This window comes from Theropithecus gelada, chromosome 16, assembly GCF_003255815.1.
Source record: "Theropithecus gelada isolate Dixy chromosome 16, Tgel_1.0, whole genome shotgun sequence".
NCBI lineage: Eukaryota > Metazoa > Chordata > Mammalia > Primates > Cercopithecidae > Theropithecus > Theropithecus gelada.
In genome coordinates, this window is record NC_037684.1 from 53,701,219 (window position 1) to 53,770,149 (window position 68,931).

The following is a 68,931-nucleotide window of genomic DNA, read 5'->3' on the forward strand; positions in this document are numbered from 1 at the left end:
ACAGCTCCGAAGCCTCCTGGCGCCACTCGCCTTGCTCCTCTGCGGCTCCCGAAGATGACAAACGTCTTCCTGCTTCCATGGCTTTGTGCTTTACTTGGGAGGCCCTTTTCAGTCCAAACTAAGCAAAAATGTACTGAGTGCCTCCTGTGTGCTAAGATTGGGATGTTCAGCAATCCCTACCGTAAGGGGACCCCTGGCCATTTTGTAGGCTAGCATTGGGAGTGGGGGCACAGTCTTAGGGTCCTGACTGCTCATGCTCACACCCAGCTCTGCCACTCCCCACTTTGCCCTCTAGGCCTCTGTCTCCTTTTTTCTGACTTAAGGATGATAGTGGTATTAATATCCAGCCCACAGAATTGTGATGAGCCGTACATGAAATGCATGGAAAGCAATTAACACAGCATTCCCTTCCCCTTCCAACTTTCCCTGGCTGTGAATTAATCACCCTTTTATCTGCATCCTGAGCCTCTTTTTAATGCCCATGCTGTCGTAGCACTTCTCACATTGTATTCAAGTTAGTCGTTTATGATTCCGTTTTTCCCAGTGACTGTAGGTTCTCAAGGATAGGGCTGTACCATACTTCTTTTATAACCCCAGCACCAAGCAAAGCACCTGCTACTTCGTCGGTATTCATTGTTCCGGCTATGAAAGCTTAGACTAGGAAGGGATCTTGGAACAGTCTGGTCCACTGGTTCCTGAATGCCCGACCGTGGACCCGCAGAAGCAGAATCACCCGGAAGTGTGTTGAGAAACAGATTCCACAGGCACATCCACAAAGACAGAAAGTGGATCCCTGGGCCTTGAACTTGGGGTAGGATAGATGGGAAGTGACTGCTGATGGGTGTGAGGTTTATTTAGGGGTTAAGGAAGATGTTCTAAAGTTTTGATTATAGTGATACTGCACAACTCTGTAAATACCAAAACCATTGCATTGTATGTTTTAAACAAGTGAACTTTACGGTATGTCAATTGTATCTCAGTAAAGCTGTTAGAGAAAAAAAAAAAACAGGCCGAGTGCGGTCACTCAGGCCTGTAATCCCAGCACTTTGGGAGACTGAGGCAGGCGGATCACAAGGTCAGGAGATCGAGACCATCCTGGTTAACATGGTGAAACCCCGTCTCTACTAAAAATACAAACAAATTAGCCAGGCGTGGTGGCGGGTACCTGTAGTCCCAACCACTCGGGAGGCTGAGGCAGGAGAATGGCGTGAACCCGGGAGGCGGAGCTTGCAGTGAGCCGAGATTGTGCCACTGCACTCCGGCCAGAGTGACAGAGGAAGACTCCGTAAAAAAAAAAAAAAAAAAAACCAGATTCCAGAGCCCTACCCCACTTACTGGGGGAAAAACTCTCCCAGAGTATGGCCTGGGAATCTGCTTTTTAAAATAAGCTTTCCTGTGATTCTCAAGCAGAGCTGGGTTGGAGAACCACTGGCCTGCTTTTCCCACCATGAAGAACACTGTCCTTAGCATCCCTGACAAACGATGGTGGAGCCTGTTCTGTGCCAGACTCTGAGCCATGACTGGTGTGTGCTGCTCCACAGGCCTCCCGGCGGAGCCTGTTCCATGCCAGACGCTGAGTGATAGCTAGTGTGTGCTGCTCCGCAGGCTCTGCAGGGAGCTGACCCCTGCTTCTCTGTGACTCCCGTCGATCAGTTCTGCCTTCAGGTAGCAAAACAGAATGGATCTTCCCTGCCTTCTGCTTGTCAGCCCTTCCGCTGCTGGAAACAGCTGCGTGCTCCTTGACCACATGGTCCCAAGAGGCTGTGATGACGTCCAGCTTCTTCACTGGCCAGTGGCCCTCTGGTCATGCCCTTCGTTCACAGGGTCCATCTTTCCGTCTGGCACTCAGAATCAAATGCAGGAACTCGGATGTGGTCTACCCAAGTCCCTAGACCTTCCACTCACCCACGCCATTTCCATTGGTGCAGCTGGAAACACTGGTAACTTTTGAGGGGCACCAGGTCACTGGCTTATGTTGAGATTGCTGGTCATCCAGACCTGCCCCCCACACTAATCATACAGTGATTTTTCTTTTCCCAGATTTTTAACTTGAAAATGTACATACATCCCCAAAAACTGAAAAAGGATGCATCGGACAGCTGTATTCCTTCTACTTACGTGCAGCTGTTGCTGCTCTGGAATATTCTGTCTCGCACGTGTGCATGCTGTGTGTGTGTGTACCATACATCCCCGCGATTGTGACAGCTCAGCTCAGAAGACATCAGCAGGCCTGTCCTGAGAATGACATTCTCCTCCACAGCCGCAGTGTCATTAGCGTACTGATTACAAATCATAGTCACCTCATAATGTCACCCGAATTATAGCATTATGAGAGAGATTGAGACATAAGCAGCCCCCGCCTGCTGTGGGAACTCAGGCCACACTTTAATTCCACGTGTCACTGTGCAAAGTGACTTTGCTCTGTGGGGATGTCAGTGATCCAGCCAGATTCTGTTAGCAGAATGGACCCTCCCCACTTTGGGTCATGGGCAGATTTGATCAGTTTCCCCACTGAGTCGTTGATAAAGATGTCGAGAGAACGAGCCCCAGCCCTCGGTGCTAATACAGAGCACTCCGTTTTCTTTGATGTGTTTAATTATTGATCCAGCCACAAGTGAGGAGTGGAAGTTGTGATTTGAAAGCTGTCACCAAGAGATTTAGGGGATTCAGGAACAAAATTGCAGGAAGGTGGACAGGTCTGGAGAATGTGATATAGTGGGAAACGCGTCCCCACATTAAGGCTAGTGTGACTAAGGAAAACACAAGGTTAGGAGACTCAGGCCTGCCATGTTGTGCTCTAAACTACAGCCTCTGCCTCCTGGGTTCCAGCAATTCTCCTGCCTCAGCCTCCCGAGTAGCTGGGATTACAGGCATGTGCCACCGCACCCGACTAATTCTGTATTTTTAGTAGACATGGGGTTTCTCCATGTTGGTCAGGCAGGTCTGGAACTCCCAACCTCAGATGATCCATCTGCCTCGGCCTCCCAAAGTGCGAGGATTACAGGTGTGAGCCACCACTCTTGGCCAACGCTGTGTCTTCTTTAAGCCTCCAACAACCCATGGAGGGGTGGGGCGGGGTGTCCGCTTCAATACACAAAGGAGGAGGCACCAGGAAAGCAAGGGGCAGGCAGAGGTGATGCAGCCAGCAACCATAGCCTTGCTTCTGATGGAGACTAGGTCCCGGGGGGCTCCTAAGGACCAGATCCCAGGGAATCCTCCTGCAGACCAGGTCCCAGAGGCTCCTTGTATGGGCCAGATCCCGGGGAATCCTCCTACAGACCAGGTCCAGGGGTGGAGAGGCTCCTCCTATGGACCAGGTCTCGGGAAGGGATTTCTCATATGGACCAGGTCCCAGGGGGCTCCTCCTATGGACCAGGTCCCAGGGGGCTGCTCATATGGACCAGGGAATCTTCCTACAGACCATGTCCCAGGGCTCCTACTGTAACACACCAGGTCTGGGAGTTGGGGCTCCTCATACGGACCAAGTCCTGGGGGTGGGAGGGGCTCCTCCAGTTGACCAGGTCCAGGATGGGGGGTTCTCATATGGACCAGGTCCCAGGAGGCTGCTGCTACGGACCAGGTCACAGGGGGTACTGCCCACCACCAATTTGCAGGGTACGTCGTCTAGTTCCTTATGCCAAACCCATTGTCTTGTAGGTGAGGCAGGGAAGGGGAGCCATGAGGGTGAGGTAAGGGAGAGGGAAGGATGAAGAGCAGGGTGGCGGGGGTGCAGCATGGAGGGAGTGGCGGTGGGGCAGGTGGCCAAGGGCTGTGCTGCCCACTGAGCTGCGTGCCTGGTGGCAGGTGGTGTACGAGGAGAGCCGCATGGTCAGCCTCACAGCCCCCTATGTGTCGGGCTTCCTGGCCTTCCGAGAGGTGCCCTTCTTGCTGGAGCTGGTGCAGCAGCTGCGGGAGAAGGAGCCGGGCCTCATGCCCCAGGCAGGTGTCTCATCCCTAGGACAAGAGAAAGATCCCTCCTTTCCCCGGGGGCAGGGAAGGCGGTTGCAGGTCGCCACCGCCGCAGTGGCCGGGAGAGACTCGTGAGCTTCCTGGAAGAGAGGAATGAGGGTTTCTAAAAAGCTGGACCCCAGAGACAGTGCCCCCTTCTTGCCTCGGGGATGGCCCTGTCCTGAGGGCCGAGGGCCAGCTCAGCTGACTGTGACTCTCCCCATGGCTCCATAGGTCCTTCTTGTGGATGGAAACGGGGTGCTCCACCACCGAGGTAATCCTGCTCTCGGAGGTCCTGGGAGGGCACTGTGGGGAAGAGATGGGGGAGAGGGCGCCTCTGTCACCCCCCACACAAAACGCCGGCCCCTCGGCCTCTGCGGCCAGCCCCTCCAGCTGCTCCCTTCTGGCCACAACAGGGACTCACAGTGTGCTCTGCCCCCCTCCTCCAACCCTGCCAGAAAAGGACTGTCTTTGCTTCACCCCTCACCTCTTTCCTGCCCGCCCCTGCCTTCCCTACAGTGCCCTGCGCTGGCTCATCTCCAGGTGCTACTATCCAGTTCTGACCTGATCACCAAAAGATGTCCCAGGGCCCGGGCTCAGAGTGGCCTTCCCTGCCAGCCACCCTCCCTGCCAGCCACCCACACTGCATGGCCCGTCAGACCCTTATCCACAACTAGACAGGTGCACCCAGGCCCCCACTGATGCCGGGAACCTTGGCCTAGGGAGCACGACTGACGGAGATGGGCCCTTTTTTTTCTTTTTGAGACAGAGTCTCACTCTGTCGCCCAGGCTGGAGCGTGGTGGCACTTGCAGTGATCTCGGCTCACTGCAAGCTCCGCCTCCCAGGTTCATGCCGTTCTCCTGCCTCAGCCTCCCAGTAACTGGGACTACAGGTGCCGCCACCATGCCCAGCTAATTTTTTGTGTGTTTTTAGGAGAGACGGGGTTTCACGTGTTAGCCAGGATGGTCTCGATCTCCTGACCTCGTGATCCGCCTGCCTCAGCCTCCCAAAGTGCTGGGACTACAGGTGTGAGTCACCGCGCCCAGCCAAGGGAGATGGGCTCTTTTACCCCCACATACAGAGCTGAAGGCGGCACAGCAGCACCCAGAGAGGGCCCAGGAGGAGTGACGTTGGACCTTCCTGGCCAGCAAGTGTAACTGGGCCCGGGCTGCTGCCCTCACACACGGGTGCAGAGCCAAAGGGTGGTCATGTGCCGACCCACATGCTAGTGCCAGTGCTGGCAGGCCACCGTCGAGGGAAGAGGAGGCTGGGAGGTTCAGGAAATGACCGGAGAGCTCGTGCCAGTGCTGGCAGGCCACCATCGAGGGAAGAGGAGGCTGGGAGGCACAGGAAATGACCGGAGAGCTCGTGCCAGCGCTGGCAGGCCACTGTGGAGGGAAGAGGAGGCCGGGAGGTTCAGGAAATGACTGGAGAGCTGGGCTGCAGTATCCCAGCATGCCAGTGAGGTGCTGGCACCGGCACTGACCGTGACAGAGGGAAGGAGGCTTCCTCCCTGGCCTCGCACCCAGGAAATCGGGCACAGGGGGCCTTGGCCCAGGTCAGCTTGGGACTTAGGTCTGGTTTCCCCAGCCCTCTGCCCGTCCACAGACCTCTGCTCACTTAGGGAAGCTTTTGGTGAGACTCTGGCTTGTCCTGAATCCCTGTGCCAGGCCCCAGCCCCACCTCCCCAACCCCACCCTCCTTTCTCCCTGGCAGGTTTTGGGGTGGCCTGCCACCTTGGCGTCCTCACAGACCTGCCTTGCGTTGGGGTGGCCAAGAAACTCCTGCAGGTGGATGGGCTGGAGAACAACGCCCTGCACAGGGAGAAGGTGAGGAGGAGCCTGCTGCAGGCCGTGCCGGGCAGCTCAGTGGCGGGGCTGCAGTGGCCCTGGGCACGAGGACGCTTCTGGACCAGCCCTTGCCTGCGGACGCTGCCCTCCTCGTCCCTGGCTTGTGGCCTGGAATAAGGAAGACCTGCTTTCCTCCGGGCGCTGCCGTGCCCGTCTCAGCCGAGGGCGCGCTCTGTCCTCCGGGCGCTGCCGTGCCCGTCTCAGCCGAGGGCGCACTCAGCTCCTCTTCTGCCTCTTGGGTGTGCCTGCCTCTCTGGTCCCCTCGCCTCTGAGCCACCGTGGCACACCAAGTAGGGCTGAGTCCCCCAGTTACTGGGGACAGGATGGGCTTCCAGGCTGTCCCGGGTGCACTTGGTGCCTTTCCCACCCCACCTCGCCCCAGACCCCGTCTCCTCCCCTGCGTGCTCAGGTACACCAGCCTCCAGGCCCCCCTCCCACCAAGGCCTGCCTGGAGCTGCCACCCACACTCTTCCTACCCCACCTTCCCCTGCACCGTCCTCCTCTGGGACCCCATGTTGGCACTGGGAGTGAGACACTCTCCTCTGGGACCCCATGTTGGCACGGGGAGTGAGACACTCGCAGTGGAGGTAGCTGGTGACACCCCCAGCTGTTTGACTGGATGGCAGATGCTGAACAGAGACTGCATCTCTCATTCCTCCCAGCTCTCAGGTGCCTGCATGGAGCAGTTGCTTAATAAAAATCTGTTGAGTTGATGGGGACCTTAGACCCACTCAGTGAGCCAGTCCACTGCCTCCGGAAATACCAGCCTGTTGAGCTGAGTCAGATGTGCCCAAAGCAGGAGACAAGCCACAGGAAGGAAGCGGGCTCAGCACCGGTCACTGGGCAGCGGTGGTACCTGTGTGGCTGCCAGCCTGGCACAGTGGCCCTGGGCAGATTGCTGCCCTTGTTCTAAGCCGCGTCATCAGGTTTGGACAGGGTCTTTTGGGCAGCACTCTCAGCTTGGGCGAGACCACGTCACCGCCTGCACGCTCAGTGGCATCTCAGGTGGTGCAGCTTTGCCTGGGCCGCAGCTCACCTCCAATATCAGTCCCCTTCCCTGTCCTGGCCCAGTGACTGGGTTTTTTAAATAAAGAGACTTGGGCCTGTCACGGTGGCTCACACCTGTAATCCCAGCACTTTGGGAGGCCGAGGTGGGTGGATCACGAGATCAGGAGATCGAGACCATCCTGTCTAACACGGTGGAACCCCGTCTCTACTAAAAATACAAAAAAATTAGCCGGGCGTGGTGATGGGCTCCTGTAGTCCCAGCTACTCGGGAGGCTGAGGCAGGAGAATTGCTTGAACCCGGGAGGCAGAGCTTGCAGTGAGCGAGGATCGCGCCACTGCACTCCAGCCTGGCAACAGTGCGAGACTTCGTCTCAAAAAATAAAATAAAGAGACTTGCCTTCAGCCCGTCATCAAGAAAAGAGGATTTTTTTCCCCATTTTTTTTTTCTCCCTTTTTCCAGATCCGACTCCTGCAGACTCGAGGAGACTCGTTCCCTCTGCTGGGAGACTCTGGGACTGTCCTGGGAATGGTGAGTGGCCAGGACCCTGAGCCCCTCCAAAGCCCCGGGGTAGGGGATCGTTTGCAGGCAGACACAGGTGCATGCAGACACGCGTGCCCTCACACTTACCCACATCAACCCCCCGCCTGCCCGTCCGTCCATCCTCCTGCCTCTGACTGAGCCCGGGGTGTGATATCTGTGTTTATTTCCTCCAGCTGTGCTGAGGGAGCCCACCCTGCCCCAGGGACAAGCAGTAGGAAGGTGCCCTGAGGATGGGCAGGCCCTGGCCCTGAGAGCACTGCCCCCTTCACCTTCCCTCCTGCCCCCAGGACATTTTGTCAGAGCTCCAACCGCTGAGGCTGTCCTGACCCTGGTCCCAGTGGCCCAGCCCACAGGACAGCCCTCACCTTCCTTGTCACAGGCCCTGAGGAGCCACGATCGCAGCACCAGGCCCCTCTACATCTCCGTGGGCCACAAGATGAGCCTGGAGGCAGCTGTGCGCCTGACTTGCTGCTGCTGCAGATTCCGGATCCCAGAGCCCGTGCGCCAGGTAGGTGGGCCGGGGATGCGGCGAGGCAGCACAGGCGCCTCTGCTTCCTACCACCTGCTGTTCAGGGCTCGCCAGCAGCTCAGCTGGGGTCAGAGTGCAGTGACGTGAGGACAGGGGTTCCTGGGCCAAGGACAGGTCACAGACACCTTGCTGGAGAGCTTGGTTGGCCTGCGCCGGGCCCTGCAGTCAGAACAGTAGACCGGAGGGTGCAGGGCTCCCAAGAGTTCATCCCCAGGCCCTGTGCCCCATGCGCTCAGCCTCCCAGCCTCTCTGAGCCTCCTGCACCCAGATACAGGCCAGCTTGGAGAATCAGTGATGTTAGCTCCGGTGGTGAGGTGTCCTGCCAATTCCCAGCCAGCCCCTCAGGTCCCAGAGGGAGCAGCTGAACTTGAGCCGGGAGGCTTCTGCAGGAAAGCTGTGCAGGCCCCAGAGATGCTGGTCTGGGGCCTCGGGTATGCCCGCACCAGAACCCAGCACCAGAACTGCTGTTCAGTCCCCCGGGAAGGGTGAGAACTCTGCTGAAACGGTCAGCTCAGCTGAGAAAGGACTCAGCCTGCGGGCCAGGGGAGAGACAGCTGGCACGAGATGCCCACAGCCAGCCTCGATAGGACCAGGGGACCACAAGACATGGGTGGATCCTGTCCCAGAGAAGCCCACAGAGTGAGGGTTCAAGAAAAGTCAGTCTTAGAAGAGACCTGCTAGGGGAAGGGCCGCCCTGGGCAGGAAGGAGTTTGATGTGCTCAAGAAACGGGGGGCCCGGAGGGTGGCTCATGCCTGTAACCCCAACACTTTGGGAGACAGAGGTGGGAGGCTCACTTGAGCCCAGGAGTTTGAGGGCACCCTAGGCCACATAGTGAGACCCCGTCTCTACAAAAAAAATGTAAAAACAAATTAACCAAGTGTGGTGGTACACGCCTGTGGTCTCTGCTACTCAGGAGGCTGAGGCGGGAGGGATCACCTGAGCCCAGGAGGTCGAGGCTGCAGTGTGCCCTGATTGGGCCACTGCACTCCAGCCTGGGTGACAGAGCAAGACCTTATCTCAAAAAAACTTTCCAAAAAAACACAAAGAAACAGCAGGAAGGTGTGGCTGGAGCCAGGGCAGTGAAGTACAGAGTGGGTGGGAGCCCGTGAGCATCTTGGGGTTCTCCAGGGTGTCAGACGTCACCCACAGGGACTTGGATGGCTGAGTTGGCAGCGGGATGCCCGCAGGTTGGCCTTTTTAGGTGGCCGCTGTGCCTGCTGTGGAGGCTGTGGGGTGGAGGTAGGGACGCAGGTCTGCACAAGCCGCGCCGCTTCCAGCAGCCCAGCTCTGGAGCCTCCTTGGTGTCTGCCGCTTCCCCATCTTACCCCACTGCTTGCCCCGCAGCCTGTGCTGGGGCAGCAGCAGCACCAGTGGAAAACCCCCAGGCCACCACCATGGGGCCGGTGCCTTCCGGCTGCTGGCGCGCAGTGTGGCCTCCAGGGGGCAGCAGCAGCCCGCATACCACAATGGCCGTCGCCCTGGGGAGCTGTGCCTAGTGGTGGCATCTGAGAGCGGGCTCCGCAGCCTTGCAGGGCTTTGCTCAGGGCACAGGTGTGTGGACTCTCAAGCCCGTGAGCTGTGTGTCCCCAGCGCCCAGGAAAGAGGCCTTTCTTCCTCCATTCCTGCTCAGCCGTGTGGTCTTCCGAGAGAGAACCCAAGAAACTGTCTCCCAGGCCTTCAGCCCCGGGAACTTTAGGTCGTGCTGCTGCAGACAACACAGTTCCTGGAGCTCCTAGACCTTTTTCCACCTCAGCATGCCCCAGAGTGGGACAGTGGCCCGTCCTTGCAAGGGAGGGGACACCTGGCCTGTGAGTACCTTGAGCATCTAGAAACAGAACAAGGATCTGTGCCTAGCACTGGCGAAGAGCCTGCCAAATCCTGGGCCCCCCCTCCAGAGGAAGGAAAGCTGCAGCCAGATGGGATATGCAGCTGTTCCGCACCAGGAGCCCGCAGCTTCTCACTGCTGGGCGTGAGCCGACGGTCGAGTCCTGCAGGGCTGGCTCTGTCTCTGGGTCCGTTTCCTTCCTGAGGTCACTCGCCTCTCAACAGGCTCCCCTCCTGACTCTGTTCCAGAAGGTTCTGGGAGAGCACAGACAGGGTTAGTGTTGGTCTGCTCTCTCCCTGGCTCCTCCCCGAGCCGTCTTGGTGGCCCCATGGTCACAGGCGCTGCTGTGCTCCTGGTTGCCAGGTCCAGGCTCTCCTGCCAGGCCAGGCTGGGCCGCTCCAGGGCAAGGTGAGAGGTGCTGGCCCCGCCTACCGCTGCCCCTCTTCCCTCATGAATAGAAGCAGGAGCAGGCTGGGGGATTAGCCCTTGCTGTCCATGAGTCGTGCAGCCCTGAAGCTAATCTAAGCCCATCTGAGCTGGGATCAGGGGGACTTCCCAGGGCCAGACCCCCCATGCCCTCAAGAGTTCCCACTCAGACCTGAGCCCTGTTCAGGTTGCTAGATCCTGCTAGCAACCTTGCTGTGAGACCCTGCTGGGGTCTGCCGTCATCCCAGCCTGTGGCCCACCGCCCTCTTTTGTCCTGGTGATTCTGGAGGTACAACAGGGGTTACTGCTGATCTCGTCAGGGAGGGGACAGACCAGCTGGGCTCGGAGTCCCCAGAGAAGCAAGTGTTAGCAGGGAAGCCTCGGCTTGCACACAACCTACAGGGAAGCACAGGCTGGAAACCAGTGAAGGCTGAGCAGCTCCAACTGCCACTGGTGGGGAGGAGACCCAGGACCCGCTTGCTCAGCCTGTCCACTCACCAGCTACTCAGGCCCGTCAGGGACTGCCCAGCTCGGTGTGAGAGCTGCCATTGCAGGGCTTTGACCCCAAAGTTCCAGGCAGTCACATGCCGGTCACACAGCTGAAAAGCTGGCTGTGACCTGTGTGTCCTGAATGGGCTTCTATGGGGGATGGAGGCATTGCCACCAGCAGCTCCTGGTGGGAAACTGGTCCACAGGCCAGCTCAGCACCTAGCAGCATGTCTGTCTCCTCCAGGCTGACATCTGCTCCCGAGAGCACATCCGCAAGTCGCTGGGACTCCCCAGGCCACCCACACCGAGGTGAGCACCAGAGGAGGCTGGGGCACTAAAGGGGCATTTCAGACACCTGCATAGGCTGTGTCTGGTGGCTCAGCCTCTGTCTGTTGCAATACTGTGGCTCAGAACAGACAGTGCGGGGCCAGGGCATGCAGGGGCCACAGGAGAGGTCTTCAAAGAGGGAGGAGAGTGGCGTAGGGTGGACTCCTATTCTCATGGGAACTCTCCAGAAACACCACTGCTTCCACCCAAAGTCCTGGGACTATCCTCAGCCTTCCTCAGTCTACTTAGCCTGTGAGGTACCAGGATATGGGTGCTGCAGAAAAGGTGTGGCCTCGGAGTCAGACATGACCCAGCCCTGCATAGCCAGCTGTGGTGTTTGCACTCCTCAAGCCTCAGCTTCCTCATTGTCGAGATATTCTTGTCCCGCTGGTTCTTGTTAGAGTGACAGTGTGCCTGGCACAGTCACAGCTAACAGTGCAAGGCTTTGTCTTAAAACTATTGCAGATGATTTGATCCTGCTAGCAACCTTGCTGTGAGACAGGTACTGTGACCCCACTTTACAGATGAGGAAGCTGGGACGCTGAGTGCTGATAAGGAGTAAAGCCGAATTCAGTCTGGCCACTTCTTCTCCTCTTGCAGTGGGCAGTTTGGATTCCAGGCCCTGCATCTGAGCCTCCAGGCTGAGAGGACACCCCCACTCCCTGGGCAAAGATCGCAGGAGGCCCCAGGCCTGGGATTCACCATGCCCTCACCCACGATTAGTTACTGAAGGGCTGCGGTTCCTCTGTGCTCATTTTCCCTCTAAGCCAGGGACTGTTCCCAGGCCTCCCTAGGCTGCTTTGAGAACTGAAGGAGCAGGTGGCAGGGACCCCCAAGCTCTCCCAGAGTTGGGGACCGGCCAGCTTGAATGCAAGCTCTGTCTGAGCAGCATGCCCTACCCGGCCCAATGCGCTGGGCTGTAGCAGGCCCTGAGTGTCCAGGCCAGCCACAGTTTCCAGACCCCATCTGCGGTGTGAGGGGGTGTCAGGTGGGCGCTAGCGTCTGATGCTGTCCCTTTCTCAATGTCATCACCAGGAGCCCGATGCAGAGGCCAGTGGCATGCCCCAGAGGAGACTCTGGAGAGTCCTCAGGGGAGGGCCGGCCCCCACAGAACCACAGCCCAGGCCCCAGGACAGCCCCAAGGCCAGGCTCCCAGGAGCAGGAGGGCAAGGACTGGCAGTAGGGTGGAACTGGGCGCCATGAAGACACGAAGGCCACTGGCCACCTCGTTCTGGCCTCAGGACACTGACCACCCCTGGGGGTGGTCTAGGGACTTAGGGGAACCTCACCTCAGCCTCAGGTAGAGTACCCAGTCCCCAGAGACAGGCTGACCGCACCGCCCCTGGGGGACGCCGCAGCACAGCCCAGTGCCAGGTGGGGTAGAGGTGACCACAGCCCCTCTTCGCCCCATCATCGGCTGCTCAGCTGTGGTCACGGTGCTCAGAGGACAGATCTCTACGGGGGCAAGTGCCAGACCCTGAGAGTGCACGAGACACTTTCCTGGAGCCCACAAAGGGGAGTCAGACTACAGCCTGCGGGAGCCCTGCAGCCTCTGCTTTGCCCGCCCCTTTCGATAGATAGGACTTGCTTGCTCTTTTTTTTCTTCTCAGGGTTCATTTTTTATTTTTACTTATTTGTTTGTTTGATTATTTATTTCTGTTGATCTCTTTACTGTAAGGTTTACTCGCAGAATCAGGGTTCATTTTTAAGGCAGGTCCCCAGCCCCAGCCATACTGAACCATCTCTGCCCTGGCATGGGAGGGGTCCTAGCTGGGGTAGCTGGGGCCCACTGCCTGCCATGACCCCTGACCCCAGTCCTGGCTATCCTCCAGCCTGCCCCGGGAAGAGGGAGCAGACAGCCTCGTCTCAGCCTAGAGGGGGCTGAGGGTAGGGGCAGCACACAGAGACAGTCTGGGCTGCGGGGTGGGAGGCCAGACAGGGCGTCACTGGTGCCTGAGGGGTTGGGTGCCAGGTTCTGCGCCCGGCGGGGCTAGGATCAGGGGGTGGCTCCTTCCCCCACAGGCTCTGAGAGTTTATCGCTGTCCTCTGTCCCTGTCTGCCTTGCCCCAGAGGCACAGCCTCAAAACTGTCTCCACTGTGGGAAAGCAGCCCTGGGCCCCTGTCTGGCCACTTCCTCTCCTCTTGGTGTGGGCTAGAGGTGCCAGCTGAGGAGTGGGGGCAAAGGGGACGGCCCACCTGCAGCCCGGCCCCAGCCCCTGGGCGCCTCCCAAGCACCCCCCAACCCTTGACATGCCGGCTGGCCTCCAGACCCCAGGCTCCCTGAGGACGCTGGAATCTGCCACAGAGCATGAAGAAGTTCCTGGAATCCTTTCCTGCCATTCACCTGAGCTCTACAAGAAGAGGCCGGTGATCATGATTTGACAGCTTGGGACAAGAATCCAGGGAGGGCGGGTCTCTGGCGCCCCGCCATGCCCCTCTGAGACGGTGCTGTCCTGGTGTTCCTGAGGAGCAGTGCGAGCCTGGGCCTGGGACAGGTGCACAGTTGAGGGGACAGGTGCACAGGCAGCAGCACTCAGGGCCTGGAAGTGCCAGCCCCACCCGCCTGCTCTCACTCAAAAGCTGCTTTGGAGGGCTGGGCTGCAGGGACGGAGGCTCCGGAAAAGAGGCCCAGGCTGTGGAGCTGCCCTTCCTTGATGGAGCAGACTCTATTCTAGAAATTTCTATAAGAAGTAGACCCACTCCAGAACAAGTGGGGCTGGGAGGTGCAGATACTGGGGGCTCTGCGGGCACCTGGGTGTTGTGCCTGAAGTCACAGGGGGCACAGGAGAGAGCGGGAACTAGGTGGCCTGTTCTGGCTGCTGTCCGTCAGCAATGCTGGCCAGACCAGATGAGCAGTGTGGGGCGAGAGGGAGCCCCAGCACAGCCCCTCAGGCCCTCCATGCCTCAGGGTGTCAGTGGACCCGGACTGGCCTCACCCAGCCCTGGGCACTTGGGCCTGTCGGGGATCTAGCTTTTGTTGAGGACCCCACCAGTGGACCGAGGCTCCTCTCACCGTGGCAGAGGGATCTCTGCCCTTCGCACCAAAAGGGGCAGCAGCTAGTGGATGGGACGGCTCACGGCCCTCCCTTTCCACCTGCCTTGGGAAGGGAGACAGACAGGAAGGGCCTTGGAACTTGGGCCAGTGTGGGGAGTGTCCCCAGAGAGTCCTTGAGGTGGGAGAGGTGTGGAGTTGACAGCGGGCGAGGCCGGCTTTGAGGTTGTGTGGACCCTGACTACCTCTAGCTTAAGTTGAGAGGTGTCAGCCGTGGAGCCATGTGGGCCCCAGGGACAGCCACGCGTGGGGTCCAGACCGGTCTAGATGTGTCTGTCTGGTGGGCACTGAAGGTCCACTTGGGAGAGTCCAGGGCAGCACCTGATGAGCTGAGAGCCGCAGCTGTGTCCACCTGGAACCTGTTTCCTCACCGGGAACATGAACACCTGCTTCAGAAGCGTTGGGGTTTAAAGGTGGGGATACGCGTGAGGTCTCTTGCCCAGCAGTGGACACTCAGTACACTCCTGATAAATGAGGCATGGGGTGGTGGAGTCCAGCACCAGGCTGGGCCCAGGAACGAGGCATCAGTGGTCAGAGGGGAGGGCGTCTGCCCACCTAGCATCTTTGGCAAGGATCTGCCTCCCAGCACCCCCGTGGAGTCCTGTCTGGATGGGAGGGAGAGCAGGGCCGTGGACAGCCTCCAGAGGTGTCCCCCTAAAATCTCTGAATGTCACCGGCACCAGCAGGCCGGGCAGGGTTCTCCCGGGGGTAACACCACCCGAGCACAGCCGTGGTCCTGGGGCACGCCGCCCAGGCTGGGGGACGGAATCCAAGGTCCTGCGTCGTTGCGCATGAGTCCAGGGCTTAGGCATCACTTTGGGGACCCTCATGCTGGCCCCCAGGCCCACTGAGGCATAGGTGAGACCACTGCATGGTCCTTGGAAAAATGGGGCTCCTCAGGCAAAGAGTGGACAGAGCCGATGCTGGCGATGGGGGCCTTCTCTCGGCCTAATGTTTTCAAGATGCGCCTGCGTCTTGTGCCAGGTGTCAGAACCTCGTTCTTCTTTATGGCTGAGTCATATTCCATCGTGTGGATCAGGATAAACATTTTGTTGAACTTGGTGGATATTTGGGTTTTTTCCATTCAGAGCTGTTGTGAATAATGCTTCAGGGAAGACTGATGTACGAGCTTTTGTGTAAACATGTATTCAGCTGCCTTGGGTATATACTTAGGAGTAGAATTTCTGGGTCATGTGGTAACCCTGTGTTTAACTTTCTGAGAAACTGCCAGACTTTTCCGTAGCAGCTCCATCAGTTCACATTCCCACCAGCAATGCCCAAGGGTTCCAGGTTCTCCACACCCTCGCCACCACTTGCTATTATCTGCCATTTAGATTCTAGCCATTCCATGGAGTAGAAGCTGGTATTTCGGCTGGGCACAGTGGTTCATGCCTGTAATCCCAGCACTTTGGAAGGCTGTGACAGGAGGATCACTTAAGCCTAGGAGTTTGAGGTTTGAGACCAGGCTGGGCAACATAGTGAGACCTCATCTCTACAGAAAACTAAAAAATTAACCAGGCATGGTGATGCACTTCTATAATCACAGCTACTCGGGAGGTTGAGGTGGGAGAATCACTGAAGCCCAGGAGGTCGAGGTTGCAGTGAACCGTGGTTGCGCCACTGCATTCCAGCCTGGGTGACAATGAGACCCTGTCTCCAAAAAAAAAAAAAAACTAAACTAAAATACAAATGTGGTATTTCATTGTGCTCTTGATTTGCATTTCCTAATAGCTCACGATGGTGAGCGCCTTCTCATGTCTTAGTCACCATTTGTATATCCTCGTGAGCAAAGCATCTATTCAGATCCTTTGCCCATTTTTAAAATTGGGTTGTCATCTTGAGTTGCAGAAGTTCTTTATATGTTCTGAATCCTAGATATTGATCACTTCTGTAGTTTACAAATACTTTCTCCTGTGGGTTGTCGTCATTTTCTTGATAGTGTCCTTTGATGCATGAAAGTTTTTAAATTTGATGAAGTCCATTAATCTCTTTTGTTGCTTATGCTTTTGATGTTATATTTAAGAAGCCATTGACTAATTCAAGGCCATGAAGATTTACACCTACATTTCCTTCTAAGACAGGTATAGTTTTAGTGCTTACCTTTACGTCTTTGATCCATTTTGACTTGAATTTGTGTATGGTGTGAGGGAGCAGGTCCCATGTCATACCTGTGAGTAGCCAGTTGTCCCAGACCATTTTGCTTTGTTGTTGTTGAGACAGGTTCTTGCTCTGTTGCCAAGGCTGGAGTGCAGGGGCGTGATTACAGCTCACTGCAGCCTCGACCTCGTGGGCTCAAGTAATCCTCCTGGCTCAGCCTCCAGAGTAGCTGGGACTACAAGCATGCACCACCATGCCTGGCTAATTATTTTTTTTGAGACGGAGTCTTACTCTGTCGCCCAGGCTGGAGTGCAGTGGCACGATCTCAGCTTACTGCAAGCTCCACCTCCCGGGTTCACACCATTCTCTTGCCTCAGCCTCCCGAGTAGCTGGAACTACAGACACCCACCACCACGCCTGGCTAATTTTTTGTTTTGTTTTGTTTTGTTTTTTCAGTAGAGACGGGGTTTCACTGTGTTAGCCAGGATGGTCTCAATCTCCTGACCTCATGATCCACCCGCCTCAGCCTCCCAAAGTGGTGAGATTACAGCCGTGAGTCCCCGCACCCAGCCTAATTTTTAAAGAGTTTTTTTGTGAAGACAGGGTCTCACTATGTTACCCAGGCTGGTCTCCAACTCCTGGGCTCAAGCTTTCTTCCTACCTCGGCCTCCAAAAGTGCTGAGATTACAGGCATGAGCCACCGTGCCTGGCCTATTTTTACTTCCTGCTTTCCAATCTGAATGCCTTTTCTTTCTTTTTCTTGCCTAATTGCTCTGGCTGGAATCTCTAGCACGTTGTTGAACACAGTGGTGAGAGCACATATCTTTGTCTTGTTCCTGATCTTAAGGAAAAGTTTTCAGTCTTTCACCACTATATATGATGTGAGCTGTTAGATTTTCAAGGATGCTCTTTATCCAGCTGAAGACATCCCCTTCTAGTTCTAATTCATGAAGTGTTTTTATCCTTAAAGGGTACTGGATTTTGTCAAATGCTTTTCTGGCCTCTGTTGAAAAGATCCTGTATTCTTCTGTTAGTGTGAGGTGTTACATTGATTGATTTTCATATGTTGAGCCAGTTTCCGTTTCTGGAATACATCCAACTCGGTCATGGTGTATAATCCATTGACTGCTGCTGAATGTGATTTACTTGTATTTTGGTGCGGATTTTTACATCTGTATTTATAAGGGATATTGGTTTGGCGTTTTCTTATGATGTCTTCCTCTGGTTTTGATATCAGGATAATATTAGCCTCATAGATTGGGTTAGGAAGTGTTCCCTCCTGTTTTTTTAGAAGAGAGAGATTGGTGTTAATTCTTGTTAGAACCTTTGGTAGAATTTGTCAGTGAGCCTATCTGGTCTCAGGTCTTTGGGAGAGTTTTGATTCTGAGTCAGTCTATGTATTTGTTATAGATTGTTCGGATTGTCTATCCTTGAGTCAGTTGCTAGCTTGTGTGTTTCTAGGAATTTTTCCATTTCGTCCATGTTATCTAATCTGTTGGCATACTGTTGTTCACAGGATTTTCTTGATGTGTGTGAGGTCTCTGAGAACGTCCCTGACTTCACTCCTGCTTTTAGTCACTGGCATCTTCTTTTAGCTTGGGCCGTCTGGCTGTGCATGGTTTTGGGGGAGTCCTCCTTGACCATGCAGATGCTGAGCAGTGACCTGGCTGGGAAAGGGGACCGGAAGTGCAGGGCACCTGCTGAGGACTCACCTAAGCCCAAGATTCAGAGAGTCAGGGCTCCAACCACATCCGCCTGCATGCCTTTCCCAGGCTCTCGCCACACAGACAGCCAGCACCCCCTCCCCAAAGACTGAGCAGTTCCTGACCAGCACCCCACCAAGTCCTCAGTAAGGCCTGTCTTTGGGGGAGCAGGGTCTCAGGAGGATGGCAGAGGTGGTGTGGAACTCACGGCTGGCAGTTCCCGGCCTCTCAGGAAGCTTTGCCACTGGCTTGGGGTTAAGTGGGTGTGGAGCTCTGAACCCTAAAGGGGTGACAGTTGAAATGGAAGTGGCATCTGTAGTCCATTTGGGGTGCAGGTGCGTGCCAGGGGTCCTCAGCCCCAGCTGATGGCCACGTGAACCGCGTGAGGAGAGGCAGGGCGTGTCAGCAGCAACCCTAAGTGTGTGCTCATTTCTGTGGGCCCTGACTCGGTGACACTGCGGCTCTCCAGAGGGACGCTTTGAAAACAAAACAGGAAAGAACACGTGGCCCCGCGTCTTTTGCCTGAGTCACTGTATTCCTTAAAAGATGAAGGGCCCTGGTCCTTGGCTCTTCCTGCACGTGAGAAAATGTTGGCCGAGGTTAGCGATTATGCTTCGTAATCTGTAACCAGAAGTGCTCTTACGCCCAAGCCTTGGTGTGATTCTGCTGTCATGTAACTTCAGAGCCAGCTGGATGGAATTGGCAGGTCGTGAGCCCCGGCCCCCGCATCCAAGCAGTGGGCCGAGACACTGAGCCGGGCAGTCAGACAGGACCTCTCTAAGGCTGCTCCTGGGCTGGGGCCTGGGTCTAGGATTCTCAGTAAGACCTCTGAATAAAACTAACTTGAATTCTTGAAAAGCTTGATTCTTTTTCCTTCAGTCAAAAGCAGCTTGCTGAGATGCCAGCCCACCTTGGGGATGTACAGTGGCAGCCCTGAGCTGGCCCAGCCCCTTTCCCCAGGGCTGCTCTGGGGGAGGGGGGCAGGTTTGGGGGAGTAGAGTACAGGGGATTGAAGCAGGGGAAACAGGGTGTGCGGGTCAAGGGGGGCTAGAATTGGGGGAGCAGGTTCACGGGCCAGGGGCTGGGCAGGGGTGGACCTGGACGTGGGGGAACCCCAACTTCCCGTCCCTGCGTCACACGCCCTTCCCCTGCAGGGTGGGGGTCTGCAGGGTTGGCATGTGCCCCCCTGCACGGTCCCCATCCTACTCCCTGGCAGCAGGCAGAGGGGCGTGCTGGGGGGCTCTAAGTTCAGTGGCGTCTCGACTCCTACCCACAGAACTTTAAAAATAGGGCCGTGGTAAAGTCCATCTCTACAGACCACAGCCTTCCCAGAGCTAAGAATATTCTTGAACCACTTAATAATTCAAGTCGATCCAAATAGATTTTCCTGTTCACTTGTGGGCCTCTGTGTCCCTTTCCCAGGCCCCCACCCTGCCTGGAGGCTGGGAGGGAGACACTCTAAGAATCGCATGGGCCTGGCCTTTGGAGCCTCTGAGACCCCAGCCGGTCCTGCGTCCCCTCTCCTATGGCACTCAGGATCAGAAGACACACCAGGACTGGAGTGGTCCTTGAGGATCTGGCCAAGGTCAGGCCCCAGGGAGGGGCCCCTCTGGTGGTCCTACCCTACCCCACCCCTACTCTGGCCACAGGCATTGGACTGTTTGAATCTGGATCTGAGCTGGGTCTTGGCCCCTTGCACAGCATCTGACCTGAGCCATGCACCTCTCATGGGGACCGTGTCCTCCAGGGCCAAGGGCAGCATGGGCTCCAGGAGAGCCAGCCTTGCCCCTCACACCCCGGTGGCTGGTACACGTCCACCCCAGGGCCTGTGCCTGCCTCCTCTGCGGAAGAGTCCCTGAAGGGCCTGGCCTGGGGCTCCTTGTCCTGGTGGAAGTGGCTGTGCACAGGCAACCAGGGCCCTGGGTTCCAGACCAAGGCCTCTGTACTTGTGTGCTGTGTGTGCTTGGGTAAGCCACTTCACCTCTCTGAGCCTCTTTCCTTATCAGTGGGATGGATTGCCAATGCTTTTAGAATAAGCCATGGTGTTTGGGGCAGGAAGGTGTATCCGACAGGTGCCCTGAGGCCTGAGTCACCCTCTCCAGGGACAGTGCCCAAGCTGCAGATACCCCTCACCCATCCCTGTCTCCCCCCAGGCTCTGGTCTTTCAAACAGGAACTCTGGGTGGAGGGGTGCTACCTGGGAATGCTTGGGGGAGCCCACATTTGCTAGTGGGGGAGGTGCTCACCAGCCCAGCCTTAACAGTCCCTGCTGAACTTCCCTGGCCAGGCCCCGAGTGGAGTTTTACCAAATTATTAATTAAGGGCAAAGCCATGCGGCAGCGCTGACATCCAAATGAATAGCACACGGTGTAATTAGGCGAGGTGTCATGGAGATGATGGAGCGCCGCCTGCTATCCCCGATTCACCTCCCCGGCAAGCAGGAGGTGTCCTACCACCATGGACGGCTGGTGTGGGGCCAGTTGCGGGTGCGGCTAAAGCAGCCAGCTGACAGCTATTGTGGGTGCCACAGGCCCTGTAGATAGGGCTGGGCTCCTCCCCCAGGGACAGGCACCCCTTCCCCTCCGATTGCCATGGGCAGAACCCAAAAGGGAGTAAAGTGCAGAAAGAGGCAGGCAAGGTGGGAGGGAGGCTAAGGCAGGAGGGAGGAGGACCAGGACAGATCCGCAGATAGACCCAGAGCAGCCCAGAGAGGAGTATGAAGGGAGCACAGGAGAGCTGAGAGGGCCAGGGGAGGAGGTACAGAATCCAGGAAGACAGGACAGGCCTCGGGGCCCTACCCTGGAGTTGTGTGGGCCTGACAGAGAGCTGGGAGCAGGGAGCAGCTTGAGAATTTTTGGTTTTGTTTTTTAGTTACTTGCATTCATGTATTTTTTGTTGTTTGAGATGGAGTCTTGCTCTGTCACTGAGGTTGGAGTGCAGTGGCGCAATCTTGGCTCACTGCAATGTCTACCTCCTGGGTTCGAGTGATTCTCCTCCCTCAACCTCCTGAATAGCTTGGATTACAGGCGCGCCACCACACCCAGCTAATTTTTGTATTTTTAGTAGAGACAGGGTTTCACCATGTTGGCCAGGCTGTTCTCCATCTCCTGACCTCAATGATCCACCTGCCTCAGCCTCCCAAAGTGCTGGGATTACAGACGTGAGCCACCGCTCCTGGCCTACATTTCATGTATGCTTTTAATCAACATCATAAATTGACAGTTTGAATAATCGAACAATACAAGGCTTCTGATGAAAAACCAGCACCTCTTTCCTGATTCCCCCTTCTCAGAGGCAAACTTTTATGTGATTGTAGCTGATTCTTTTTGGTATTTACTTCTGAATAGCCATGCTCATGTTCCTGCTGCTGCTGCTTTTTTTTTTTTTTCTCCTTTTCAGATTGAGAAATTTACCCATGTCCTTCCCACGATGGCGGCTGAAGGCTTGTTCTCTCACACATGCCCCCCCACACTCTCCCACCAGCTTCTCCTTTTGATTGAATCAGAATTCAATGTATGCACTATTACTTCTCAGCATACACTCTTCCCAGCTGAGTAATGTATTGTAATTACATTTCCTTTCTTGTACAACCTCTTATTTTTCCTGGACTTAATAACTGCCTCATTTAGGGGATTGGGTGGATATTCTGTGTACCCATTACTTATTTATCCCAAACCCTGCCATGGAAGTATAAACCTCCTTTTGGTTCATTAAAGACATCCAGCCCATCTGGGCACAGTGGCTCACGCCTGTAATCCCAACACTTTGGGAGGCTGAGGCGGGAGAATTGCTTGAGCCCAGTAGTTTGAGACCAACTTGACAACATAGTGAAACCCCATCTCCATCCCTATTTACTTTTAAATAAAAGATTTTTAAAATTAAAAACATCCAGGCCAGGCTGCGCCGGGCCCGCCTCACTGTAGGGGGCTGCGCCTGGCCTGCCTCACTGTAGGGGACTGCGCTGCTGCTGTCCTTGGTGCTGAAGTCAAGGCTGAGGCCGGAGCCTCTCCTCCAGCCTCACTCCTCTTCAGCTTCCACCAGGCTTCCCCTCCATTCCTGCCCAAGACCACCTGGGGAGCAGACCCCAGGCCCTCCTCAAGATTGCCGATCCCAGCCCTCGTCCCAGCCCAGGCCGTCTCTCCCAGGCCTTGCCTCTCTGTACCACGTGGTCTTCCTCCCCAGGGGGCTCCTCCATGTAGCCCCGGCAGACAGCTTGAATCCTGGAGTTGCAGCAGGTGGATGTCTGAGTGGCGATCTCTTGTGTATAATCAGAACTCTCCAGGTTACATGTGACAAAAACCAACTTAAGCAAAGCTAGGACCTCGTTAGTTCACTCCAGGAGGCAGCACTGCCCTGCACGGCCTGGCCCTGGCTCCCTTCCTCTCCGGGAGGCTGCTCCCTCATCAGCCCAACCTTGCTTCCTCACCCACATAACAATCCTCGGCAGAGTGAGCCCTGCTGTCCCAGCGGCCCCAGCGGCCCCAGCCAAGGCCCGAGACTGACACTTGTTGGCTGGCCAGGCTTGAGTCATGTCTTCCCCTGAACCCCTCAGTATGGCCTGGGGTCGGGGGGCCAAGTGCCCAGTGCAGAGCTAGAGCCTGAACCAGCCTCAGAGCACCTTGTAGAGGGGGACTTCTCAGCAGAATGGCATTGTTGCCAGGAGAAGGAACACCTGGTTGAGAACACCGAGGTCAGGGGACCCTCTCAAGAAGGGTCAGTGGCTTCAGGATCTCTCATGAAGCTTCATCTCCAAGGCCCAAGGAGAGCAACAGCGTCCCATCTTGTCTCCAGGTAATTCTATTCCAGTGCCAGCAGGGAACAGCGTGATTAAGGCTCCATTATTAACTTGCCAATCTTGTTTCTGGGGCACAGACGCTAACGGCTTAGGGGACCTAGTTGGCATATAACGAGGTCTCCATGACAAATTACTTGGTTATCAAGTAACTATCTGGGGAAATGTCAAGCAGGATCCATCATGCTGGCAGGAAGAGAGAGCCAATTAACCCAGAGCAGCTCGTCCGACCCACCGTCGCTGCGTCCAGCAGGGCCAGGAATGAGAGAAAGGACCTGTGGAGTCCGGAGCGGGGCGGCCCCTCCACCCCACAGGGACAGTGTGACGCTGGCTGCGGCTACACTGGCGGAGGCTTCTGCGGTCATGCCTCGCAGGCTCAGATCGCCACTCTTGCCTGTACCTGCCTGTGTCCATTCATTCATTCCACAGTCACCTGCATGTCAGACTTGGACCGGGCACGGGTGGGAGAGGTGACTGAGGGCTGGGGTTAGGGAGGGACACACGTGCAGACTGCAGACAGGTGACCCTGTCTCATGTGGTCTCTGCAGTGAGCAAGGTGGGTAACAGCATCTCAGGACAGGGAGGAGAGTTCATTCTAAAGGTGGGGGTGGGGTGCAGCGTCGCAGAGCTGGGAGGAGGAGAGAAGAGTTCATTCTAAAGGTGGTGGGGGGACAGAGAGAGCATCACAGCTGGGAGGAGAGAAGAGTTCATTGTAAGGGGGTAAGGGTGGGACAGCATCACGGAGCTAGAAGAAGAGTTCATTCTAAGAGGGGGACAGAGCATCACAGAGCTGGGAGAAGAGTTCATTTTAAGATGGGGGGACAGAGAGTGTCTCAGAGCCAGGAGGAGGAGAGAAGAGTTCATTCTAAGGTGGGGGACAGAACATCACAGAGCTGGGAGAAGAGTTCATTCTAAGGGAGGGGGACAGAGACACAGAGAGACTCTGACAGCATCACAGAGCGGGGAGGAGGAGAGAAGAGTTCATCTAAGGGGGAGTGAGGGGGTGGGGGCAGGACAGAGAGTGCATCACCGAGCTGGGAGGTGGAGGAGGAGGAACCAGGTCCCGTAGACGAGGGGCAGGGTGGGTGGCCACCAGGCAGAGGGTGCCCAGGCACAGCAGGGGACGGGGCTGCTCCAGGCTTGGGGCAAGGAACCATTGACTGTGCACCGTCGGGACCTGAGCAGAATCCGGCTCTGCCGTCGCTGCACTGGGAGATCTTGAAACAGTTTAGTAAAACCTTGCTGAACCTGTTTTCTTATCTATAAAATGGAGATAATAATCCCCAGTTCTCGGAGTGTTGTGGGAATTAAGTGTGGCCCCCATTTGGTGCTGGCTGAACCTGGTTCCTCCTCCTCCTCCCTACAAGGGAGGCCTTGGATCCACCTCACTGGTGAAGGCTCACAGGGGGCACATGCCAGCGCAGAGGCGCAGGGAGGAGGGAGGCATCCTGGAGGAGGTGGCTTGGGCTGACGGCTGGCACATGGACGGGCCAGAGGCCAAGGGGCAGGATTCGGGGACTTTGGTCACTTATCAAGGTCAAAGCCCAGGACTTTTTGCGTTTTGCTTTGTCTTCAGCAAAGGCCCTTGGGTCACCTGGGATGTGTCCCACCCTGGGGAGAACCAGTGACCAAGCCCTGGCCCCACCCTGTCCCCTGGCCTTTGCCTGTGCCCCCACCCTGCCCCTCTGGTAGCCCCCTCCCCTTGCCTACTTGGGGGTGATTGGCAGCTGCCTCTTCCCAGCCCCCCAGGCCATGGCACGGATCCTCAAGCCTATTCATGATGCAGACATATGGCACCTCCATGGGGGGCTTGGAGGAAACTGCCAATTGCGAGAGTGCAGCGTGTCCCCATTCCAGCCCTGCCTGAGCAAAACAAACGCGAGCCGCGAGGGGAGCAGAGGCGGCCCGGGGGCGTGCGCATGTGTGCGGGTGTGCCTGTGTGTCTGCAGCTCACACCGCGGGGGTGCCGGGAGGAGGGGAGGCTGCCCGCTCCTTGGGAGTCTGTGGCTTTCAGACGCTTCTGGGGGCTTGGCTACTGGGGTCCTAAGGAGACGAGCTGCCCCCCTCACTCCGCCCCGCAGGCTGTACCGCTCCCGTCTTGAGGCCTCTTTCACCTCCCCACACCTCTTACCCGGGGCTCCGGGCTGGAGGCTGTGAACAGCCCTGGGAGCAGATCCTGGCGATGCTCTCATTCTTTCTGGAATCAGGACATTCCGCCCAGTGTCAAGCCCAAGTCCCCAGGGCTCCAGGCTTAGCCAGAGTCTTCTGTTTTATTGGAGGTGGTGCCACCCCCATATCACTGGGGGCACTGCAGCCACCAGTGCATGGCCCCCTAGGCCCCTGCCCCATGCTGGGCTCACCCTCCTATGCCCAGCTGGGGACCCACGCATGAAAAGCCCTGCTGCTGCGGCAGGGGAGGGCGTGGGGAGAGCCCGGCCAAAGGTCAGGCTCTGGGGGCCTCAGCACCCTCCTCTTCCAACCCAGGGCTGGAGGCTGCTGCCATGGAAACCAGGCCTATCCACCCACTGACCATGTGCATCCAGGGGCCGTGGCCACCACCTCCTAGCACCCAGCTCTGCCCCCCACCCCCATTCGTGGGAGTGAGAAGTCAGGAGAGAGAGGAAGGGCGCTGAGCAGAACCTGGAGGGTGGGTCTGGGGTACCAGAGCCTGAGGTGCTCAGGCAGGCTAAGGGTAAGGGGCCTGCTCTCTGAGTCCCAGCTGAGGGTCTAACTCTCTGTGCTGCTGGGAAGCTCCAGACCCTCTGCCACCAACCTTGGCATGCACTTCGGGCAGTGGCAGCCCCTGTGGGGTGGTGCCCACCAGCCTTCTCCTTGTGGCTGGGGCCTGGGAGCAGAATCTGCACGCTTTGGGCCTTCCCCAGGGAGTCAGGGAGGTGAGGGTGCAGCTGGTGGGGAGGGGCTGCAAGGGCAACTCTGACTCCAGCTCTGCCGACATCCTGTCCCCAGCACTGGCAAGCACCTGGGTGTCCTAATCTTTCTATAGCCTGGCCTTGGATGAGGGGCCTCTGCCCCAGCTGGGTGGGCATTTCAGGGCCCAGGCCCCCACCTTGGCTGGCAGCGTGCACACCCGCCACAAGCGCTGGGCCGACCAAGTTGCAGGCACCGCTGTGCATCCAAGCATCTGCTGCTGCCGTCTCGGGGCAGATGGGCTGCCAGTGAGCTAAGTGTGTGCGGGGGAAGGGGTGCCATAGGAACCCCTCCCCGCCGGGAGCGCGGGGGCGGGACAGGCAGGCACCCGCCGCCGGTGGGGGAGCCGGGAGCCATCAGAGGGAGGGGGGCTGGGATCACATGGGCTCCAGGGTTGGGGAGAGGCCTGTGCAGCGGGTTCCTGGACCAGAGGTTCAGGGGACCTGGGCTCAGCCTTGGAGGATGCAGAGCCTTAGAGGTCCTGATCAGAGCTGGGAGACCTGTCACCCCTGGCCAGGTGGCCCTGGGCAAGTCCCTTCCTTCTCCAGGCCTCGAGCCCCAGGAGTGTGTGTGGATGGTCTGGAGGGTGCCTTCCCGCTCCGGAGCCCTGTGCCTTGGCAGGATGAAGGCGTCCTCCACGCACAGATGCCTGCCATCTGCAGGGGCCTCCTTTCAGGGGACGCCAGCACACCCTGCCAGACTGATCCGGGGCACGTGGGCTACACCTCCGCCCCTTGCTCCAAGACTGTGGCTCCCGGAAAGGCTGGGGCCATGCTGTGTGTTAAGTGAGGCCACTTCGGAGCCTGCCAGCTTTCCTCAGGCCCTGCCTGGCCACAGCAGGAGCCCCATGGTGAGGGGACCTGCCAGACTGGGCAGGATGCTGGTCGGGGTAGAAGATCCTGCCCTGCCCCTGCTGCCCCCAAAGCCCATCACACTATCCAAGACCCCTCAGGAGTACTGGGACCCGAGGAAGGAGGGAGTATGGAGAGTTGGCAAGGAAACAGCCCAAGGCCAGCAACAGCTTTGGAAGCTGATTTGTTGGGGTGTCAGGAGGGCCTGGAGCAGAGAGGAGGACCCCACGGACAAACCCTCCAGCATCTCTGCTCCGGGGGTGAGGGGCTTTTCTTTCCTGATGGCAGCAAACAGGGCACGGTTGTCTGTGCTCGGTCCCTGTCCTATGCCGGAGGGTGCTCTGAGCACTCAGCTCTTCTGTAATTGGCACAAGAATTCTGAGAGCCGCCCTTATGTCCACTAGACAGAAGAGGAGACTGAGGCTGAGCAAGCTGGGGTGGCTGGCCCCGGCCAGGGGCCGATGAATGGCTGAGCTGGAATTTGAGCCCAAGGTCTGCTCAACCCCTTGGACTCCCTGACCAGAGCACCCCACTGGAAGGGCACATGTCCTCCAGGAGAGGCTGCCTGGTGCCTCCAAAAGTGCAGGAAAGCGGGGCAGGTGGCCCCTCTGTACCCCTTCCCCCTCCAAGCCTAAGGGGGCCCCCATCCCCACCATGGCTCTCTTGGATTTGACAGATGCCTCCGCCTGGCTGTGACTCAGCCTCTCAGTTTGTTGGTGGTTGCCTTTTATTTTTTTTCCTTTTTCTTTTCCAAAGTATGACATCGCCCCTGAGTCTTGGCAGAGTGGCTCCCGGACACTGGCAGGTCCCTCTCAGGCCTTGCTCAGGAGTGCCCATGGGTAGCCCCAGCTTGCAGGGGCCAAGGTGGCTGATGACCAGATGCCACGACAGGCACCCCAAAAGGGCCTCACCCTTGGACTGTGGCCCTGGGCAGACAGATTCTGTCACCTTCAAAGTAGGCACAGCCCATCCCTTAGTTGCACCTGACTGGGGCACAGTGCCCGGGACACCTGTCCAAAGTCACCCTCCCCAGCTGCCTCACAACCCAAGGACACGGCGGGTACTTGACGTTGCAGATTGGGCCGGAAACCCTCCTGGGGGGAGAGAAACCCTCCTGGAGGGAGACACCCTCCTGGGGGAGAGAAACCCTCCTGGGGGGAGACACCCTCCTGGGGGGAGAGAAACCCTCCTGGGGGGAGGGGCCCAGAGCCCTACTTTTTAAGGGCGGGCTAAGAAAAGAGAATTTGTCTTGGAGAAGACTTGCATGCCAGGAGCGCTGCCCATCACCAAGGCCAGTGGGCTGAGTTCCATGGAGAGAGAAGGGCTTTCCCTCCATGAAGGAAGCTTTCTTGGCATTTGGGACTATTGGTAGAGCCCACAGTTTTTTTCGTTTGTTTGTTTTGTTTTATTTTGTTTTTTCTTGAGATGGGGTCTCACTCTGTCGCCCAGGCTGGAGTGCAGTGGTGCGATCTCGCCTCGTGGCAGCCTCAACCTCCTGGGCTCAAGCAACCCTCCTGCCTCAGCCTCCCAAGTATCTGGAACCATAGGCACATGCCACCACACCCAGCTAATTAAAAAAAAAAAAAAAAAAAAGTAGGGACGGGGTCTCACTATGTTGCCTAGGCTGGTCTTGACCTCCTAGGCTCAAGCAATCCTCCTGCCTCAGCCTCCCAAGTAGCTGTGACTACAGGTGTGTGCCACCACGCCCAGCTAGTGTGTGTGTGTGTACACGCACACACATATATAGTAGAGCGTCTTGAGATGTTGCTCAGGCTGGTCTCGAACTCCTGGCTTCAAACAGTCCTCCCACCTTGGCCTCCCAAAGTGTTGGGATTACAAGCATGAACCACCGCACCTGGCCTTAGCCCGTGTTTTGTGAGGTGGCGAGTTCCCTGTCCCCAGAAGGATTTCAGCAGGGACAGTATTCCTCATGGGGCTGAGCCCCTGTGGGGGAATCAGAGAAAACAGTCACAGCTGGAGTTAGTCATTTCAGGTTCACGTCCAGGTTTGTCTTTGTGAACTCTGGAGCAAGGTATTAAACCTCTCTCCTCATCCCCGAAATGGAATTTGGGTCTCCCTCAAAGGCGAGACTACAGGAACATCAGAGTGTGTGCAGACATTTTCATGCCCCAGTCTGACCCATGGCCCCGTGCACCTTGACAGGTCTCCGTCCCTGGGAGTCTCGTCAGAAGAAATGGCTTAAACACCACAGGAGGAGATTTGGGGAGGAGAAAAAAGAGTTTTGGGCTATGGGGAGTTGGGAGATGAGGGGATGGTGGGGCTTACTCTTTCAGTGACCCAAGAAAGAGGCTGGCTTGGGTGGGATAAATGGGGCAGCTTCTCTTGCCTCTGGGACTCAGGAGAACCCAGGACTCTGAGGCTCGGAGGGGGTCTGGAAGCTGTTGGAGGGTGGAGTGGGGCGCTCATGGCATCTAGAACTGGGACATGCCAGGCAACGGTGAGGAGGCCAGGGTGGTGGGAAACACCATCTGGCAGTGGCGAGCAGGCCCAGGCGTAAGAGGACAGACAACCCCACGTCCAGGACGACAGTCCCAAGGCAGTTGGCTCCTCCTGCCCCAGCAGTCCCAGCCAACACCCATGTCCTTCCCTCTTCTCCTCCTCCCTCCCCCTCTGCCTGTCCTGTGCCCATTTCTCATGCCCGTGGTAGGGCCCCGAATGGTGGTCCCAAAAAGAGGTGTCCACCCAGAACCTCAAAATGTGACCTTTTTTGGAATTAGTCTTTGCAGATGGAATAAAGTTAAAGATTTCAAGATAAAATAACCCTGCATGAAGGGTTGACCCCAAATCCAATGACAAGTGTCCTCAAAAGAGAAAGGCAGAGGGAGATTTGAGGCCCACAGGGGAAGGTAGAGGTGGGAGAGATGCATCCACAGGCCAAGGAGTGCCGAGGTCCCCAGCACCCATGGAAGCTGGGAAAGCAGCCTGGGACAGGGACCCCCCAGAGCCTCCAGAAGGGTTTTGGAAGTCTGGTCTCCAAACCTGTTAGAGAATAAATGTCGGTTGATTTCAAGGTGATGGTCATTTGTTATGGCAGCCCCAGGAGAGGGACACAGCCTCCCTCCCCGTCTCTCCAGCCCGGCAGACTGCTGGGCATTGGGGTTGGGAAAGTCTTTCGAGGGCTCAGGGAGTGCTGGGGTGGCCACCACCTTGTGAGCACCGTCCTGTGCTTGGGCCTGCCTCCCTTGCAGCCTGAGCCCAGGCACAGGAGCCAGCTCCACTCACCCCTGCCAGCCTTGGCCTCAGAGGTGCGCAATGCCAGGAAGCTGATGCCTCCAGAACCCCTTGACCAGTGGGGATGGCGGTGGGGCCCTGGCTTTCAGAATAGCAGGTGTGGGCTGCTGGGTCCATGCCCGGTGGGGGAGACTGCACGGTCGGGCCATTGTTCCTGGCTGTGTGGCTGCCGAGGCTCTCTGGAAGGTTCTATGAGCCTCCTAATATCCTGTACTGGGTTCCATTAAGCCGGCCAGAGTAGGTTCTGCCGGTTCCAAGTGGTGTATGGGATGGGGAACTGCTCTCAGCTCTGCCACTGGGACAGGTTGGGGGTGGGGGCATCACACGCCAGAAATCTGGGGTGAAGGCCTGAAAACCCTTCCCCTCCTGCTGGAGGAGAGCCGACCTCCCCACAGGGCCTCGTGGGAGCGCAGGTGGTCAGCAGGCCCGTGGAAGATCAGGAGGGAGATGGGCTCACAGCCAGCACTGGAGGCCCCTGGGCTTGGGACACACCAGTGCTTGGGTCACATCTGGGCTCCAAACATACCTAGGCTCAGGATATACCTGGGCTCTGGACACACCTGGGCTCGGGTCATACCTGGGCTCGGGACACACCTGGGATTGGGTCACACCTGGGCTCGGGACACACCTGGGTTTGGGACACACCTGGGCTTGGGTCACACCTGGGCTCAGGACACACCTGGGTTTGGGTCACACCTGGGCTCGGGACACACCTGGGTTCGGGACACACCTGGGCTTGAGTCACACCAGCCCCCCATTCCCCAGACTGAAGAGGCCTGGGCTTTCCCTGGGCCTGCCTCTCGCTCTCCTCCCCCCACGCTGCTCCGGTCCCCAGCGGCCTCCTCAGGGCCCAAGTCCTCCCTCCCCCTGTCCTCCTTCTCTCCACTACCCCCTTCTTAGAAATGAAGTCATCTAGAAAAATAATCAAAAAATAGAAAGGAAAAAAACACCTTAGAAAATGGGATTTTTTTTTCCCCTTCAAACATTTGGTGAGACACCTCCCACACGGATGAGTGGCCACGGGGCCTGTTTTGGTGTGAGAGAGACTTGGGCCTGCACCCCTGGAGTTGTGAGAGGCAGGGGGGCCTCCCAATCCCACAGTGGGGGTCTACACTAGGCCTCCCCTCTGCAGCCTGGCCAAAGTTGGCCCTAGAAGCCTGAGGTCCCCGCCAATGCCCCGAGCAGGGAGGCCGCTGAGTCCCCGAGGCCGGGGTGCAGGGCAGGGTGGGAAGGCTGGTGACGGCCAGGCGAGGGGCTGCCTTAGCACCTAAGTGAGGCCCTGCCTCCGGTCTCTCCCCTCTTCCCACCCGGCCCACGCCGCTGCAGGGTTCTGGTTTGTTTATTTATAATTCATCCTCTGCCTGCTTCCAAGAAGCCTCCCGGCACTTACTGGAAAGCTGCTTCCTGAAGCTCCGCTGTGCTCCTGGCAGGCTTGGGCTCAAAGCCCGTCAGCGCTTCCCCATCGCTCGCAAAGGCAGACGACTCAGCCTGGCTTCCAGGGCCCTTCAGATCTGGCCCCCAAATGCAGTCTTTCCACCACTGCCTGATGTATCTCCTGGCCCCAGAGGGACCCTCCCTTACAATGCAGATTGCTCAAGGGACCCTGGGACCCAGGATGCTTCCTCCTACCTTGGGATCAGACCCTTCCTCACCCCATGACGCCTTCTCTGGTCTCGACAGGGGGCACCGCTCTTCTGCCCATTGGCTGTCTGCTCTGTCACAGTTACCTGGTGCAGGCTGCTCCTTCCTGCCCCAGCCCGGCCTCCCTGGCCCTTGGAGGAGCTTAACCAAGTCAAACTATTGTTAAGGCTGACGGTGACAATGCCAGGGAAGGTGGAGGCTCCCCTCTGCATCCGGAGTGGCACTGAGGACAGAGATGCCTGCAGGTGGTCCCCACGCTTGATAGGCAGGAAGCTTTGGTCAGGAGTAGGGCTGAGAGGAGCCACCCTGGTGGCTTAGTCTGGACGCCTGGCTGGGGGTTCCACAAGTGTGTCCTTGGGGGCTGGGTGGCGATGTGTGACTCCATGGGCTGGAAGGGCGGGGACACAGTGTGGTGAGAACCAGCATGCAGGCTGCAGGTGGCAGCTCTGCAGTAAGGGCTCCAGGCTCAGGGAGCTGCCCCTTGAGCAGGGAAGCCCACACCAGAACTGGTCAGGCAACCCAGGGATCTGTGAGGCATAAGAGATGGTAGTTGTGTGAAGCCTCTAGGTTTCGGGGTGACGTATTACACAGTCAAAGCTAACTGATACAGCCAGGAACTGCCGACGGCACAGCCGGAAGTCCCACCCATCCCTGAGAGATCAGCCCCTGCCTTGGGCAGGAAGCCCAGGAGACTGTGGGAAGACCTCTGGCCTGCTGGAGGCCTTGGTTGCTGCTGCCAAGAGGAGGGGCAGGGAGGGAGCAGGGAAGGGGACACCCTGACCACTGGAGTGCTGAGGAGCGAGTTGGGGGGTGGCCAGATTAGGGGTTAGCAGCTCGAGGGGCACACCTGGGGGGCTGTTCCCAGGTGGATATTGGAGGCCAGCCAGCAGGCTCCCTTGAACCAAGCCCTCATGCCACCTTCCCAGCCCATCTGGGACCTCACCACGACTTGCTTCTGGGAGGAGCGTCACCCTCGATCCTGGGCCTGCTGCCTCAGGTCAACTCTTCCCTGCTGTGGCTGAGGGAGCAAACCCGGGATCTGGCCTGAGGGCTTGCTTAGTCCCCCTCTCAGATTTGCACCGGCCAGGACCAGATAACTGGCTTAGCCAGGGGACCCTGGAAACATCACTTCATTTCCTTCAAGCCCTAATTCCTCCACTGAAAAATAGGGCCCTGTGCCGACGAGTAAACACGAGAAGCCCACGGGGCATCCATGCATATCCACCCCCACTCAGGGTCTCAGCTTTCCCTTCTGTAAAATGACGCTGTCTCTTCTGCTTCTCCCTCTGCCAGTCTGTATCTCCAACTTCTACAGAGCAGGCTGGATGTCTCTGCCCACCGGCAGGGCACGTCACAGGCAAGGGGTGGGAGCTGTGCCCCATCCTCCACCATCTGTGGGCTCCAGATCCCACCAGCCTGGCACCATCAGTCATGGTCAACTCCCAGCTCCTCCCTCCCTCAGTCTAAGCAGCCACTGCCTGGCAGAAGGGGAGCCCTGGCATGGCAGGACCCTTGGGGGCTGCCCTCAGGAAGCCTCAGTGGCAAGGGCAGATGCCAGCTGGGCTGTGTCAGGGATCCTCTGCCACCTGGCAGGCACACTGCAGAGCATTGCCTTTCCCTGCTGCCGACTCTCCTTGCCACTGAGTTCTGTGGGGCCACAGATGTCCTGGCCATGGGGGTCAATGCAGACCAGATGTCCATCCCTGGCCACAATGCTCCATGACAGAAGGACAGTGGTCAGAATGGCCCCTTGCTGACACAGCCCTGGAACCCCTGACTTTGGAACTGGATGAGAGGGAAGAGAGGAGCCAGGTGACTCTGTCTCCTGAAGGAAGTGCCTTTGGGGGCCCAGGACTGGCCCAGGAGCATCTGGTTGCAGGGTGGCCTATGGCCTCCTCCCCACAAGGCTGGCTGGCAGATGGCTGCCCTGGCCTGCCCAAGCCACATGCCCGGCAAAGAGCTCCTCTGCCAGTGCCGGGGCCCACGAGGAAGCCGGCTGTCCGGACATTTGCATGCAATTCCAGGCAGCCCCGGATACTTGTCTGGCTTCCAGCCTGGAAAGTGGCATCGCGCCCTGGGAAAAGCACGGGCTTCCCGGCCACGAAGAGCTCAGCTGAAGACCTGAATCCTGAATTTACTAGTGGTGTAATCTGGGTCAGGGGCTTTCTGAGCCTGTTTTCTGCTCTGTAAAGGAAGGCTAATTGTGTAAATGTGAGCTTGACATCTAGAGCCACATCTAGCACAGTTGAAGCGATCAACAATGGCTGGCTCCTTCCCTTCCCATCCATGGCTCACACCTTACACCTGCTGCTGTAGGCAGAAATGCCCCCTGGGGACCCCTGAGAGGACTTCCAGAGACCCCACCCTGGAAATTGATCCCACTCTTCTCCTTCTCTGTGCCTTCCACACGGCCTCTTCCCCATCATTCCCTCCCACCAGACTAAGGGGCCTTGAGGGTAATAGCAGGTGTTCTTCAGCCAATTCAACACCTAGCACAGTGCTGCACAGGACTGCCAGCATAAATCAATGACACCTTTCAGCCCAGAGGGTTCTGAGAGTGACTGCATTTGACAGGACTTCCTGAGGCGCCCCTGGCCTCCTGAGGAATGAGCTGTTCGGGGCATCTGGCAAGCAGGCACCAGTCCATGCTGGCATCCTTCCTTCTGGAGAGTCACCTAAGGGAGCCACCGATCGCTGCTAGAACTGGAGCAGAGTCCTCAAACAACAGCCTGCACACAGACAAGACCAGGGACATTTCTTTGATCCAGCTCCTGCCTTACAGGACTTCATCTTCACCCATTCCTGAGGAGGAGGAAGAGGGAGAGGAAAAAAGACTCCTATACACCCCCTCAGTCTACAGTGTTTACCGAGCAGCCACTGGGATCTGAGTAAGAGAGAAACTGTGCCGTCTTGGTGCTTTCAGACAATACACATCAAATTACATTATCAACGATGTTGGATGGCGCTAAGAGCTGGGGAGGGAAAGCAAGGGAGTACAGGCCACAGGCCATCCTGGACTTCGAGTTTGATTTACATTTTGGCTTTGCCGTGGTGCAAACGCCATACACATTCAGTATACTCCGCTTACGGATGGGATTACATCCGGATAAACACACCGTAAATTGCCTTACAACGCTTTAACCTATGATGGGTTTATGGGGATGTAACCCCATATGACAGAGGCATCTGTGTAGGAAGGGGGCACGGTTTTTAATAGGTGGTCGCTTCACTAAGTGGGAGTCACAGGATTTCAGGGGAGGAGTGTTTCAGGCCGCGGGAACAGCAGGTGCAAAGGCCCTGAGGCAGGACGGAGCAGGGAGGACCGGAGTCCACGGCGCAGACACCAGGGAGGCCGGAAGGCACGGTGAGGACCTTGACTTAAACCCAGGGAAGTGGAACCACACTGGGGCATGACCTCCTGTACTTTCCGAGATCGCTCAGGCGCCTGTGTTGAGGAGACTCGGGAGGGGAAGGTGGCGGCGGGGAGACCCAGCTGAGAGGTTACTGCAGTCATCTCGGCGGGAAAAGACGGCTCAGAGCAGGGCGGTGGCAGAGGTGGGAGAAGAGAGGTCAGGTCTGGGGAAATTTCGAAGGCACAGCCAACAGGACATACTGCCGGGCTGGATGCGGGGTGTTAGGGGTCAGGGAGGCCGCAAAGGCTCTGCCTGAGAACTGGGGAGGGCCAGGGGCGCCATTTACGGAGCTGGGGAACAGCAGGAGCTCGTTTTGTTCGCAGGTGCGAGGCGCCGGGCATTTAAAGGCGGCCCGACGGGACCGGACGAGGCGGGAGAGGGGACAGGGCCCCGACGGGCCGCGCTCGGATTGGTCTCCTCCCTGACCTCGGCGTCCCCGGCTGCCACCTCCAGGGCTGCTTCGGGGCCGTCGCCGGGCACTCTCCCCGCCAGCGGCCTCGCGCCAGCCCGGCCGGCCCGCCTAGTGCCTGGCGCCCAGAAACGCGAGGAGATGCGAAAACCCACACGGCCCAGGCCGGAAGCCTAGACTCGTCCGTCCCCGCGGCCAGCACCGGCCGGAAGCCCGCGAAGCCTAACACTCGCGAGACGCCTCCCGAGTCCCGCCTCTCCGCGGCTCCGCCAATCGCCGCGCTCCTGCCTGCGTTGCCGTGGCAACCCCGCCCTGCGTCCGCGTTCCCGGAGCCCGCGCGGCGGCGCCTCTGCGCTCGGGCCTTGGCCCCAGCTTTTCCTCCGCTCCCGCGCGGCGCGCCGCTGTGTCGCGGGCGCTCTGCTGCTGTCCGCAGCTCTTGGGGAGTTTGGGGGCGGTGGAAGCAGGGCCGCAAAAGCCCAATCAGAGCCTTCTGACACCCGCCGCGGCCCGCCGCCCTGGAGGCGGAGAAGCCACGGCCGCCCTCCCGGAGCTTCTGTCCCCCGCCGCCCGGCTCCTTACCGAGATGCGCGCCGCCCCCGGCCGCCCATTTTCCCTGGTCTCCGGCCTCACCTCGCTTCCAGCCCTGGCCTGAGGTCCGGAGGGCTCCCTGGAGGAGGCGGCTTCCCAGCACCCAGCGTTTAACAGGCCCTTTCGGCCTCCCTGCCCCCCAAACTCAGAGCTGGGGTCTGCCGCAGGGGAAAGAAGGAGGGCGATTGGGCAGCCCAGGTTCCCTAGGCCACACCTATCAGGCAGGGGGCGGCCCGCTCCCGTCAGAGCCCGACCTCGGTGGACAGGGAAGGGGATGGGTTGAGAAGCGGGAGAAGGCCGCTAGCTGGAAACTCCCTAAGTACAGGGACACCATTCTCACCCCAGCCCCAGCGCTCGGCCTCCGCAGAGCCGGCCCAACGAAGGAAGAATGAAAATATGAACGTGACATGATGTGGGCTTGGGAGGCCGCCTTGTTCTTTGAATTCACCCAGAAACCTGACTGAAAGGAAAGTTACTGCAGCCGGAGAAAAGCACAGTTGGCTGGAGCATTTGGTTTAAAAATAAAAAAATAAGTTTTAAATTATATAACTAACACGTGCTTGGTGTAGAAAATTTGGAAAACATGAAAGTACTGTATAAAGATCCGATCCCACTGCCACATAGAACCACTATTAACATTTAAGAATAGTTTCTTCGAGTCTTTTTTTCTTAATGCATTTATATTGCATATACATTTTTTGTGTAACAATATATTGACGTGCCCCAGTCCCCCACAGACCCTAATGTATGAATGGGAATGGAGGCGTCTGAAATGTGACTCACAAAGAGTTGCCTTTCCTCCCTAACAGCACATCCCTGCCTCACCCCTTCAGCACATTCACAGCAACACGGGGACTCAGGACTCAGACAAATGTGCACTGAGCTGGCTGGTGCTGTTGTAGCCTCTAGCCCCAGAGCTCCACCTTCCCCTGCAGAGGGGGTCCCGGGAGTGTCCTCAAGTGCTCCATGCCCCATGTTCCTTTCCATGGTACCAAATTCTTCTGACCTTCTTCTAGGTCAGGAGTGAGGGGGTGAGGTGGGGGATTGGGGGAGAGTGTCCCCAGGAGGCCTGAGGGGCCTACTAGTGCAGGGGAGGAAGGGGAGTTCAAGCAAGCGGGCCCAGTGGAGGGCTCCACCCTCCAGGTGCGGCCAGGTCCTGGGAGAAGGAGGGGAAGCAGTCTGGTGGAGGAGAGAGGCAGCAAGGATGGATGCCAAGCCTTTCCCTCTGCACTTCCTGGGGACCTCTGGGGAGCCCCCCAGCACTAGTAATCAAAGGAGGAGAGGCGCCTACACACGTGTCCCACGTGTCTCACAGTAGCAGGCAGCACGAGGATGCCCACTGTCGCCCTGGCCCCCTGGAAGGCTAGCTTGTTCTCCTGGGCACAAGCCAGAAGCAGTGTGAACTGGGGTGGGTGGTTGGGGACACCCCTCCTGGTGAGCACCCCCTCTGACCCAGCTGTCAGCGATCCACAAGTCTGGCCCCTCAGCCCCCCCTCCTGAGCACACAGTCCCCTGACCCTTCTCCAGAATCGTGGGAATGACCTCACCGCCCCTCCAAGCAGCCTTTCATGCTGCCGCCCACATCAGACATCTGGGGAATGGATTGCACAGCCTTCACGTGTCCTGGCTCCTTGGTGCCTGCAGAGCCGGGTTGATTTTGCCTTTCCCTTCAACCCCTGTCTTAAAGGCTAGCTTGAGTGTGGCGGCTCCTCTGCCCAGAGGGAGTTAGGGTGGCAGTGGCAGTGGGTGCCTCTTCCCTTCTTGGTTGGCTGCTCAGCCTCGCCAGGCTGCCTGGAGCTGCTGGAGCAACAGCCCTGTCCAGCTCTCTGCAACTGCCCTCTCCTGTCAGAAGCTCCTGGAAAGCAGTTCTGGCACAGAGAGGCCATCTGCGTGTTCTCCTCCTGCCCGCCCCACCCCGAGAGCCACAGAGGATCTTCCGCAGCTGCCTTCACCTCCACCCCCAGACACAGCCTCCTGGCTACTCCCCAGAAAGTGTCTCCAAAATCACTTCCACTTCTCCTCTGCTCACAGCCACCCAGTGGCTTTCATTATCATTCAGAATAAAACCAAAGTGTCCATCACCATCCAACCAAAGACCCCAGGAATGCGCTGCAGTGAAATCAAGCCACGTTTGTTGACTGGTTGCTGTGAGAGGGTGTTAGGAAGGACCCACAAGGCTCCTCGTGTTGGGAGAACATGGAGGGAGGAGGAGGAGTTGGGAGAGGCTCAAGGCAGCAGGGCTGACTCCACAGCTGGGTGTCTTGATAACTTTTACCTAGAAGGCAGGAAGAACAAAGCGCAGCTGAAGCTGAAGTTGATCAAGCAACAGCGGTCACTCAAATTAGCCAGGACAGGGTGGTTTGGTGATCCTTGAGGTCCAGCTGATGCTTGTGTTCTGCCTATGCTCCGACATGATCCTGTGTATCTTGCTCCATCTCGGGCACACAGTGGTCTTGTCTGGTGTTAGTGTTCAATGACATAGCTTAGCCATGAAATTGCCTCCAGGCCAGTGACTAGTGATGCCAGGGCAGGTGGCTCTTCTCTTTTTCAAGACCTGGGTGTCACCTGACCTTCAGCTGCCTCTGACTCACCTGCCACTGCCCTTCTTGTCCACACTCTTCCTGACAAACTGGTTTCCTGTGTGGCTGAGCAGTTTCCTCCTTCGGACCCTTCATGGTCACCGGGTCCCTGCCTGGAGCCTCCGCCTCAGGGACCCATGTGGCTGAGTCTGGCCCTGCGGCCTTGCCACTGTCTCTCCATCCCCGCACTGTCCCCTTGGTGGCTCTTACTGCCCCTTTCCTTCCCACCTACTGGAACCCCAGGCTCTTCTGGTCCCTCTGCCCATCTACCACCGAATTCCCACAACGGGGAGAGTGGCTGACATGCTGGTGCATTTTTCCTGGGGTCGTGTGGTTCCCACAGGGCTCCTCAGATGTTCTTTGGTGTCAGTGACCCCACTGTGGGCCGTTGGTTCTGCTCCAAGACCAAAGCTGGCTGCTGGTGGGTGCAGAATGCACACGAGGCTTGGACCAGACAGCCCCTAGGCCTCCCCTTTCTACCTCCAGGTGCCGAGGGGCCAGCAGCCTGGACACCCCAGAGCCTTGGAGAGCTCCGACCCTGGCCTCTGCCCCACCCGAAGTGGGTCTGGCCCCTTCTTGAAACAAGATCAGCCCTCAACTGGAGACAGACCCCACGGCCAGCCCAGTCAGCCGCCTAGTACTCCCCATTCCCCCGGCCTGAGGACGCTCCACTGTCCTGGGCTGCCGAAACAAATATCACCAACTAGGTGCCTCGGAACTCATCCTCTGGCAGTTCTGGAAGGCAGAAGTCCACAGTCAAGCGGTCAGCGGGGCTGGTTCCCTCTGGAGGCTCGGAGGGAGAGTCTGTTTCACGCCTCCCATTTTGCTTCTGGTGGCTGCTGGCAATCCTTGGTGTCCCTTGGTTCAGAGACATCGCTGCAACTTCTGCCTCTGTCGTCCTGCGGTGTCCTTCCCAAGCGTGCGGCTGTGTCCTCTCCTCTTCTCATCAGGGCCCCAATCACTGGACTTAGGGCCCAACCCAATCCAGCCTGACCTCATCTTAACTTGATTACAGTTGCAAAGACCCTATTTCCAAAGAAAGCCCTAGTCACAGGTTCTGGGTGGGCATGGATTTGGGGTGACATATTCCACCCGTGTGGTGGAAGCCCAGGGTCAGGGAGGATCCCCGTTCCCCCTGCTGGCTCCCTGTGCACTTCCAACTTCCAAGGGGGACTCAGTGGGTGGGTCTAAGCTAGACACAACCTAGTTCCTTCATTCCTGTGAAGCATCGTTCTCACGGGCCGTCTGGGCAGCAGGCATTTGCTGTTGTTTGGAGTAATGGGGACTGCACTTTACCGGTGACAACCTGGGGCATCTCTTGGCAGCTGGGTGCCTCCCTGTGACCCCAGCTGTGACCTCAGCTGTCTCTCTCTGCCCTTCTTGACCCCATCACCTCTTTTCTTCCCCTAACTTCTGGTTCCATGGGCTCTCACCTCCTCTCTCCCAGGATGTCTGAGAAAACCACAGTGCCTTTCACGTTTTGTCCAAGCAGTTCAGCACTCTCTGCCCTTCACCTTCTCCTTCCAGCCTGGACCCCTGAAGGCAAGGGAGAGGGTAGAGATTGCCTCTCAGATCCAGAAGATCCAAAAACACCCCTGGGGTGTAAGAGTCCTGCTGATTCCCTTGGATGTGAAGCAGTCCGTTCTTATTGCAAAGAGCATTCCTGTTTTTTTCTTCTTTCTACATCTGCGCTAACATTCTGTGATTCTTAGAGAACGAAAATTCTGAAGAGCAAAACCCAGAGCCAAGAATGTTCAAGCCAGAAGGGATTTCTATGAGGAACAAAACAGACAAGGCCTCTGCCTGCGGGGTGCATATCCCGAGTGGAGAGACGGAGCTGTACAGACCCAGAGAGCGCGGCTCGCCCTGGACGGGAAGGTCAGGTGCCACAGGACAGAATGGCCAGGAGGACTATTTTATACTAGGGGGCGCGGGTCAGGGATGAGCAGGATTTAGTGAAGCAAATGATTTCCTGGATACAACATCAAAAGCACAGGAAATAAAAGGAATATAGATCAGACCTCATCCCAATGAAAGCCTTCTGTGCATCTAAGGACACTATCAATAAAGTGAAAAGACAACCCATAGGATGCGAGCAAATACTCACAAATTATCTACCAGATAAGGGATTAATATTCAGACTATATAAAAGGCTTCCACAAATTCATCAACCACAAACCTGATCCAAAAGGCCAAGGATGTGAACAGACATTTCTCACAAGGAGACACACGAATGGCCAACGAGCACACGAAAAATCCTCACCATCCCTCACCACCGGGGAAATGCACATCAAGACCACAGTGAGAGGCCGGGCGCGGCGGCTCACACCTGTAACCCCAGCACCCTGGGAGGCCGAGGTGGGTGGATCACGAGGTCAGGAGTTCGAGACAAGCCTGGCCAAGATGGTGAAACCCCGTCTCTACTAAAAATACAAAAAAATTAGCTGGGTGCGGTGGCTCACGCCTGTAATCCCAGCACCCTGGAAGGCCGAAGTGGGTGGATCACGAGGTCAGGAGTTTGAGACAAGCCTGGCCAACATGTCTCTACTCAAAATACAAAAATTAGCCAGGTATGGTGGCAGGCGCCTGTAATCGCAGCTACTCAGGAGGCTGACGCAGGAGAATCTGAACCCGGGAGGTGGAGGTTGCAGTGAGCTGGGATCACACCACTGTACTCCAGCCTGGGTGACAGAGTAAGATTCCATCCCAAAAACAAAGAAAACAACAACAACAAACATACCACAATGAAGAACCAGTTAACACCCATTAGGACGGCTACCGTCTAAAACCAGAGAATCACAAGTGTTGGCGACGATGCGGAGAAATCGGACTTCTGTACACTGCTGCCGGGAATGGAAAACAGTTTGGCAGCTCCTCAAAAAGCTAAACATAGAATTCTCATATGATCCAGCAATTCCACTTCTGAGTATATACTCAAAAGCAAGGACGCCAACAGACACTGGCACCCATGTTCTTAGCAGCATTATTCACAAAAGCAAAAGCTGGACATGACCCAGGTGTCCCTCAGCAGAGGAATGGATAAACAACACGTGGTTTGTCTACACAGAGGAATCTTATTCCGCTGTGGGAAGGAATGAAACACTGGCGCGGCTCACGCCTCTAATCCCAGCACTTTGGGAGGCTGAGGCGGGCGGATCACGAGGTCAGGAGATCGAGACCATCCTGGCTAACATAGTGAAACCCCGTCTCTACTAAAAATACAAAAAATTAGCTGGGTGTGGTGGCGGGCACATGTAGTCCCAGCTACTCGGAAGGCTGAGGCAGGAGAATGGCGTGAACCCAGGAGGCGGAGTTTACAGTGAGCCAAGATTGCGCCACTGCACTCCAGCCTGGGCGACAGAGCGAGACTCCGTCTCAAAAACAAAAAAAAAGAAGAAGAAACACCTAAGCTCATTGCAGCACGGATGGACCTTGGCAACACGATGCCAAGTGACAGAAGTCAGGCACCTGGGCGAACTGTAGGATTCCACTGCTGTGAGGCGCCCAGAGCAGGCAAACTCGTAAGGAGAGAAAGTAAAGTAGAGGTTCCCAGGGGCTGGGCTTTGGGCTGGAACGGGGACTTAGTTATTGCTTCATGGGGACAGAGTGTCTGCAGTAATGAAAAAGTTTTGGAAATAGACGGTGGTGATGGTTGCACAACATTGTGAATGTCCTGAATGCCACTCAATTGTACACTTAAAAACGGTTAACATGGTAAATTTGGTGTTATTCATATTTACCACAATTTTTAAAAATTAGTACTGTACTATACCAAAAGCTGTGGAATTACACACTTTCCATAGGTGAATTGCATTGTTTGTGAATTATGTCTCATTAGAAGAGGAGCGTTTGAAAGAAAGAGGGAGGCCAGGCACAGTGGCCCACACCTATAATCCCAGCACTTTGGAAGGCTGAGGTGGGTGGATCACCTGAGGTCAAGAGTTTGAGACCAGCCTGACCAACATGGCGAAACCCCATCTCTAATCCCAGCTACTCAGGAGGCTGAGGCAAGAGAATCGCTTGAACCTGGGAGGTGGAGGTTGCAGTGAACCGAGATCACGCCACTGCACTCCAGCCTGGGCAACAGAGTAAGATTCCATCTCAATAAACAAATACATAAATAAATGAAAGAGGGGCAGCAGCCCCCACATGCAGCCCCCATGCACGGGCCCCCAAGAAGGGGCTTGATGCATCGGAGGTGCTGGGTGGTCCAGCAGGCTGGAGCCTAGCCACTGGGGAGCTGGGAGCAAAGGGAAGTGTGTGGAGGGGCAGCCCTGCCCCGGGTTCTGCAGCAGCCCCCGCTTTGTCTGCCTGCACTGCTCCCGGCTGGTTCTGTGCTGAGCACAGCCTCTCCTTGGAAGCCAATTTTCTGCACAGTGAAAATGTGTTTTCTGTGCCCACTTTAGCAGATGGCCCCCACCTTGGCCTGAATTGGGAAGCACAGAAATCAAGCAGGGGACAGACGGCTTCTTTGGCAATGTCTTACAGGCACACGAGCACGCAGACTCATACCCGCCCCCCGCAACTTGCCTTCATGGACTCTGGGCTGCAGCCGGCCTCCGGAGGCCCCTCCTCTTCGGCTGCTGGCCAGCTGCTGGACGCCTGGCCCAGGCAGTTGCTTGGGATGGGCGCAAATGACTGCATGTCTCCAAGGCTGGGACCGGGGCACTTCGTCTCCTGCACCTGCCCTCTCGGCCAGTCCCTCCACTGTCCCTAGTGGGAGAATGCTGAGGGGATCCTGGCAGGGGCTACTGACCTCCAGTGTGGAGACCCCGCCACAAGCACCTGCCTCAACCCCATTTACATGGTAGCTGAGAAACTTCTGGGAGACAGCCTGACCTTGGCCCACCACTGGAGTCCAGACCTTAAACACACTGTGGTCAGTGGGCAGGAGTCTGGCCTGAGGTTTGAGGAAGGGCAACAGAGTCTCCAGTGGGGAAGTCACCATTGAGGAAAAGTCTGGCGAAGGCACATCCTAGGCCCACCAGACCAATGGTGTGTCAGGGCCGAGTTCCAGGGCCAGCAGGGAGGAGGGGGCTGGTGCAGGGAGGGTTGGTGGCCTCCACAGAGGGATGCCACGGGTCCTCATGAGTTGGAGGCCAGCCCTTGGGCACCAGAGAGAGCCTGAAGGGACCCCATAGGCCATCTGATCCTACCCTGTTGTTCTAATTTTTTTTTGTTTTTTTTTTAAGACGGAGTCTAGCTCTGTTGCCCAGACTGGAGTGCAATGGCACAATCTCAGCTCATTGCAACCTCTGCCTCTCAGGTTCAAGTGATTCTCCTGCCTCAGCCTCTGGAGTAGCTGGGATTACAGGCACCCACCACCACAACTGGCTAATTTTTGTATTTTTAGTAGAGATGAGATTTCACCATGTTGGCCAGACTGGTCTCGAACTGCTGACCACAAGTGATCCGCCTGCCTCAGCTTCCCAAAGTGCTGGGATTACAGACGTGAGCCACTGCACCTGGCCCTAACCTATTGTTCTGTGCTGGGGTGGGGTGGGGAAGATGGACGCTTGGGAGGCCACTGCCCACTCCGCATGTGACCAGGTCAGTCTCAGGAATGTAAGTGTCCTTCTTAGAGGAGATGTGAGACAAAAGGACTTTCAGGTTTGTTTTCGTTTTTGAGACAGGGTCTCACTCTGTCACTCCAACACTCCTCAGCTTGCGGCTGCATCCCTCCAGCCTCTGACTGCATCATCACAGGCTGTCTCTCTTCCTCTGTGTCTCTTCTTCTTCTTCTTCTTTTCATTTTTTAAAAAAATTTTTTAGATGGAGTTTCGCTCTTGTTACCCAAGATGGAGTGCAATGGTGCGATCTTGACTCACTGCAACCTCTGCCTCCTGGATTCAAGCAATTCTCCTGCCTCAGCCTCCCAAGTAGCTGGGATTACAGGTATGTGCCACCATACCCAGTTAATTTTTATAGTTTTAGTAGAGATGGGGTTTCACCATGTTGGCCAGGCTGGTCTCGAACTCCTGATCTCAGGTGATCTAACTGCCTTGGCCTCCCAAACTGCTGGGATTACAGGTGTGAGCCACCACACCCGGCCTCTCCTTTTCTTATAAAGACAACACATCTGCAAAGACCCTGTTTCCAAATACAGTAAAATTCACAGGCACCATGGTTAGGACTTGGAGCTGTATTTCCGGGGGACACAGTTCAAACCATAACAAACCAATGTGGGGGCATTTTTTTTTTTTTTTTTTTGACACAGGGACTTGCTATGTCACCTAGGTTGGAGTACAGTGGTGGGATCATGGCTCACTGTAGCCTCCACCTCCCAGGCTCAAGGGATCCTCCCACCTCTCCCCAGTAGGTAGGACTTCAGGCACAGGTCACCACTCCCAGCTTTGTTTTTTTTTTTTTTTTTTTTTTTTTTTTTTTTTTTTTTTTTGAGGCGGAGTCTTGCTCTGTCGCCCAGGCTGGAGTGCGGTGGCGCGATCTCGGCTCACTGCAAGCTCCGCCTCCCGGGTTCCCGCCATTCTCCTGCCTCAGCCTCCCGAGCAGCTGGGACTACAGGCGCCGCCACCTCGCCCGGCTAGTTTTTTGTGTTTTTTTAGTAGAGACGGGGTTTCACCGGGTTAGCCAGGATGGTCTCGATCTCCTGACCTCGTGATCCGCCCGTCTCGGCCTCCCAAAGTGCTGGGATTACAGGCTTGAGCCACCGCGCCCGGCCCACTCCCAGCTTTTTAAAACTTTTTGTAGAGATGGGGGTCTCACTATGTTGCCCAGGTTGGTCTTGGACTCCTGGATTCAAGTGATCCTCCAACCTCGGCCTCCCAAAGTGCTGGGATTATAGGCATGTGCTTCCATGCCCAGCCAATTTCCAGGTTTTAAGAGTTAAACTGTTAGAGACATTTATTTAAAAATCCAATATGACAGTAATGTGTGACCAGTGAGTGCAGAGGGAGAGTCTGTGGCATTTCCAGGGAGCACCCCAGGCCAGGCGTTGAGCATCTGGGAGAGGAAGGACATTCAGGCCGTGGGGCAGACGTCTCAGCAAGTCGAGGCCACAGGGACTTAGCTGTGCGTGAGTGTGGGTGTGTGAGCAGCCACCTCCTCGAGCCGAAGGAGCTTGTGTGCCAGGGAAAGGGTGCTGCTGGGGATAAGCCCACCCCCGGCTACCTCGCAGGGAATGGGCACAGGGAGAAAGCAGGCCAGGACTCCCTCAACTGGGATGCCTCTGCTCCAGGAGCCCACAGCTGGGCTCAAGGCCGTACACATGTCCGGCTTCCTGGAGCACCAAAAACAGGAAGAGGGCAGCTGGGGGACCTGGAGCCAGAGGCCCTTTCCCAGGATAAATGCAGGGGCTTCCAGAGGCCTTGCATTTGCAGGGGGCCACTTCAAGCCACATCCCCAGACCTTCCAGGGCTTGGTCCAGCTTCCCCTGCTGCTGCTTAGGGGGCTTGGGTGGGGGATTTGACAAGTCCTGGAGCAGCTCAGTGGGTGGGGAGGGAGAGATCCGAGGACAGGTGCCCTGCAGTCCCACATGGGGGTGGGGGATGCAGCCTTCAGGAGCTGAGAAGGGGACCCCCAGACATCCTGAGCTTCCTGGTGTGGATGACATGGGGGGCACTGGGGTCCAGGGGCTGCAGCTGGGGTGCCCCATGGTCCAACCTGAAGGCAACATTTCCCAGCTCCCCTTGGGTCTTTGGCGTCCCAGGAGGGACTGATGCATGGGGAAGGGCCGTGGGCAGTGAGGGGAGGTGTCCGACCTTCAGGAGACAAAGCTGGAGGAGGGTATCCTGGTATGGCACAAAGTAGGGGGTCTGCCCCCAATTGTACCTGCTCATACCAGGCTTTGTGCATACAGCTCCTCATCCCATCTTCACAGCCCTGAGAGAGAGTACTACCAGCCCCACAGCACAGCTCAGGACCCTGCTGTTTAGCCAGGCAGGTGAGAGCACTGAGCTGGGCGTCAGGAATCCCGGGTTCTGATTCCTGGATGTTAAGCTGCGCAACTCTGAACGAGCCACACAGCCCCTCTGGGCCTCAGTCCCCTCATCTGAACAGTGGGGGAGCTGGACTAGACGACCCTCAAGGTTCTTCAAAGCCCAGACCCTCAAGGCCCTGACATCTTACAGGTCTTGGATGTACCATCTCCCTCTCCACAGGGGCAGGGACAGAAGTACCTGCCATGCAGGTACCGCCCCTGGCCCAGTGCACTTTGAGGAGGCTGCTGTGTGGGGCAGAACTGGTGAAGACTCAGGGATCCCTGTCTTCCCGTGTCAGGACAGATGGGCAGGAGCTGTAGCTCAATGCAAGGAACCAAGCACGAAATGTCAGAAAAAGAAGAGACAGGAGTGCAAAAGAAAACTTGTCAATAGTCAGAGCCGTCTGAAAATAGGACAGAATGCCTCTCTGGGGTAATGAGCTCCACATCACCAGAAGTGTGTAAGCCGAGAACAGTTTCAGGCACCCGAGAGGCTGCTGAAGTTAATGACTTCCAAGACACCCTCTGGCTTTGATCTCTTGCACCCATGTCCCACTGCCCAGACTCCCACCTCTCTCCACCGAGCTGCAAGGCCCGTGGCTTCCTTCCAAGCAGCTGTTCTTAGCTCCACGGCCCCCTGAAGGCATTCATGGATGAGCCAAAATCAGGTGTGAGAAGTGCAGAAAGTACTTCGCATCTAATGATAGTTAAAGAACCTAAGTGTTTGAATGCACTCTCACATAGAAGTTAGAAATGTATGCGTGACGTTATCACAGACATAACTCTGCACTTTCTTGAGTGGGAGGTATGAGGTGGTGTGTCCATTGGAGCCGCTGGAATCGGCATAATCCTGGGCCCAACCATGAGCGTGCACCCTGGGGTGAACACCACCCAGCGAGAATGGCTCTGGGAACACAGGCCAGGGGCCTCCCGCCTGGCAGGGCCTCTCTCTCCTGACCAAGGCTCTTCCTGCAGGGATACAGGGGCTTCCCTGCCTGCTTTGCTGAGGCCAAACCTTCTCCCTCCACAGGTGACAGGTGGCTTGCTCACACCCACCAAACCCCCACTCCTGACTCCTGGCCAGGGAACACCAGAGCACTGGGCGGGGAATCCCCAGGCGATGCCAATAGGAAGCCAGAGTGACCAGTCCCTTCTGCCAACCCAGTGTGTGTGTGTGTGTGTGTGCACACGCATGTGTGTGTGTGTGTGAGGTGGGGGGCACCAACCAAACCACTGGGCAGGTGATTTTGGCTCCATGTCCCCTGACTTCAGGCTGTGTGTTAGAATCACTCACCCCAGGGCACTTGGGTCCTGGTCACTCTGTCCCTTGGAGGCAACAGCTCGCAAGCTCTAAACACATCCAGAGTCAAGCCAGGTCCACAAGGGGGACAGGGAGGTAAGTTCAGCCCGAGGCCCAGCGTTCCCAAGGCCATCTATCCCTTTGTAGGGACACTCTCAGACACTCTCACACAAGTGCAGGGAAGGTTCCTGGGACTCTCAAAGCGGGAAGGCAACCAGATGTGGCTAAGTACCTGCTAGCAGGCTGGGGCAGAGGACTGCCAGAGTTGCCTCGGCACAAGCCTGGGCCACCTCAAACCCGGACCCTGCTATGGACCGCGAGTCCACCCAGGAGAGGACAGGGAATGGGGAATGACCCTATATCCCAGGCCGAGCAGCCTCACTGAGTTGGGGAATCACTGAGCCACTCTCTGCCTCTGTCAGCTGCCCCTGTGAAATGGAGACCCCTCCATGCAACATCCAGCGTCACCAGATGGTGTGGGGTTGTTTAAGGGCACAGGGCAATGCACAAGCGAGGCACATACCCCCTGCGGGTGAGGGTCACCTGCACCTGGCTGGGGAAGAGGGGTGGCTGCAGGGGGAGGTGGCATTGGCAAGCCTCGGAAAAGAAGAGACGTTCTAAGGAGACCACAGTCTTTCTCCACTCTTTACTGTGTAAAAATAAACTCAACAATTCATGTCATTTCAGCAAGAAAAATGAAAAAAAAAAAAAAAAAAAGCAAGAATACCAGTAGAAATAGTGCATTTCCAGAATTGCTGATGGGAGGTGGCAGGTCCCATGGTTTTGACCCATTTGATACCCAAAAGGCTGCAGATCATATGAAAAATGTACAGCTTTGGTTAGCAAATAATGAAAAAGTAAGATACATCGATTCTCTTTCATATTATACAGTATATACATTATAACAATATCAACTCTAGGGGGGTTGCTTTTTTTTTTCTTTTTTTGGCAAATAAGACAAAATTGGGACTCTAAGTATTGGGCTTTTTTTTTTTTTTCTCTTCAATGACTTGTTCCCTTTCAACAAATTGCGCTTAAGTCCACTGTGTATAGAAGTAATACATTTCCCATCGTTAGTTGAACACATTTACACACTGTGTTTAAGAGATGAAACCATGACTTCGTCAAGCCACATTTGGTTGCCATAAGATTCCAAAGGATTCTATCCTCTTAATGTGAACCACATGTAACCCAAGCTTCTTCTATCAAGGTTGGAACTGATATTCAAATCCTCGGCTCATTCTACTTAGTAAGTCAGCTCCAAGACACAGGTTCACCGTAAATGGCCAGTTTTACCTCCTGGTCCTCAACATGCTTTTGAGAACAGGTGGCCCCTCTTTGGAGCTCACTGGAATGACTGAACCTCATGCCAGCCTCTCCTCACCCCCTCACTGCCCACAAGACACCCCCTTGGTCTCAGGTCCCAGGGCTGGTGACAAAGTGATCTTTGCAGTCTTAGAAAATAAACTGGGAATCTACAAAAGGAAAAGAAAGCATACAAAATGTATCTCTTTCTTCCAAAATACATGCTTTCAGTTCTACATTTTGGTGGAGCCTGAAAGTATTTTCAAGGGAGAAATAGGTTGAGTTAATTTATAGGTTTGTCCTTTTCTTTCATAAAAATACTCTTGTTTGGTAATAAACTTTTTCTTCTACAGTAAGAGAAATAATACTGTGTTATCAAAAGCAAGAAGGCTTACGACTCAAGTGGGATCTAAGCCCCTGAGGGCCCGGAGAGCTTCTGTCAACAGCTCTCCCACCCCAGACACCCAGGGAGCTGTCGGACACCAGCTCGGCAAAAGCAAACACTGCCTCAACAGTGCTTTTTATCTTCTTGTTTTATAAAATGGCTTACCTGAGAGAGGCATGTATTATTCAGTGCAAGAGGGAACATCAATCAGATTAAGGAGTAGATGGGAACTACGTGGATTAGATTTGCGGCTGTGTCATCGACCTTTCTCGGGGCCAGCAAAGTGCCAAGTGTCAACACAGTGAGGGAGTCGAGGGGCTTGGCTCAGACCCTAGCAAGGGGCGGGAGGGAGCTAAAGGTCAGCTTCGGCCCTGGCACCATGGGTGGGTCAGAGGAGGGGCGAGGAAGGTGAGCAGGCCAGGAGGCTGCAGGGGTGGAGGCGTAAGCACTGGGGTGTGCTCTGCCCCTCGCTAGTCAGGGCAGAGGATGGCTCGTGGTCCTGAACGGACAGCTCCCACCTGGCCCACGGGGGCAGAAGGTGGTTTGCGGTCCAGTAGATCGGCAGGGGTGGGGCTGGTGGGAGGTGCTGGCAGGGGAGCACCCCACATAGCCCGCACTGGGTGTTGCCTGCACAAGGGCTCCGAGATGGCTGGAGTGAGGGTGGGGCTAGATCTGGTCTAGAGAGGCGACTCCAAGCTCTCTCGCTGCCTCCCAGCTACGGGAATCCTTTAGGCTTGTTCTCAACCTACACGTTAAAAATGCTTCTTGGTGTGTTTGGGGAGGGGGAGAGGGAAACTGAGCTCTCTCTTGACCTCCTCCAACACCCTTGGCTTGCTTACCCAGCCATTTTCAGTAGATACACGGGTGGTCACAGAACACTGGGCGGCACTCGGCACACAACACAGAACCAGGGCAGTCCATGCAGGTGCGGGAACACACGTCGGACCCAGGGAGCAAGGAACACGCCACCCCGAGGAACATGCAAACAGAGAAGATCCCTGCAGATCCAAGGATGCCACAACCCGACAGGCGCTGATGAAGCACGATTATCTAAGAAAAAGCTACTGTTGAACAACAACGCGCAGCGCGGCGCCTGATCTGCACCCCCTCCGCGGGAGTGATGCATTGCAGAACGGCGGCCGGGTACCGTGCAGACACCCACGAGAACACTGACACAGAGACACTGACAGACACACACAGATGCACTAGGTTCTTGACACAACGTGGACCTGTGTTTAAGGGGACAGGTGGCCCTAGAAGGAACAGAAGACAGAAACACCTGCTCCTCCTGCAGAAATGTCTGCAGCTGCAGCTGAGCCAGGCAGTGCAGTAGAATTTCTAGAAAGACTTGTCAGCCGCTTGCTGATGAGACTCCTGGAGACAGAGTCGGGGTGCCCTCGGGGCGTGCGACCACCAAATGATGCAAAGCAGGAAGCTCCCCTACCCTGGGCAGGGTCTCCCGAGCCTGCTCTCTTTCTCACTCAGTGCACACACACACAAACACACACACACACATACACACACACGCACACATACTTCTCTCCCCTCCTTGGAAGGACTAGAAGGAAATGTCCATGTTGCTTTTCACGGGGAACAAAAAAAGGCAAAGGTTCTGGACACTGGTCAGGTGTCAGTGTCACCGGCCAGTGGCAGCTTGCAGGCTGCTGTAGGCCGTGAGCCCCGTGAGATGGAGGAGTGGGTTTCAGGCCCCCACCCTGGCCAGGCCTGGCTCCACGTGTGAGGTCTCCGGAGTACCCTTGGAGGGGTCTGAACCAGCTCACCTGGCACCTGGCGTGCTGGGAGGGATACGGCTATCAAAGGTCCCCGAAGAGGACCTTCCCACCAACGGGCTGGGTTGAAGTCCCAGTGGTCCCACGTGGCCAGGTCTTCAGCGAAACACAGCTTCTTTCCTTAAAAGGTCTCCTTTGGTCTGCACTGCCGGAGGCCAAAGGAGAGGGGCCCTGGGGCCTGGCTTCCTGGGCTGTGGGTGGGACGCTCCTCTCTCAGGGCTGTCCGGGCTGAAGTAGCACAGCTCCAGAGGCGAGAAAGAAGGGGCAGACCCCAGCCTTGCAGGATCTGAGCAGGTGGGAAGGCCGAGGGCAAGGCCTTCCTGGGGCAGAGCAGACTGAGCTGGGCACTCAGGCCGGCCTCCCAGGCCCTGTGCTGCTCTCAGATGCAAACAGCAGGGATGGATGCTGCCTGGCTCTGGGGTAAGGGCCAGTGTCCTCAGCCATCCCCTCTCCTCCACGGGAGAGCACAGGGTACATCCCAGCACAGCCCGCCTTCACCCTTCAGAGACAGTTCACTTCCATTACAAAGTAAAAGTTCTCTGTAGAGAGACCCCGCCCCTGGCCTTTGACAACCCACTAAAAGGCATTTATTACATCAATATAAAGATACGTCGCTCTGAAAAAGGTTTGCAAACAAAGACAAATGCGTGTACTGAGGTTGCAGCAACCCCAAGGCACGCACGCAGCTAACAAAGTTGGCAAATACGAGTTTTCATCATGAGATTTTTCCAAAGACAAAAGAAAGAAGGAAATGAAGTACGTCCTCTAAGAAAAGGCCTCCCCCAGCCACGCACACGCACACATGTAGACACACACATGTAGACACGCACACACAGATGCTCTCACCTACTTCTGCCTCGTTCAAAACGTCGCAGCGCCCACTTTAGCTGTGAACGGGGCCCGCCTGAGAGAGTCCAGGCTCCTACAGAGAAGTGGGGCTTCCTCAGGGACAGATGGGAGCAGGGGCTGCTTCGTGTGCATGAGGACAAAACCAGGCTGTGTGCGTGTGCATGTGCAGGGGCGACGGCCTCGGTTCATTCCTAGGGAAAAGGGAGAGAAGAGACGCACGAAACAGATCATCGCCGCACAAGCAGGGGGTGAGGGCGGGCGGGCTCAGCCTGGCCTGCCGCACTCAGTTGATCTGGCGACAGGCCTCGAAGGTCCACTTGGTGGCTCCACCGTAGATCTCAATGTGGGACTCGGCCCAGGCGATGACATTGCCGGACAGTGCCTTGGTGCTGCAGGTGGCCAGGTTGTAGACCTCCCCGGGGGTCAGCTTGCGGTCCCAGATGTTGAAGTGGGCCAGCTCACCCACAAATGCCTGGGTGGCATCAAACCCACCACCCAGAGTGTCCTTTGGAGAAAAACAGAGGATGAGGGTAGAGAGGTCGCCAGGTGATCTGAGGGCCCATCCCGAGGCCAGGGGTCTGAGCGCCTCTGTGCCTGCCCCATCACGGACTCTCACGGCCACTCCTGAGTGCCGTTTCGTCTCCCTGTCCCCGACTCTCCAGCCCTACATCCGTCCCTCCCCTGAGAGGACCCAAGAAAAGGGATGGCACCGACCACCTCTGCCCTCTGCCCCTCCTGCAGCTGGTCCCTCAGCCACGGACCACTATAGCAGCAGGGCCTGGGGGCCCCTGCCCAGACATCACTTCATGCCATTTAAAGCTGCCCAACAGGGATAGACATCCCAGATTCTCCATCCCTTCGTCTCCCTCCTAGATGCCCAACGGGAGACAAACCACTTCACGGGAACTAAATTATTCATCACTAAAAGCAGAATTGGCCTTCCCATGCCAAAGAAAATGTTGCTGCAGCTATGAGGGCGTTGAAACCAAAGCTCACTCCCGCAGGAAGTTCAAGCGCGAGTCCACCCAGGGCACAGGCCTTGCCCGGCCTGCTCCCCAGGCTGCTTCTCAGGGGAACCACTTCTCCAGCCACCTCCCTCCCTCCTTGCTCCTCTTCCCCTTCCCAGCCTCTGGTTCTGGAGCTCTCTCCCCTTCCCCACCACATCCAGCACAGTACCTGCTCCTGGCCCAGCACCAGCACGCCCTGGGGCTTGATGGGGTGATAGGGTGCCAAGTTCTCGCCACTGCCACCCTGCGTGCCGTCCTGGTAGGCCTCCCAGACCCCGTCCCGGGTGGTCCAGGTGACGCAGATGTGGTGCCACTTGCCATCGTTGATGACAAAAGGCAGCTTGGCCACCTGGGAAGGAGAATGACAGATGCCGGCTGGTGGGTACAGCCCAGAATCCGTAATCTTACTGCCTCAGCTGTTCCTATCTCTACTTGCAAAGTAAATATCAAGAACTATTACTGAATTCTCACAGCACCTACTGCCCCGGACTTCAGCATCCATCAGCCCCGCCTGGGAGTGGGGTACAGAATCACACAGGAAATGTAATGCTCTACCAAGGGAACCCCCAAGGGCCATGTGGGTGCACAGTCTTCACTCCTACTCACCCTCCTCCCTCTTTGCTAGTCTACACAACAAGCCCTTGGAGGGAGAGCCGTCCCTGGTGTCTGAGTTCACTGCTGCCTCTCAGGCCTCCATGAGACACCTGTGCAGCCTGCCTGCTGGCCTCTCCTCTCTCTTCCAACATCCCATCTCTAGCTGTTACACCCTCTCGCTCTACAACATGGCAAGCCTTTGCCGAGGATCTGAGAGATGTCATGGAGTACAACGCCTTTTAAAGCTGAGACCAGCCTCCGACCTGGAATTTCACTCTCCTGCTGCCATTCCAGGGGGGAAGGATGACAGTCCAGCAGCGAGGAAAGAAACTTCACACCCTTTTTGCTTGGGGAAAGGCGGCCCAGAACGGCACAGCCCTTTGTGGGGAAGAGCAACAGGAACAAGGACGTGGAATCCACTTACAGCCCTGGTTTTAGCCACTGACTACCACTGTTGGCCTGCAGTCAAGGCAGTTTGAAAGCTGGCAGCTAGTTTCATAGCTAACAGGGGAGGATGGAGAAGGTTCACTAGAGGGAAAGGCCGCCCGTGCTGTCCTCTTCCAAGGGGTCACACAGACCTGTCCTCCTCCCAAGAGTTAGGGGGCTGAGTGGGATAGACTTGGACTCAGGCAAAATCTCTAAGGCCCCCTCATCAGCCTAGAGCATCCCTGGGCCCCTGCTATGAAGGAGCAAAGCCAGTTCCAAGACCAGCTGCTGGAGGAGTCCAGACCATATCATCAGGCAGGGCCAGGCCCCATGGATCATTCTCTGCCTTCTCCCATACCCACCCCAGGTGGCAACTGGGAAGGTCCAGCTCTCCCTGCTCTCCCAGTACAGGTGAGGGTGCTCCTTCCACTTCTCTTGGTCTTCACCCTCCCCTTCCCTCAGTCCCAGCTGGCAAACACTTTTCTTGGGGTCCCATCAACATCTGAGTCCACCATAGCCCCGTCCTAGCATGCGACATCAGCTGGGGCCCTGGGGCCTCGCGCTGCCGTCCTGTGAGCCGGGGGGTGCTTTACCTTGTCATTGATGAGGATCTCCATGGGGTTGTTGCCCCACTCAATGAGGACCAGCTCGTTGGCCTGGCCGGGCACAGCATAGGAGAAGGGAGTGCCCACCCCTGGCGCGGCGCTGGACTTGAGCCACATGCAGACAGTGAAGGCGTACATCTCTGGCAGGCTCTTCTTCACCTTGGCATACATATAGTTGGTCCGCAGCGGGAACGTGAGCTGGAACTTGTCTCCAGGGCGGTTGTCTTTCTGACCTGCGGAGGACACAGTCCTGACATGTGCACCTGTGTGAAGTGCTTATCGGTGTCTGAGTTGAGTTCGGTCCCCACCAAGCTCTGTGATGTGGCCATGGCAGGCTCCGGTCTCCATTCTGGAGACGCAGAGCGGGTGGCTTCCCAGGTCAAGTACTTTGCCCCAAGGCACAGGGCCATCCGTAAAGAGCTGACCGAAGCTCTCCGCACTCTGGGTCTGGCCGGCTGTCATTCCCACATGCTGGCATCCCTGCGGAGGTGGGGGTGGGGTGCAGCGCCTGGTGGGCTGCCGCATCTACACTGGGCTGCGTGGTGGGCGTGAGAAGGGAATGGGGACAGCCGCCAAGCGAGGGCATACCCAGTCAACCCAAGGAGCAGGGGTGGCTGCAGAGGAGGAACGAGGCTAGCTACCCTGAGGGTAACCGACCTGATTCCAGGACGGGGTGGGGCGCAGAGCCCCTCCTCGCTCGATCCGGGCCCTGCTCCTGCCTCCCCACCCAGCAGCCAGGCCCTGATGCCCACACGCTTCCCTCCAGGCCAGACGTGCGTCTGACCCACCAATGCCTCTAGGGTGTGAGGCTGGGCAGCTCCCAACCTCCAAGGCCCTTCCAGGGACTCTGCCTGGAACCCTGCCGAGAGGGCAGGGCAGCAAGGAGCTGGGAGCACTCCGGGAGCCAGGGCTCCCCAAGGTGACTGCTCTAGGATGCCGCCACACGCTCAGGTGAGCGAGCATCCTCATAGCTCAGGTTCCAGGCCTGGTGGCCTCCCCTTCCACAAGGCCCACCTTCCCCCTTCCCTGCCGGCCACTTCTCCAGTGAGCGCCAGCCCCCACAGCCCATCCATATACTGTGGCACCCTGGGTATGGTGTGACTGACTCCAGGCAAAACATTCTTAGCCAGCAATGGGCACCAGTACCAGGCCCAGAGCCCAGGAACACACACCCCCCGGCCAACCCCTGGGTGAGCGGCTGTGGTCCTCCCAGGAAGCCCAGAAAGAAACCAGTTCCCCAGGCCAAAAATTATTTCTAGAAGGCATCCTGCCCGGCCAGCAGCCACCCCTCCTCTAAACCAACTGGCAGGGAGCAGAGCAGGGCAAGCCCCCTCAGTGCAGCACCCCCACGGCTCCCCCCACCCATTGAGGCCCGCAATGGGGGATGGGGAGGGACCCAGCCCCTGGCCTTTCTCTGGTGTGTTTTTCATTCCCCAATCTCCCCTCCTTCCCTCTCCCTCCCTCCTGAGGTCCTTCCTTCTTCTGATCTGTTTTTCAGTTACATAACAAGCCTTAAGATGGCACTGTTTAAATCTGTCCGGCACATTTTGCGGTCTGAGCAGGGTCACATGGCCCTGCTCCGCACCGGGCACCCCCCCTCTTTTACAACCTTGTTTGAGGAGCCCCGGGTGACAGGCCGACTGGCCTGAGTTGGTGACTGAGAAACCTCAGGGGTTTGAAAGATGCCAGGGCTTGGGTCACTCAGAAGAGAAAACCTCAGGGTAAGGGTTCAGGGCAGAAGTGGGGAGGAGCGGGAGACCCTGAGAGGACACCAGGGGCATGGTAGCCGGGAAGAAACCTGCTTAGCCTCAGCGGCCGGGGGACCCAGAGCACCCAGCCCCAGCCTGCACCCTGCTGTCCGCTGAGGCTGGGGACCAGTGACAGAGAGCCTTTCTTAAGCAGGGAGGGTTTGGGCCAGCAACAGCCACTGTGCAAAGTTACTGAGGATTAAACAAATCAGACTTGAAAAATCCAGCGAGTGTGTGAGTGTGTCTGGATGGGGGAGGGGGCACTATGCAATCCCTTCCTCTGCTCCCTTTTCCTAGAGACAGCCCCAGCCCAGGGTACCCAGCCCTGCTAGAAACACCGACGAGAAGCCCAGAACCTGGGAAGGGGTGCGGTGGATGAGAAAGGGCTGCAGGGGTCGGAGTTAGGGGGGCGGCTCGGGGCTTGCACAGTGCAGAGCTGGGCTGTTAGGGATCAGGACAGAGGCAGGGTCGGGCAAGCAGGCGGGGGCAGGCAGCACGGCTCCCCCTGGCCCCAGTACCTTTTTCGAGCTCGCTGATCCTCTGGTGCAGGGAGGTCAGGGCGGTCTCGATCTTGACCCTCTCCTCGGTGTCGTTCCTGGGGCCCCCCTTGCCCTCCTCCAGGGTGTTCACCCGGGACAGCACCTGCCTCTCCAGCTCATCGATCTTGCTCTGCAGCAGATCCTTGAGGCTGTTGGTCTGGCTGGAGGAATTGAGGCGGCTGTACTGCTGCGGGGTGCAAGGGCGGGGGAAACCACACCATTAGGCGAGGCGCGGGGACCGTGCTGGAAGGCCCGCGGCGCGGTCCCCTCAGGGCGACTGCGGGGGCGGCCTGGCAGGGAGCTGGGGCGAGTGGCCGCCGCGGGGCCTCGCAGGTGCGGGGAGGCACCGGCCGGGCACCCGCGCGCTACTGAGGCGGGGGTGGGGGATGCTTGGCCGGGTAGGGAACGAGGTAGGGGAGGGCAGAGGGGAGAGCGAGCCGGAGGGGGAACCGGAGCCGGAGGGCGCGCGCGGACCTCGAGGTTCTCCAGGCGGGTTTTGAGCGATTGCAAAGTTTGCCCGAGTTGGCTGAGCGTCTCGGCGGCCGGTGTCCGGGACAGGTCGCCCATGGTGTTCTTGCCCGAGCCGGGCTGCTTGCGGCCGCCGCCCGCCCGGGCCTCGCCGGCTCCGGGGTCCAGCGTGCTCTGGCTCTCGCAGCGGCCCAGCTTGGCGGTCAGCTCGCGGATGGTCTCCTTCTGGCTCAGGATGGTCTCCTTCTGCTGCAGCACGGTCTCGCGGAGCTGCAGCACGCTGCTCCGGAGCTCCTCGGCGCCGCCGGCGGCCACGGACGCGGCGCACATGTCGGCGTCCACAGGCACCGAGGTGCAGATGAAGCGCGTCGGCCCGAAATCCTGGGCCCCGGCGCCCAGGAGGCAGAGGGCGAGCAGCGCACAGGTGCGCGCGGCGCGGCCGGCCAGCATGGCTGCGGGCACCTGGCGCTCCGGGCCCGGCTCGGCTCGGCTGGGGCTCGGCTCCGGCTGGCACCCGGCTCGGGCTGTGGCTCCGCGAGCGGACCGCGCTCTGGGCGCCGCGCTCTTCGGCCGCGCGGTCCACACCGCCGCGCTGTCAGGCCCCCACTGCCGCCTGCGCTGCGGAGCCCGCGCCTTTTATGCCGCCGCGGGAGGGGCCTCGCGCCGCCGACGTCAGCGGGGGAGGAATCCCGCTTTAATTGTCTGCGGCCCGGGCCCGCGGCGCGGCGGGGGTCTCACGAGCGCGCCACCGGGGCTGCCTCCGCTCGCGTCCCCTCGCCCTTCTGGGCGCTGCCGCAGCCCCCTCCTCCCCCGCCCCCGTCTGGGCCGGCGCCGCTGCCCCGAAGGCTCCGAGAGCTCACGGGGAAGGAGGTCGGGCTCCGGCCCGGACTCGAGGATGGACCACCTGCGTGGTGTCCCCGAACCTCCGACGGGGCTCCAGGCGGGCGGGAAACCACCGCGGGTCCGGGAGACAGAATTCGGTTCGTCCCTCCTGGCTGCCCTGAACACCCTCGGGCCGGGGGCGTTTGGAGCCGGGCTGGGTCCGCAAGGACCCAGATGAACACCCGAGTGCCCGGTGGTCAGAGGCCCGGAGTGGGGCCTCGCGGCGCCACTAAGTCCAGAGCGGGGGTCACCGGGCCGCTCCGCGTTTCTTAGGTGTCCGTGTGCTGTTGAGAAGCCGCCCGGCAGCCTGGGTCCAGGGACTTCCCACAGCTCGGGGCCCCCGGCGCCTCCCCTCCCCCAGCTCCTGGGCTCTGTGGACCCGGCCCCGTCCCCAGGGTCTCTCAGCCCCCACTCCGTGCGGGAGGGGCGCTGGGGACTTCTCGGAGGCCGCCCTAGCGGATCGAGCCTTTCCTGTCCGCGGAGCCGGCCGATCGCGGGCAGGCGGCGTCGCCGGGGCTGGACGTTCGTAGCGGCCTCGGGAAGGCGCGGAGCCAGCGGCGCTTCGGAAGGCGGCCCCGCGGGAGCAGCCGCCCGCGTCCCCAGCAGATTCCCCTTGCCAGGCGCCGCGCGCGCCCGGTATCCCCGGGTGTCCACCTGTGCGTGGGGGGCTGTTTCCCTTCCGTCCAGCCGCGCCCACTTCTCAGGCTCGAAGGCCAGCAGGAAGGGTCCCAGAGGTGGCTGGGGGCGTCCACCTGAGAAGCTCCGCGCTCGCTCAGACACCCCACCCGGCACCCGCGCGCTCGCGCCTTCTGGACCGCGGGACTCTGCTCCCGACATCCCCGTCCGGGTTCCCGCGCCAGGCTGGGGGCTCAGGACCAGGGCTGGCGCCGCCGCCCCGCCCCGCGGCGATTAGTGCGGTCAAAGCCTCGGAAATCCCTCCGTCCATGTTCCCGTGGTACAGAGAAGGAAACTGAGGCTCCGAGACTGCCGGGCCGGGCTAGAGCCGGGGGCCACCTGACCGACCCCTCCCCGCCGCCCCCGGCTTCCGTGGTCCCTGCGTTCTGCAGCCTTTCCCTGCGCGCAGCCGGGGGCTGGGTGTCGGGAGGGGGTCCCCAGCCCGCACAGACCCACGGGCAGCCCTGGGTGCAGGGATCGGGGGTCCGCCCGGCGGGCAGGGGCAGAGGCCGGCTCGATGGAGACTTTTTTGAGAAACAGCGGCCTCTTCCCACCCCCCAGCCCCCGAGCTCCCGCCGTCTGCATTCAGCGTCTCGGCCTTTACGCCTCCCTGAGCCTGGGCTGCGAGCTCTTGTGTCCTTCGGCCGCCGCTTCCTGGCGCCAGAGGGACCCCGCGGCCCGCACGCGCCTGTCCCCGGCTCCGCGCGGAGCGTGTGCGGGTTCCCGCTCTGCCGGCCCCGCTCGCCTGCCACGGCGCCCCCAAACCCACGCGGCTCGCTGCCCCTCGCGTGCTCTGCCGACCACAGGGTGCGGGAGGGGTTAGCCTTGCTGGTCCCCACACGAGGTCTGCGCCAGCAGCTCCACGGGCTGGAACGCGCCTCGGGAGAAATTACCCGCGCGCGGGCGCGGCGGCTTCTGCCCCAACTCCCGTAGGCAGCAGCCCGGCGGGTGCCCTCCTGGCCCCAGCGCTTTAGCCTGGCCGCCCTCCCGTACGCGTCCGGTAGGGAGGCCGCGCCCGCCAGGCCTGGAGCCGGACCCTGCCGAGAGCGCGTGGGCGCGGGAGAGGAGCCTGGCCCTCCCCAGGGCAGGCTGTTCAGACGGGGCGAGAGCCCTTAGCCTGGCCCGGCGTCTCTATCCCCAGCAGCTGCGGAGCCTTTCCGGCCACCCAAGGCCAGGGACCCTGGCTTTTCCGCCAGGGTTCCAGACCTCAGCGGCCTGGCATCTTGGCACAACGGCGTCAGAAAGGGAGGGGAGCCTGGGGCAATGTCTGGGGCAAGCGGGACCTCTGGGCACTGAGGGGCACCGGGGAGGAGACCACGGTGGATGGGCCGGGACCCTCGGGTCCAGCCTGCAACTATCGTGCAGGAGGCGCTGGGCGGGACACCTGCAGGCGCTGCACACACACGCGAGGGCCACCATGCCACATTTCTCCATCACAAGACCCTGGACAAGCTGAGGGTCGTATTTAGGGTTCCCTCGGCCTCCCTAGTGTTCTGCAAGTATCTGAGAGGGAGGGAGCAAGAAAACTAAGGGCCGCCCTGCCCGAACTCATCGGGGTGTCTGGCTGCCAGGTCGGAAGAGGGGGGATGGTGTTGTGAACAGCCAGTGATTCCGGCCCTGCCTGAGTCCCACACCCCAGATGCAGCTGGGGTGAGGGAGGCGATCCCGTAATACTCCCAGCTGGGTACATTTGAGGCTGCCTGTGACACGACCTCACTCATTGGGAGACCATGAACACTAGCACACCGTTGTTTTGTTTTTGAGACAGGGTCTTGCTCTGTTGCCCAGGCTGGAGTGCAGTGGCACGATCACAGGTAACTGCAGCCTCGACCTCTTGGGCTCAAGCGATACTTCCTGCACCACCACACTTCAGTTAATTTTTTTTTTTTTCGTAGAGATGGTTGAACTCCTCTTGCCTTGGTCTTGGGACTACAGGTGTGAGCCACAGCACCCGGCCTAGCACAATAGTATATGTTATATACTACTCCCACCATGATAGTGCAATAGATTCGAATACACCTCAAAAGCATAGACAAGGCCGGGTGTGGTGGCTCACGCCTGTAATCCCAGCACTTTGGGAGGCCAAGCTGGGTCACCTGAGGTCAGGAGTTCGAGACTAGCCTGGCCAACGCAGTGAAACCCCGTCTCTACCAAAAATACAAAAATCAGTCAGGTGTGGTGGCACATATCTGTAATCCCAGCTACTTGGGAGGTTGAGGCAGGAGAATCACATGAACCTGGGAGGCGGAAGTTTTCAGTGAGCTGAGATTGAATCACTGCACTTCAGCCTGGACAACAGAGCAAGACTCTGTCTCAAAAAAAAAAAAAAAAAAAAAAATATATATATATATATATATAGACAATAGTTCAATGTAACAAAATAATTAGAAAGTGATGAGTTTGTAATATTTATTGCCAATTTTAAATATAATTTATTTAATTATAAGTTTACTTAGTTTAAAATTTAATGGTGGCTGTGTTTAACCATCGACCTTTTTGCAAACTTTGCAAAATTCCTGCAAATGCAACCATCAGTGCATACTGGCGGGCTCAGCACACTCCTGGTGGAAGGGCGTGGAGAGGCCTGCAGACGTTAGTTGGTAGTGGGAGGGCGAGTGTAGAGAAGGCAAAGGGAGCAGGTGTCCAGGAGAGGCTCTGGCTAGTGGCCAGTATGGAGAGAGTGGGCAGGCATAAGAAGACTAGACAGGCCGGGTGCAAGGGGTCACGCCTTGAATCCTAGCACTTTGGGAGGCTGAGGTGGATGGATCTCTTGAGTCTAGGGATTCAAGACCAGCCTGGACAACATGGCAAAATCTCGTCTCTACAAAAATTAGCTAGGCATGGTGGGATGCACCTGTAGTCCCAACTACTCTGGGGACTGAAGTGGGAGGATTGTTTGAGCTTGGGAGTTTGACGCTGCAGTGAGTCGAGATCGTGCCACTGCACTCCAGCCTGGACGACAGAGCAAGATCCTGTCTCAAAAAAATAAAATAAAATAAAATAAAAAAAGAAGGCTAGCCGGGTAGGTTGGGAGGTATTAGGAGGACCTCAGTGCCCATCAAGGGTCTTTACTCAGTGGACGGTGGAAGCTCATGCAGGGGTGTGCCTGAGCCTGGTGGGTGCCAGCGCCCCTTACTCATCCTGCCGCATCTCCCCGGCCTCTCATCTTCCAGGCCGTGCCTTGAGCTTGTCTGGAACCTCCACCGTGAGCAGGAAGGAGGGTGAGCAATGGGTAGGTGCTGGGAGAATGCTGGGAGGGCCTGAGGGCACTGAGGAGTGCTAGGCAGAGGCACCTTTCCCTGCCCCCACTTGCCTCAACCCTTCCTGCATGAAGTTCCACGCTGCCTCTGGAGGGGTGAGGCTGAGAGGGGAGGGTATGGTGGGGTGGGAGAGGCCCTGGTCCTCCACCCACAGAAGAGAAGCAGTAGCCCTCGGTGAGCATGATCACAGCCCTGGGACACAGTGCCTCAGCCAAGGGTTAGGTACATGCCCCTCTGGAGGACAGGCTGTACCCCTTGGACATGCATTGCATTGGCAGCTGGTCTAGGATGGGCGACAGTCTGCGGTGAGGTGAGTGGCTGGGGTTTTTAGTGTGGGGGGCATTCCCTGAGATGTTCAACGTCATTGTCATCTGCATCTGAGTTTTCGGCAGCTCCCAGGGTACCGGCGTCTTGTTTCTCTATCTGGGTGCTGATCTCCTGGGGTGTTTGTCTTGTGACCGTTCATTGGGCTGTCCATGTGCAATATGTGCACCGTTCTCTGTGGTTCTGTGCCTCACACAAGGTGTGGGGGGACAGCGTCCACAGGTTGTCCTGGGCAGAGGAGGGGGCTTCTGGCCGCACCAGGGGAGAAGGCACAGGGACCTCTGGCAGCCCAGTCCTCAGGACACAGTCAGGCCACGTGACCCTCCCCCCAACTGAGGCACCCCTGGACCCACAGGGGTGGGTGTGGGACTGCTCTGACAGCAGCGAGCCCCACGGGGCCTCTGAGTCACAGCCTCAGCCCACCTGTGCCTTGGAGTCACTCCTGACAGCCCCGCCCAGCAGCTCTGTGTGATAAGGGCCAGGTCCCTGCTCCCCGGCTCTGCTGAGGGAGGTGCCCCACCCAAGCCTTCCCTTCTGTCCTCTACATGGCACCCCTGCAGTGGTAACCTAACTGTGTCTTACAAACAAGCATGGTCCCCTTTCCAAGTCCTCGGTCCACATTCACGCATTTGCCTTTCAAAGGCACAGCTGGGCTCTAGTCCTCGCTCACCTGAGAGGGAAGCCCAGAGAAGCCAAGGTCGCACCGTCGCCCACAGAAGGCAGAGCTGGCGCCAAGCCCCGGCCTTTGCACTCCATGGCCACTTTATCTGTGCCCAGCACAGGAGCTGCAAGGAAAAGAGCTCCAGGAGAGGAGCCCTGAGGGGACGGTGCCCCAGCCACCCACGGCCAGCGAATGGGCAGGGCAGGTGGGGCTGTGGATCCCAGGCTCAGGAGCTTCTCACTGGCCATCTTCGGAGGAGAAGCCAGCCCTGCCTCACCCCAGGACTGCGCACTCCTGCCCACTATGCAAATGTGATGAAGCCTGCAGCAGCTGCAGCCAGGAGCTGATTGGTTGAGGGCAGTGCCCCATCCACCTGGGACAGCTGGGCTCCCACCCCAGACTCCCTGCTCCCGCCAGGGGCTTCCCCACAGCAAGGACCACCTTCCTCGTCTGAGCCAGCCAGGTGGCCACTGGCCCAGTCTGACTGGGGGCAGGGCCCTGGGTGGTCTCTGTCCCCACCCTGCCCGTTTCTTCTCTCGGGCTGGGCCCAGTGCTGGGGTCAAGGATGGGAAATGGGTGATCTTGAACTGCTGACTTGCTGATCCCAATCGACAGGAGCGTGCAGGGGAAAGGTGAGCCCTTCCCACCCGGGGAAGGCGTGTCTTACTCTCCCAGCAGGCGTTTCACGGCACCAGGCAGATGCTTGGGCATTTGCCATAGTGTAACTTCAGAACAGTTGCTCTCAGTTCAACAAGTATTTCCAGAGCATCCACTGAGGGGCAGGCCAGGTGATGGGGCCAGGATGAGTAAAACGCCGTTCTCTGTCCCTGAGGCCACACGATCTGGCAGGCTAGACAGGGCTGAACACACCTTGGGTACCATGCGAGAGGGCCACAGGACGGCAGAGGTCCTGAGCCAGCACCAGGCACATGGGTTGGGGGTCCAGCCATCAGCTGGAGGGGTCTCCTGTGGAGGTGATAACAGGGGCTTGAAGAGTGAGCTGAGAGGGCTGGCCCTAAATACCAGAGCGATGAGGGGCAGGCCGTGGGGAGAGGGACGTAGTTCATCCTGCCAAGAGTGAGCTGCAAAGCAGGGGCCAGGGCAGATGTGGGGGTGTTGTGGGCAAGGTGGGCCAGGACCTTGGGGAGCAGCCACAGTCCTGGGGGGATGCTGTCTGGGAGCCCATGGTGAGGGCAGAGCTGAGCAGGAGCAGGGCTTGCAGAAGAAACCTGGAGGGTGATGTCATAGGAGCCAGGGAGGAAGGGGGCTGGGCTTGAGAAGCTTGAGGGCATTTGGGAGATTCCTTGGCAGGAGCTTGGTGATGGCTTGGGTGTGGGAAGTGAAGGAGAGGGAGGAACCTGGGAAGATCCCCGGCTTCTGGGCGAGGGGGTGGTGGTGATTCTGTCTGCAGAGAAGGGGTGGGGAGCCCAGGAGGGCCTGGAGGGAGGGAGGAGTCCCGAGTTCACACTGGGACACATGGAGTTTCCAGTGGCTATCTGACATCTGGGAGGAGGTCAGAGCCCAGCACCTGGAGGCTCTAGAGATTCCAAGACGAGGATGAGGAGGCTGGTCCTAAGCTGACCTGAGCGGAAGGGGCCTGAGGGTACAGAGGGAGGATGGGGCTGACAGCAGAGTCCTGGGAGCCTCTTTAGGGTCAGCAGACCACAGCCAAGCCAGCAGGGAGCCCATCCAGGGAGGCAGTGGGTACGAAAACAGAAGAAAGCTGAAAAGAGCACCCTGGGACTCCAATATTCAATAATCATTGTTTTAAGGTTTCTGATCTCTGTATTCAACAGTGACAAGGGCAGCAGACACTGGTACTCTCAGGCATTTGTACAGCACCTTCTGTACTTCAAAATGCCTCCCCTGCACCCCCAACACAGGGTTTGCAAATATAAAGCCAGGTCAAGAATGATCCTAGGGCCCCCATCCCAGCCCCCTAGTTTGCATTCATTTGGTTCCTGAGCTAGGACCTCCCTCCAGCTACCAGCATCTGGCTGCGGTGGTGAGGGCCAGGGGCCTGCCAGCCTGCTGTGTCCTTGCACATCAATTTTACCACCTGCCAGACGCCAAGAGAGGGCATATGAAATATAAAATGAGTTGAGGCATAAAAGTGTTTTGAAATAAAAATGATGTGTATTGGCAAGGGATTACGGTTATTACAAGGACCGTGCGCTGACGCCATCACTCATACCTGGGAGGGGAAGAGTGTGGTCGCCTGCCGACAGAGGCAGCAACCACTGTGCCTCCTCCTCTGGGGACACAGCCGCAGACTGCAGGGTGCCAGGCCGCAGGATGTGCTGAAGCCAGCCCTCAGGGAGCATCCAATGCTCTGGGGGATGAATGACACTCCCATGTCACAATTAGGCACAATGCAGGGCCGGGTGTGGTGGCTCATGCCTGTAATCCCAGCACTTTGGGAGGCCGAGGCAGGTGGATCACCTGAGGTCAGGAGTTCGAGACCAGCCTGGTTAACATGGCAAAACCCTGTCTCTACTAAAAACACAAAAATTAGCTGGGCATGGTGACAGGCGCCTGTAATCCCAGCTACTTAGGAGGCTGAGGCAGGAGAATCACTTGAACCTGGGAGGCAGAGGTTACAGTGAGCTGAGATCACACCACTGCACTCCAGCCTGGGCATCACAGTGAGACTCGGTCTCAAAAACAAACAAACAACAAACAAACAAACAAAAACAATTAGGCACGGTGCAAATATGCTCCTTTTTCTGTTACATTTCCCAAGGTGTCTTGGATGTTTACCAGATGGCTTTGGCAAGTGGCATTGTTTTTTGAGACGAAGTCTCTCACCTTGTTCCCCAGGCTGGAATGCAATGGCACGATCTCCACTCACTGCAACCTCCACCTCCTGGATTCAAGCGATTCTCCTGCCTCAGCCTCCCAAGTAGCTGGGATTACAGGTGCAAGCCACCGCACCCGGCTAGTTTTTGTATTTTTAATAGAGATAGAGTTTAATCATGTTGGCCAAGCTGGTCTCGAACTCCTGACCTCAGGTGATCCGCCTGCCTTGGCCTCCCAAACTGCTGGGATTACAGGCGGGAGCCATCATGCCCAGCTGGCAGGTGGCATTCTTGTTTGATTCTGCCCATTCTGCAGAGAAAGCAAGCAAGGCTCATTGTGTGTTAATGCCTTGGCCTAAGTAGCAATATTAATTTCAGTACTGTGAGTTTAGCCTTCTAAATTCATTCATTGGATGAACATTCTTCCAGGCCTACTATGTGCCAGGAACTCTCCCAGATGGTAGAGACACAAAGATGTTTCCAGCTAATTATTATTATTATTATTATTTTAAGATAGGGTCTCACTGTGTTGTCCAGGCTGTAGTGCAGTGGCACAATGGCTCACTGCAACCTGCACCTCCTGGGCTCAAGCAATCCTCCCACCTCAACCCCCTGAGTAGCTCGGACTACAGGCGCATGCCATCACACCCAGCTAACTTTTGTATTTTTTGTACAGACGGGATTTTACTATGTTGCCCAGGCTGGTCTCGAACTCCTGGGCTCATGTCCCTATTTTTTTTTTTTAAGTTGATAGATAGAATTTTCTTGGTTTTAAGTTTCTCTTTCATGCACTTTTCTTAAAACATTGGCATCTGTTACCCATAACGACATTAAGATCCCTCTAAGATAGTATCTGGCTGGGCCCAGAGTACCAACATTGAATGACCTGTGGTTTCCCAGGGCAGGATTTCGTGGGATTTTGCAGAGAGACCACTCACCCCAGCTCTGGGTCACCCTGAATAACAATGTCAAAAACGATCTGGTGGGCACCCTCTGGAGCAGGGTGAGGCGAGTTGGGAGAGAACATGGCTCTGCAGCCAGGCTCAGCAGCTCACACCTGTGATCCCAGGACTTTGGGAGGCCAAGGTAGATGGATAGCGAGGTCAGGAGTTTGAGACCAGCCTGGCTAACATGGTGAAACTCCGTCTCTATTAAAAATACAAAAATTAGCCGGGCCTGGTGGTGGGCACCTGTAATCCCAGCTATTCGGGGGGCTGAGGCAAGAGAATCGCTTGAACCAAGGAGGCAGAGGTTGCAGTGAGTCGAGATCACGCCACTGCACTCCAGCCTGGGCGACAAGAGCAAGACCCTAGGGGAGTGCCCTGCCCACAGGGAGCACACGCTCAATAGTAGCTGCTGTTACTAGGATGACGTGATGTTGTTGTATTGCTGGTAGGACTGGGCCCATCCAGGGAGGATCTCAAAGCTGGGTGGGGAGAGCTGGCTGCCATTCGGGGAGCAAGGAGCTCCGTCTCTCAGCTGGGGCTGGACGTCCACCTCCGTGTACAGACCTCTCTGACACTGCAGGTGTGTGTGCCTCCTCCCTCCTGGGGATATCATGAGGATGGAGTGGGAGCATGCATTGTGTGTGCGCATGTGCAGGGGGAGGGTGAAAGAATCTTAACACTTTAAACTGCTCAGGTGGCTGGGAAGTAAAGAAAAGAAGGAAGGAATGAAGCCCTCCTTTTGGGATGTCTTGGGGTCACAGGGACTGTTTTCTGGGAAGATTTTTCATTTTCCCATCTCTTTTGTTTGTTTATTTGAGACAGAGTCTCACTCTGTAGCCCAGGCTGGAGTGCAGTGGCACCAGCTCAGCTCACTGCAACCTCTACCTCCCAGGTTCAAGCAATTCTCCTGCCTCAGCCTCCCAAAGTAGCTGGGATTATAGGCGTGAGCCACTATGCCCGGCTAATTTTTGTATTTTTAGTAAAGACAGGGTTTCGCCATGTTGGCCAGGCTGGTCTCAAACTCCCGACCTCAGGTGATCCGCCTGTGTCGGCCTCCCAAAGTGCTGGGATTACAGGCATGAGCTGCAGCACCCGGACTCCACACCTATTTTCTACTCTGCATAGGGACAGCCCAATGCATTCTGCGGCAGGGAGCCACGGCAAATTGGTAACAAGCCGGCCCCTGGCCTTCATCCCTCCCCTCCCCGTTCTCAGACCTGCCCTGTCAGCTGACAGTCAGTCCTTTGAGCCAGTCTCAGCTCACAACGTGGCCTTGGCAGTGATCATCTCAGGCTCTGAGAAGGGCTGGCCCCTGCTGGCCTCTCAGGAAGGACCCTGCTGGCTGTGTGAGGTGTGCGTGATGCTCACTGACCCCTCCAGGCCCCCTCCTTCCACCTCCCTTGCTGCCCTCCCAAGGGGTGAGCAGGGTGAGCAAGGCATGAGCCCCCAGTGCATTCTAGTCCTTCCTGCATGGCTGTTTCTGGAGTGCTGCCCACTCAGCATGCACTACCCACCCTAGGCCAGGATGATGCTGGGCACACCGGGGTGGCAGGGAGAGAACCTGTCCTTGCCCTTGTGTAGGGGGAATCGTGTTAGCAGGGAATGACTGCAATGTTTGAGAGCCTGTGGCAGGGATTGCACCTGTTGACTCCTGGCCTTACCTTTCTGGAGCCTCTGTTGGCCCTCAGGTCCATGCAGACTGCGCCCCTCCCTCCCCCCGCCACTAGGCAGCCAGGCAGCCCCTCGCTTCTTCGTCTACCTCGGGGCCTCTTGGACCTCACCTGCAGGACATGCTCCGCACAGTTTCCTGCACACCCACAAATGTATGGGGGCCCATGCCTGTGAGTCACCCTTGAGCAACGGTGTAAAGACGCAAGGACAAGGCCCCCCAGGCCCCTGCAAGTGGGTAGTTCATGAGCCTCCTTGGAAGGTCCCGAAGGACTGAGCTCCAGGCACCCCAGCAGTAGCCAGCTCCGTGACCCCGGTTCCCTTCCACTCCTGTTTCACTCCCAATCCCTCAGGCGAATACAGCTAAAGCAGGGGTGTCTAGGGAGCACCCAGCAGGGCCCTGACTCAGGCTGGGGATCAGGGAGGGCCTCCCTGCAGAGGTGACATTTAAACCAAGCTCTGAAGCAGGAATGGGAGTTGTCGGGGCAAAGAGGCATCCTGGGTGAGGAAAGGAG

The 68,931-nt window shown here is 57.5% G+C and overlaps 2 protein-coding genes and 1 pseudogene across 5 annotated transcripts in view; 2 read left to right on the plus strand and 1 right to left on the minus strand.

Moving 5' to 3' along the window:
- The window catches only part of LOC112610405 (endonuclease V), a 15,259-nt gene extending 2,688 nt beyond the window's left edge, over positions 1-12,571 (plus strand). Inside the window, exons 3-10 of one of the 3 annotated variants that reach the window (XM_025363895.1) lie at positions 3,805-3,939; positions 4,183-4,222; positions 5,666-5,778; positions 7,268-7,336; positions 7,728-7,856; positions 10,863-10,927; positions 11,981-12,042; positions 12,252-12,542. In XM_025363895.1, coding sequence (XP_025219680.1) covers positions 3,805-3,939; positions 4,183-4,222; positions 5,666-5,778; positions 7,268-7,336; positions 7,728-7,856; positions 10,863-10,927; positions 11,981-12,042; positions 12,252-12,328 — 690 coding nt within the window. In that variant the 3' untranslated portion in view covers positions 12,329-12,542. Of the gene's footprint in view, positions 1-3,804; positions 3,940-4,182; positions 4,223-5,665; positions 5,779-7,267; positions 7,337-7,727; positions 7,857-10,862; positions 10,928-11,980 lie in introns of all 3 variants that reach the window. The other 2 variants (XM_025363893.1, XM_025363896.1) reach the window with 2 other exon arrangements.
- Positions 12,572-17,225: 4,654 nt separating this feature from the next.
- On the plus strand, positions 17,226-18,655 carry LOC112610040 (annotated as a pseudogene). Its single transcript, XR_003116268.1, has one exon. The product of XR_003116268.1 is annotated as an uncharacterized LOC112610040 (transcript).
- A 29,806-nt stretch (positions 18,656-48,461) lies between these two features.
- Positions 48,462-57,806, minus strand: NPTX1 (neuronal pentraxin 1). The gene is made up of 5 exons (XM_025363153.1): positions 57,208-57,806; positions 56,713-56,920; positions 54,435-54,679; positions 52,991-53,170; positions 48,462-52,319 (listed from the first exon to the last, which is right to left on the minus strand). Exons 1-5 carry the CDS (start codon positions 57,649-57,651, stop codon positions 52,098-52,100), a joined length of 1,299 nt encoding a protein of 432 aa, XP_025218938.1. The 5' UTR covers positions 57,652-57,806; the 3' UTR covers positions 48,462-52,097.
- Between the last annotated feature and the right edge of the window lie 11,125 nt (positions 57,807-68,931).

Excerpts from the sequence above, each read along its gene's own strand:
- NPTX1 (XM_025363153.1), bottom strand. The coding sequence starts at position 57,651 with ATGCTGGCCGGCCGCGCCGCGCGCACCTGTGCGCTGCTCGCCCTCTGC. Across the intron at positions 54,680-56,712 it reads GATCAGCGAGCTCGAAAAAG|GTCAGAAAGACAACCGCCCT; the intron begins GTACTGGGGCCA and ends TGTCCTCCGCAG. Across the intron at positions 52,320-52,990 it reads TGGTGCTGGGCCAGGAGCAG|GACACTCTGGGTGGTGGGTT; the intron begins GTACTGTGCTGG and ends TTTTCTCCAAAG.